Source organism: Pseudoliparis swirei, chromosome 8 (genome assembly GCF_029220125.1).
Source record: "Pseudoliparis swirei isolate HS2019 ecotype Mariana Trench chromosome 8, NWPU_hadal_v1, whole genome shotgun sequence".
Classification (NCBI taxonomy): Eukaryota; Metazoa; Chordata; class Actinopteri; order Perciformes; family Liparidae; genus Pseudoliparis; species Pseudoliparis swirei.
In genome coordinates, this window is record NC_079395.1 from 21,254,026 (window position 1) to 21,326,114 (window position 72,089).

The following is a 72,089-nucleotide window of genomic DNA, read 5'->3' on the forward strand; positions in this document are numbered from 1 at the left end:
TGGCTCTGACGTTTCTAAACATGTTTTTTTCTGAATTTCTTTTTTCAAAAGTTGAAAACCGCTGTTTTTGGATATATTGAACACCATGAGTAACATACAAGTAAAATATATGGTTTGGTATATGAGAAAATTAAAATCCAAAATGTGCCAAAATGTCCATTTTGGAGACCTCACCTAAATTCTCTGTACTAAAACCTCTAACTTTGTTCTGCTTCAATGTTTCCAAGTCAAACTTTGCAGAGAGAATGTTAACATATTTTTATTTTTATTGTGAGTTTTAAACCTTTCAGCTGCCTCATTCCAAAAATATTATCATCCTTAAAGTGCTTTTTTCAATTCAAATTTTTTCTGTGTGCCATCTTCATTTACTCTTACCCAGTAACATATAGACTGATATGTACACATCTGAACAAAAGATATAGTTTTTATAGGTAAAAATTAAAAAATTAGTAAAACAGCACTAGTGCACAGGAAAAAGGGGAGAGTAATTTTTCCAGAGTTAACATTATTTTCCTCTGAAAGAGTCATTTTTATTCATTTCGGATTATAATTATTTCCGATGACCACTAGAATGGGAGTAAAAAACAGAGTAAATCTTATTGGAGTAATATTAAGAACACGCCCACTAATGTTTGTTAAGTTTCGTTTCTGCCGCCATTTTCTAGTCCCGCAGTGCAAGGTCGAGGTGAGTGGCAGTGAGACTGCGGTGAGCCAGGTAAGTCTGCAAAGTACTACATATCGATTTTAATACGATAAAATGTCATCAGCATTTTTTGTTGGCTTATTTGAAAAGTAAAGCCGGTGAGTTACATGATACCTGGCGAATTTGTGTGTTGGGGTCATTTTCTCGCGTTGTTCGGTTAGCAAGCACATGTGTTTTACTCTACATTTAATGGTGTACATTGACGTGACATCTTGTGTTTGTTTCAACTGCTATTCGGCTAGCAAGCACGAGGTTAGCAAGCCTGTGTTTTTTGTTTAACCTGCTGTCCGGTTAGTAAGCATTTGGTGTTTTAATTCACCTGCTTCCCGGTTAGTAATGTCTGTTTTATTAGACCTGCTATTTGGTTAGCAAACACATGTGTTTTACTCTGAATTGAGTCCTGTACATTGACCGTTTTCGCTCTGCTGTTCGATTAGCAAGCTTGTGTGTTTTACTTCTATTTTTATCTGCAGTTTGGTTAGCAGGTATACACTTCTACTGACATTCCCTCAGGGCCAGTGTGTTGGACTAGCATCATACAAACCTTATAGACATGTCATCCTGATGGCGCCGCGGACGGCCGCCTCGGTGTGTTGGTGCGCGATGTTTTTTGTTGTTTTCGTTTTAAATACTGTTTTCTGCTGTGATTCCCAGAGCTCTTTCACCAGAGAAGAGCTCATGAACATCAGGGGAACAACTCCAGCGGATTTATTTCCAACGTTTTTAACTTCTGTGGAGTTACTGGACATTTTTGTAAAAGGTGTGCTCACCTTCGCCCACGCGGTGAAACGCCGGCGGAGAGGGAAACGCTCAGGGGCGCTTGTACGGCTACGGAAACGGGGATCTCGTACAGCGCTGCCGGGCATATTTCTCTCCAACGTCCGCTCACTGTGCAACAAACTGGACGAACTCCAGCTGCTGGTGGGGAGAGACAGAGACTTCTCCTCATCCTCCGCCCTGTGTTTTACGGAATCATGGCTAAGTGGATCGATACCAGATTCTGCGCTCCAGCTCGCTGGCTTCCAGCTGTTCCGAGCGGACCGGGACACGGAGCTCTCCGGAAAAGCAAAGGGTGGAGGAATCTGCTTTTACCTCAACAACGGCTGGTGCAACGACGTAACGGTGATCCTACAGCACTGTTCGCCGGACCTGGAATCTTTTATCATTCACTGCAAACCCTTCTACTCCCCACGTGAGTTCGCTTCATTCATCCTGGCGGAGTTTACATGCCGCGGGGCGTGCACGAGGCACAGCGGACCTCGCCGAACAGATACGGTGTGTGGGCGGACCTTCCGGACTCTTTAGTTATTGTACTCGGGATTTTAACAAAGGAAACCTCAGCCACGAACTCCTAAATATAGACAGTTAATTAAATGCCCTACCAGAGAGAAGAGCATTCTGGACCACTGCTACACAACAATCAGCAGGGCCTATCACGCCGTCCCTCGAGCTGCACTGGGAAACTCTGACCACGTCATGGTTCATCTGATTCCCTCATACAGGCAGAGACTAAAGCTCTGCAAACCTGTGGTGAGGAAGTTCAAGAAGTGGACCAGTGAGGCTCTGGAGGATCTACGGGCGTGCTTGGACTGTACTGACTGGGATGTCTTCAGGACTGCTACCAACAGCCTGGATGAGTACACAGAGGCTGTAACTTCCTACATCAGCTTCTGTGAGGACAGCTGTATTCCATCCAGCTCCAGGGTGAGTTATAACAACGACAAACCCTGGTTCACAGCGGAGCTCAGGAAGCTAAGACTGCAGAAGGACCAGGCATTCAGGAGTGGGGACAAGGACCTGTACACAGAGTCCAAATACAGGTTTAGCAAGGCGGTGAGAGATGCTAAACGTCTGTACTCTGAGAAACTGCAACAGCAGCTCTCAGCAAACGACTCTGCTTCTGTCTGGAGAGGGCTCAGGCAGATCACCAACTACAAGCCCAAATCACCCCACTCCATGAACAATGTGCTTCTGGCAGACGAGCTAAATGAGTTCTACTGCCGGTTTGAAAGACAATGGAGCAGTCCTGAGACCATCCCCCACAGCCCCATCAACAAGCCACAGACCATCAGCCCACCCTCCCCAGCCCATCAGGGCTCACACCTCTGGAGCACCCTCCATCAACTCAGCGACGACCCTCGTCATCCTGGAGAGACGTCAACAGGCTGTTCAAAAGCAGAACCCCGCAAAGCAGCGGGCCCGGACTCCGTCTCCCCTCCACCCTGAAGCACTGTGCTGACCAGCTGTCTCCGGTGTTCACCGACATCTTCAACACCTCCCTGGAGACATGCCACGTTCCAGCCTGCTTCAAGGCCTCCACCATCATCCCGTCCCCAAAAACCCAAGATCACAGGACTCAATGACTACAGGCCCATCGCCTGACCTCTGTGGTCATGAAGTCCTTTGAACGCTTGGTCCTGTCACACCTCAAGACCATCACCGACCCACTCCTGGACCCCTGCAGTTCGCCTACAGAGCCAACAGGTCTGTAGACGATGCAGTCAACATGGCCCTTCACTACATCCTCCAGCATCTGGACTCCCGAGGAACCTCGCCAGGATCCTGTTTGTGGACTTCAGCTCTGCTTTCAATACAATCATCCCGTCCCTGCTGCAGGACAAGCTCTCCCAGCTGCACGTGCCCGACTCCACCTGCAGGTGGATCACAGACTTCCTGACCGACAGGAAGCAGCACGTGAGGCTGGGGAAACACGTCTCAGGCTCCCGGACCACCAGCACGGGTTCCCCCAAGGCTGTGTTCTCTCCCTCTGCTGTTCTCACTGTACACCAACAGCTGCACCTCCAGTCACCAGTCCGTCAAGCTCCTAAAGTTCGCGGATGACACCACCCTCATTGGACTCATCTCTGGTGGGGACGAGACCGCCTACAGGTGGGAGACTGACCACCTGGTGACCTGGTGCAGCCAGAACAACCTGGAGCTCAATGCTCTAAAGACAGTGGAGATGGTTGTGGATTTCAGGAGGAATGCAGCCCCACCCGCCCCTCTCATCCTGTGTGACTCCCCCGTCGACGCTGTGGAGTCCTACCGCTTCCTGGGCTCCATCATCTCCCAGGACCTCAAGTGGGAGCTGAACATCCGCTCCATCACCAAGAAGGCCCAGCAGAGGATGTTCTTCCTGAGGCAGCTGAGGAAATTCAACCTGCCAGGGAGAATGATGGTACAATTATACACGGCCATCGTTGAGTCCATCATCTGCTCCTCCATCACCGTCTGGCACCCTGCAGCCACAGCCAAAGACAAGCGCAGGCTGCAGAGCATCATCCGCTCGGCCGAGAGGGTTATCGGTTGCAATCTGCCTTACCTCCAGGTCCTGTTCACTTCCAGGACACTGATGCGGGACGAAAGATTGTCGCTGACCCTCCCACCCTGGACACTCCTGTTCGAGTCCCTCCCTCGGGAGGAGGCTGCGTCCATCATGACCAAGACCACCCGCCACACCAAAAGCTTTTTCCCGGCGGTCGGGCTCATCAATGGACCCCGGGACTGACTGACTGTCACCCCCAGGACTACCACCTCTTCTTCCACCTTCCTCTCTCCTCCTTCTTCCCGCCTCTTCCTCTTCCTCCTCCTCACTCCTCCTCCCTCCTCCTTCTTCTTCCCTCCTCCACACACGTCACTTTAACATGCACTTTAACTAAAACACACCACTTGAAGCACACACCCAAACACTTCACATTATTTGTTGTCTTTCTGTCGTGTTGATTGTTGTTTGTTTGTCATGTCCAAATGTTGCACCTACCACCAAAAAAAATTCCTCGTTTGTTTGTGAAAACATTCCTGGCAATAAAACTGTTTCTGATTCTGATTCTGATTCTGATTTACGTAACTTGTTGCTGCTATAGAGTTGGCCATTATTTTGTTAAGCGGATTTACTTAATCAGAGCAGCATAGACATGTGTAAAATGCAAATGGAATAAGTCAAGGTGGACAATGGATTATAAATGTTAATGAATGACTTTGTAAATAGATGTGCAAAAGCTAATAAAAATAACCTTTTCATGTCATGTAGGATGCAGGCTATTAGAGTAAAGTACAGAGATCGACAAAAATACCTCTGTTTTGAGGGCCAAGTTACCTACGCATTGTTTTTGGAAAGTGGTGAGTGGAAAACCTAATGAATTTCAGTCTAACACACTAAACAAACTGAAGCTGTCGGTTTGGGGGGCATGGTGCAGATTTTAATGAACTATTACTAAGGAGAAGATCTACCTTAACTGTTGAGGTTTATATTGCTTAATTTATTAAATTTCCCTTGTTCTGGAGTTATATTAAATTGTAAGTGATTTTTTTTTTTTAATGTTCACAGCTTCCAAGAAGTTCAGCTCCCAACCTTGGACTTAAGAGTCTTTGATGACACAAAGACTGAGGTTGATGAGGTCTTTGATTTCCTTGTGAAAAAACAAAACCTAGGTGTGCTCAAGATTTGTCTCGCACACGGTCCAAATCCAGATGGTAAGTTTCTTAGTGTCATTAATTTTTCTTTTTTAATGAGCAGGGTAGTGTAGAGTGGATAGTGAAAGGGAGAGAGATTGGGGGAATGATGATCAGTACAGTCAGGAATTGATCATGATCACTGCATTGGGCATTGCCAACATGGACCATGTGCTTAACCACGTAGCCACTGAGCACACCAGTGTCATTCATTCTTTGAGTCTTGGCGAGCCTAACATGTTCTATTTAAGACAAGCAGATAAATCTGCTGAATTGTTAGATCATTATAGTTCCAATAATCTTTGTTTGTGTGATATTTTTTTGGTAGTTACTGTAAAACTTTTGGCAATTGTATGGTGTTAGTGTTAATCACACGAGCTGAATGTTTACATGGTTTGACAGATTGCCTGAGTTCCCCTGCAAGCAGCTCCTTTACCAGCTCCAGTGGGGATATTGAAGGGGACTCTGATGACACCGTAATATTGCAGTGCAGTCCTGCCACAAGACAGAGCTGAAAACACCTCTCTTGCCAAAGTAAGCAATGCTGAATGCACTACACGCTTTCAGAAAGTTTACATTTTAAACAATTAATCGATTTGTTGTTTGGTCAATAAAATGTCCGTTTCCCTAACCGCAAGATGACGTCCTCAAATGTCTTATCCACAAACCAAAGGGATATTGAGTCCATTGTCATAAAGGAACAAAGACCAGAAATATTAACATTTAAGAAGCTGAAATCTTAAAAGCTTTTTTTTCTTCAAAAAACCTACTCAAACCGATTATTCGATTATCAAAATAGTTGATACATTTTTTGTTTGATTAATTGTTGCAGCTCTACATAGAAGTCTTGTGTACTCGTAGATGAGGAGATTAAAGTGTTTACATTGATCTGATTTTATAGTAGTGTAATTTTTTTTAATGTCACCTAGATGATTGAAGATGTTCTAAAGAACAAACCTGGCGGAGAGAGGATCATCAATGAGTATGCTCGGACAAAAGGTCTAACACAGTGGTCGCCAACCCGTCGATCGCGATCGACCGGTCGATCTCGGAGACATTCCCTGTCGATCTCCAAAATAAAATGAAAATAAATTCAGAAACACATTGTTCCTTGTTTTCGAACATTTTCTGAAGTGTCTTCTGAAATGTTTTCTTTCTGACTGGAAGATTGAGGTCAGAAAAGATCTCCGCCTGATTCATGAACGCCTGAAAACGGGTTCGCTTACACAGTGGTGTTCTCAGCTGTGCGCCCCGAAAGAGGGGAACGTACCACTACAGGTGGGGCGCAGGGGGAAATGCAGAAAGACCTTTATTGATAACTTCACATATTACACAAGCTCAAAGTACACCGACATAAAACTAAGTCATCAATAAATACATGTTGAAATGCCTGTACCTTCGTGTACATGTTTACGTTATGGCATTAACAGGTTACGCCTGCGCATGCGCGACAGCCGAGATTCTTGGCGACTTGCCAGGTCTTACCTCCGTGAGTTGGGCTTTTCTGCTGTTGTCCTTCAAAACAAAAGCTCAACATTGAGCTTTTTTTTCTTGTCTGATAGAGCAATCTGGTTTACTTGAAAGTGATTGCAATTGCATTTATTCTATTATTTGAAAAGGGACAGATGCAGGAGTCACAAATGGTGATTCTCATATTTATTATTATGAAAATTATTTAAATCTGAGGATGTCTGTAGAGCTGATGTGAACGTAATTACCAACGGGCTGACTTCAGAACCAATCCCAGATGAGAAAACTTTCACGAATACCAATTTTGCCCCGAAAAGCTCGTCAGTGGAGTTGAGAAAATCACCAAATCAAAGACCAGGAGCTGGATTACTGACAGACAGCTGACAGACTGCCTCAGACTGGCTGTCTGTGCTTATGAACTAACTACAAGCTCACAGACAGAGTTCAGTCACATGCATCACACTGACTGGAGTCACATGACTTGATGGCATTATGATGAGAGCTGAACTTACATGAGTTGCACTGACTGATCATGTTGTCAGTGTCGTGTTGTAATGTAAACAAATACAACATTTATATTGGTAGTTCATCCAGCTGCTCATTGCAAATGTGTTTTTTCTTGTTCATATTGTGTGCGGTTAACAAATATCGTACTTGTTATATTACACTTAAATTCTGTGTACCTGGTCACATCAATTTGAACGCTGGACCAAAATGACAATTAGGCCAAATAAAAAGTTGTAAGTCCAGTCTGGACAGTCGTTTCCTCTCAACGCCTCAAAGGTAGATCTTGCCGGTCATGAAGGCGGAGGTCAGGGATCTTGGGCTCAAAAAGGTTGGTGACCACTGGTCTAACAGATAGCAGGTGGCGTGACATGGTCAAGATATTGGTTGCGCAAATAACAAGTGAACATGGGTATGCTGAAATATTATTTAATTCACAACAAATGTTTTGTATGCACCACCCATGCCTAGTTTGCTGAAGGTGTCATTTACACTCCAATACTTTCAACAGTGCTCATAGTTTGTGTGTGTTTATGAGTAGAACAAGTCCTTCAAGGCGTGTCAAAGAGGACTTCGCAAAGGGGATCATCAAATTGTTCCCATACCTGGCTGATCCAAGGAGCAAGTTAGGTTATACAAGTACAGAAAACAATTAGTCCTACCTATTTACTCTTCACTTCTAAACTCAACAGTTTTCGGGCATGATGTACATCTATATATTTTTTTTAATAATTAACTGCTTGGCTATGGTTTGAGGAAAACTAAAGATGTTTACATTTATGGACGTCCACCATCTCTGCCATTTTTCCTTAACTGATCATTTAAAACCCTTTCGAGTTTAGCAGTCCAGTCTTGAGCAAGTTCATCTCAGCTGCTGCATTTTTTTAGATTTAAGTGTGAAAATATTTTAACCTGCTAATTCAAACATGTTCAAAATAACAATTCATTTCACTCTGAATAATACCTTTTTAGGAGAATTTTTACAATGCAGAAGATGGGAGTGGGTATCTGGCTTGGAGATTGACGTTTGTCCAAAAGGAAGCTTCTGGTGGACAAAAGAAGGCCATGAGACTCTCAAGAACACAAATGGGTATGTGTACCTGTAACCAAACGGCATACATGAGAATCATGGCAGAGTTCCCAAGTGTTGTTTATTAAATCCTAGGACACTGTCATATCCATATCCACTGTTACAGGGGGCCCATCAGCTGAAAGAGACTTGAGGGAGGACAATCCCCTAATGACAGACAGCTTGTGTTCTGAGGCCATTGCACTGATGAAGCATACAGCTGATAAAGGAATTGTTATGACGAAGATGAAGCAGACCTTCAACTATCGTCAAAAGATCATTCATGATCCAGTGAAGTCCTCTGATGTCTTTCTGGCCTTCCCAAGATTCCTGGACATACAAGGATTAGTATGTTCAACTTACTTCATTGTAACTTGTATTTTAACTTGTGACTTGTATTTTAGAAAAAAGTGACTATTAAAATTGTATGAGCTAAGGAGATTTAACAACATGATTTCATCTATTCTGCAGATTGAGCAAGATTTTACTTTGATGTTTGATGATGCCATCTCTGCAAAGTTCCTGGAGAAGTGGCCCACAATTTACAAGCACAAAGTCCTTGAACAAGTGTAGTTTATTTGCTAGGTTGGAGGCAGGTCTAAGTGGGTTAGATGCACGGCTCCGCGCCATTGAAGCTCAGACAGCTATGCTAGTTAGCCCGCCCTCTCCCGTAGCCGGCGCGGAGCTACAGTCAGCTGCTAGCTGTTCCCCGGCGGTAACCGTGCAGCCGGGTGGTTGGGTAACTGTTCGCAGGAGTAGTAAGTCTACACAGAAGCCCGCTGTGCACCAACCACTTCACGTTTCGAACCAGTTTTCCCTGCTCAGCGACACACTCGCTGAGGAACACACCCTGGTTATCGGGAGCTCTATAGTCAGGAACGTGAAAATAGCGAATCCGCGGACCACCGTCGTGTGCCTCCCGGGGGCCAGAGCGGGCGACGTGGAGTCTTGTTTGAAGCTGCTGGCTAAGGACAAGCGGAGATAGTCAGATTGTAATACACGCCGGTGGTAATGACGCCCGAGCCCGTCGGTCGGAAGTCACTAAAATTAATGTGGAATCGGTGTGTGCTTATGCCAAGACGTTGTCGGACACCGTAATTTTCTCTGGCCCTCTCCCAAATTTGCAGACAGACGAATTGTATAGCCGAATGTCGTCTTTCAACCGCTGGCTGTCGAGGTGGTGCCCAGCGAATAATGTGGGCTACGTAGACAACTGGAAGACTTTCTGGGGAAAGCCTGATCTGATGAGGAGAGACGGCATTCATCCCACGTTGGACGGAGCGCGTCTCATTTCTGCGAATATGACCAAGTTGATCACCGGACTTAATCCATGACAACCCAGGGTTCAGATCAGGAACCGGGAGCAGAGTTGTAGTTTAACACCTTTCTCTGCTCTTCCATTCGAGCAGTTGCCCACCCATGACTTTAGAGTAGAGACTGTGTCTGTCCCACGGCCACTTCAATTAAATAAATCAAAAGTAAGCAGAAGGAGTCGTACACAATAACCTTATACAAGTTAACACCATTATTTCAGCAGTGCAACAAAACAGGTCTATTAAATGTGGTCTCCTAAATATTCGATCTCTGTCATCTAACGCAGTGTTACTAAATGATTTAATATCAGATAATCACATTGATTTATGTTGTCTAACTGAAACCTGGCTGAGCCATGAAGAATATGTCTGCCTGAATGAATCGACTCCTCCAAGTCATATTAATACTCACATTCCTCGAGGCACCGGTCGAGGAGGTGGAGTAGCAGCTATCTTTGAATCGAGCCTATTAATTAATCCTCAACCAAAATTACACTACACCTCATTTGAAAGCCTTGTTCTTAGTCTTTCACATCCAACCTGGAAAACACTACAGCCAATTCTATTTGTGATTCTGTACCGGCCACCAGGTCCATATTCAGAGTTTATATCAGAATTCTCAGAATTTATATCAAGTTTGGTTCTTAAAACTGATAAAGTTATTATTGTTGGAGATTTTAATATCCATGTGGATGTTGATAATGATTGCCTTAGTGCTGCATTCATCTCCTTGTTGGACTCGATTGGCTTCTGTCAGAGAGTACAGAAACCCACTCACAGCTTTGGCCACACGCTTGATCTTGTTCTTACTTATGGCGTTGACATTGAGCATTTGCACGTCTTCCCACAGAATCCTCTTCTGTCAGACCACAACCTCATAACTTTTGAATTTATACTACCGGAGTGTACTCCGTTAGTCAAAAGTTTCTACACCAGATGTCTAACTGACAGTGCTGTAGCTAAATTGAAAGAAGCGATTCCTTCTGTATTTGATTCGATACCACGTCTCAATATAACAGAGGACTCCTGGTCTAACTTTAGTCCGTCCCAGATTGATCATCTTGTTGACAGTGCCACAGGCTCTCTGAGAATGACACTGGACTCGATAGCCCTCTGAAGAAGAAGACAGTGAGGAAGAGGAGGTTTGCTCCTGGTATAACCCTCAGACCCGCAAACTGAAGCAAGCGTCACGAAAGCTTGAACGCATATGGCGCTCAACTAATCTCGAAGAATCCCGCTTAGTTTGGCGAGATAGTCTTAAAACTTATAAGAAGGCCCTCCGTAATGCCAGAGCAGCCTATTACTCATCAGTAATAGAAAAAAATAAGAACAACCCCAGGCTGACAGAGAGTCACAGCTCTGTGGAGCCGAGCATTCCTATAAACCTCAGTGGTAATGACTTTAAGAACTTCTTTAATGAAAATATTTTAACTATTAGGGACAAGATTAATATTCTCTTGCCCATAACCAGTGCCAATCTGTCCTCAAGTGGAATGGCCTTGGAAACCGCTGTATGTCCTGGTGTATATTTGGAGGGCTTTTCTCCCATCAACCGTGACCAATTATCTTCAACGGTTTCTACTTCGAACACGTCTACCTGTCTCTTGGACCCCATCCCGACGAGGCTGCTTAAAGACGTTTTGCCTTTAATTGGCAGCTCTCTATTAGATATTATAGATAGATAGATATATACTTTATTAATCCCCAAGGGGAAATTTGTCGAGCCAGTAGCAGCAACACACAAGAATAAAAATAAAAATAAAAAACACAAATATAAGAAGGGTTAGGGTGATCTGGCAAGAGGTGAACTGTTGTAGAGCCTCATAGCCGTCGGCAGGAATGTTCTCCTGTATCTGTCCTTGTGGCAGCGGAGCGTGAGGAGACGTTTGGAGAAAGTACTCCTCTGTCCCTGTAGGAGGTGGTGGAGGGGTGGTCCGGGTTGTCCAATATGGACACCAGTTTCTTCAACGTCCTCCTCTCCACCACCTGTTCCAGGTGCTCCAGCTGGCAGCCGATGATGGAGCCAGCCTTCCTAACCAGTTTGTTAAGGCGGCTGGTGTCACCGGCTCGATGCTGCTCCCCAGCAGACAATGGCAAAGTGCAGCACACTGGCCACAACCGACTGGTAGAATAACTCCAGCATCTTGCTGCACACGTTGAAGGATCAAGCTTTCTCAGGAAAAGAGTCGACTCATCCCCTTCTTGTACACAGCGTTGATGTTGGCCTTCCAGTTCAGTCGGCTGTCGATGGAGACGCCCAGGTACTTGTACTCCTCCACCATGTCCACGTCCACTCCCAGGACACTCAGAGGTGTAGGAGCTGTCGCCTTCCTCCTGAAGTCCACCACCATCTCTCTGGTCTTGGCCACGTTCAGCCGCAGGTGGTTCTCATCGCCCACTTTACAAAGTCACTCACCACTGCCCTGTACTCCTCCTCCCGTCCATCCCTAATACACCCGACCACTGCAGAATCATCAGAGTACTTCTGCAGATGGCATGACTCCGTGTTGTACTGGAAGTCACTGGTGTACAGGGTGAAGAGGAAGGAGACAGAACAGTTCCTGTGGAGCTCAACATCACTGACCACCGTTCCAGACAGCACACGCCCCATTCTGACAAACTGTGGTCTGCCTGTGAGGTAGTCAGTGATCCAGGAGATGGTGGGCGCGTCCACCGGCCACCCAGCTTCTCACTCAGCAGCAGTGGCTGGATGGTGTTAAATGCACTGGAGAAGTCAAAGAAAGTGACTCTCACAGAGACATCGGTTCCATCCAGGTGCGACTGAGCTCGTTGCAGCAGGTAGATGATGGCGTCGTCCACTCCCACATGAGGCTGGTAAGCAAATTGCAGAGGGTCCAGCGACGATTTCACCTGCGGCCGGAGGTGGGCCAAGACCAGCCTCTCCAGCACCTTCATCACATGGGAGGTGAGGGCGACCGGTCGGTAGTCGTTGAGGCCAGATGGTGTTGACTTCTTGGGGACAGGGACCAGGCACGACGTCTTCCACAGCACGGGACTTCCTCCAGCCTCAGGCTGAGGTTGAAGAGGCGCTGCAGGACACCAGACAGCTGGGTGGCGCAGGTCTTTAGGACCCTGGGGCTGATGCCATCAGGACCTTCAGCTCTGCGCTGGTGTAGTTTCTCCAGCTGTCTTCTCACCTGGTCAGTCGTCACAGAGAGGGGAGGTGGAGGAGCCCATTGTTATTGAGGGCTCGGTGGATGTGCAGCTCAACAGGGGGGACAGAGGAGGTGTTTGGGAGGTGTGATGTGTGGAGGAGACAGGAGAGGGCTGTGAACTGAACCTATTGAAAAAACAGTTCAGCTCGTTGGCCCTCTCCAGGGAGCCCCTGGCTGTCTCCCTCCCACCTTGAAGCCAGTTATCTGCTTCATGCCAGACCACACCTCCCTTGTGTTGTTCAGCTGGAGTTTGGCCTCCAGCTTCCTCCTGTAGGAGTCCTTGCCCTCCCTGAGCTTCACCTTTAGGTTGCGCTGGGCTTTCCTCAGCTCATCCCTGTCTCCAGACCTGAAAGCAGCTTTCTTCATGTTAAGAAGCGCCTTCAGGTCCCTGGTGACTCAGGGCTTGTTGTTGGGGAAGCAGCGCACAGTCCGTGATGGGATGGTGGTGTGTTCACAGAACTTGATGTATTCCGTGATGCAGTCGGTCATACTGTTGATGTCCTCCCCGTGCGGTCCACACAACACATCCCAGTCCGTTGACTCGAAGCAGTCCTGTAGGGCGTCGTTAGCCACCAGAGACCACCTCCTCACAGTCCTGGTGGTCACCGGCAGCCTCTTCACCAGAGGAACATACCTGGGTGTCAGCGGGACCAGGTCATGATCAGACCTGCCGAGGGGAAGGGCAGTGGCGCTGTATCGTCCTTAGTATTAGCATACAGCAAGTCCAGAGTTTTATTGTTCCTTGTTGGGCAGTCTATGTATTGATGGAAGGTTGGCAGAGCTTTTTCCAATGTGGTGTGGTTAAAGTCACCAGTGATAGCCATGAATGCTCCAGGCTGATGATTCAGCAGAGCAGACACAGTGGAGTGGATGGTGTCCACAGCTTCCTCAGCGTCAGCTGATGGCGGCACGTACGACAACCACAATGGCGGACGTGAACTCTCTCGGCAAATAGCGGGCGCATCCCCACGGCCAACAGTTCAATGTTCGGGCTACAGAAGCGCTCCTTCACGCACACATGGTCCGGGTGGCACCACCGTTCATTCACATAAACAGCGATCCCGCCCCCCCTCTTCTTACCGCTCTGTGTAGCGTCTCTGTCAGCCCGAACAGTCCTGAAGCCGGGCAAAGACGCGCTGTGATCCGGATAGTCCACGTGTAGCCACGTCTCAGTGAAGCACAAGAGACTGCTCTCACGGAAGATCCTCTCAGACATTACCAGCGCGCCGAGCTCATCCGTCTTATTCGCCAAAGACCTCACGTTCCCCGTTATGATCGACGGTACCGAGGGTTTGTATCTCCTCGTTTTAGCCCTCCGCTTGACACCCGATCTGCAACCGCGAGCCCTTCTCCGTAGCTCCAGCGGGATCACAGGTCTTTCTCCAGGCAGAAGCTTCGGCCTGCACAGCGCGATCAGCTGAGCACGCGAGTAGCAGCGGTCCCCGTCATTGTTTTGCTGCAGGCTCTCCGATACTCACGACAAAGTGAACAAAAGCCACAGTAGAATTATCGAAAAAAGTAGTTATGGTCCAGTGTCCGACCGTAACTAAGACAAACGTGAAAGAAAAGAAAAAGAAAAAGAGAGGAAAAGTGCAAAAAAAGACAATAAAATAAAAGCAAAACGCCACTACTGAAACAAGCAGCCGTTGGCACAGCGCCATTTTATCAATGTGTCTCTGCTAACAGGCCACGTACCACACTCCTTCAAAGTGGCTGTTATTAAACCTCTCCTGAAGAAGCCCACTCTGGATCCAGAGGTGTTGGCTAACTACAGACCGATCGCTAACCTCCCCTTCCTCTCCAAGATCCTTGAGAAAGTGGTCGCAAATCAGTTGTGCGACTTTCTACATCATAATAGTTTATTTGAGAAATTTCAATCAGGATTTAGAAAACACCACAGCACCGAGACAGCACTGGTGAAAATTACAAATGACCTCTTAATGGCAGCAGATAAAGGACTCCTCTCTGTCCTGGTCTTGTTAGACCTTAGTGCTGCATTCGACACCATTGACCATGACATCCTGTTACAGAGACTGGAGCAGTCGATTGGCATTTCAGGCACGGCACTAATTTGGTTTAAATCCTATTTATCAGATCGATCTCAATTTGTATTTGTAAACGATGGCGCCTCGATAACCACCAACGTTAATCACGGAGTTCCACAAGGTTCTGTGCTTGGACCAATTTTATTTACCTTATACATGCTTCCTTTGGGCAATATTATCAGGAAACACTCCATAAACTTTCATTGTTATGCAGATGATACTCAACTATATTTATCGATAAAACCAGAGGAGAGCAACCAACTCGGTAAAATTCAAGCATGTATTAAAGACATAAAAACATGGATGACCTGCAACTTCTTGATGTTAAACTCAGACAAAACCGAAGTAATTTTAATCGGCCCTGAGCACCTCAGAGATCAATTATCTGGTGATGTGGATTCTGTAGACGGCATTGCCCTGGCATCCAACACCACTGTAAAGAATCTTGGCGTTATCTTTGATCGGGACTTGTCCTTTAACTCCCACGTAAAGCAAATCTCAAGGACTGCATTCTTTCATCTACGTAATATTTCAAAATCAGGCACATCTTGTCTCAAAAGATGCAGAAAAATTGGTTCACGTTCGTTACTTGAGACTGGATTACTGCAACTCCTTATTATCAGGCTGCTCTAATAAGTCTCTTAGGTCCCTCAGTTGATCCAGAATGCTGCAGCTCGTGTTCTCACTAAAACTAAGAAAGAGATCACATCACTCCTGCACTAGCTGCTCTGCACTGGCTCCCAGTAAAATCAAGAATCACTTTTAAAATTCTTCTCTTAACGTACAAAGCCTTGATTGGTGATGCACCATCATATCTTAAGGAGCTTGTAGTACCATATTGACCCACTAGAGCTACGCTCACTAAATGCGGGACTACTTGTAGTTCCTAGAGTCTTAAAAAGTAGAATGGGAGCCAGAGCCTTTTGTTATCAAGCTCCTCTTTTATGGAACCAGCTTCCAATTTCAGTCCGGGAGGCAGACACAGTCACCTCGTTTAAGAGTAGACTTAAGACCTTCCTCTTTGACAGAGCTTATAGTTAGGGCTGAATCAGGTTTGCCCTGGTCCAGCCCCTTGATATGCTGCTATAGGCTTATAGCTGCGGGGAAGTTAGGATGCACTGAGTACCTATCTCCTCTTTTTCTCTCCTTAAGGATGAATTTTCATCTCTCAATCACACGTTACTAACTCTGCTTTCTCCCCGGAGTCCTTTTGACTTCATGTCTCATGGGGTCATCGGACCCTCTGAGACGGCATAGATCCTATCTGCCTGATGGATCATCGAGGTCTGGGTCGTGGAATTCCTGCTCCTGACTACGCCACTGTCCTGTTGAGACTCCGCCCACTGTTGAGACTCCGCCCTCCTCCTCCCCACCGCCATCTGCCTGATGGATCGTGGAGGTCTCCATCGTGGAATATGCCTACTATGAACTATTCATACACTCTGTCATATTCATTGAATGTATTTTAACTCTAAATCTGTCCTTCTGTACACATTACATCTATTGCATCTGTCCATCCTGGAGAGGGATCCTCCTCTGTTGCTCTCCTGCAGGTTTCTTCCCTTTTTTTCCCCCTGAAGGGTTATTTGGGAGTTTTTCCTGGTCCGATGTGAGGTTTTGGGGCAGGGATGTCTATGTGTACAGATTGTAAAGCACTCCGAGACAAATTTGTAATTTGTGAAATTGGGCTATACAAATAAACTGAATTGAATTGAATTGAACAAAGCCGTGGTCTCACACAGTCAGATGATCTGCAGTACCTCGTCCAGACTGCTGAATCCACAACAGAAGTCGAAAGTGGTGAGGCGAAATAAATGGATTATATTGTTATTGTTCTGTTTTGGTTGTGATAAGATTTAATGTTTTTAGGACAAAAGCACTTGATGCAGCTGGATTTATCAATTGGTCCAACAATGTAAGACAGGAAATAAAGGAGCTGGCTTAAGTTCAGGAAGTAGTGGAGCTGTGCATAAGCCTATTTATTGTATTGTAAATGGGAGCATTAGAAGTGCAACACTTTGTGCTGACTTTTTATTGGTACATAAAGTAGTGTTTAGATTTTTGTATTAAAGTAATCCTGGAAGTCTTTGTTTTTAATTATTACTTTATTCTTTCAGGATGGGACAGTGACATGTCGTCCATTTTGATCCTTGTGCACCTGCTGCCGCCGTCACCTCAAGGCCGAAAGAGACCAGGAAAGCTCTCTGCCAGACAAGCCAGTGAGAATCTTGTGAAGTTCATCAAGGTAAGGCTGCCATACAGGAAACATCACTAGCTATATCACACCACATATCTTTTTGTCAATTTTCTTGGTGTTTAAAAAAAAGCTGTTTTCTCAAACTTTCTTCTGTCAAAGACAGGGACCAGCATCCAGGGGCATCTCGATGGAATCGCAGGCAGCCTTCAACCATACCTGCTTGCTGTGGGAACTCAGAGGAATGTGATTCACAAGTACTTCATTGTCATTGACAAACATGCAATATCTTGTAAGTCATCTGGCTCTCTTGCTTGTTTTGATGAGCTTTTCAAAGCTCACTTTGTCTTTGGCACTTCGTACAACCACGATCTCGTCAATGTGTACAACTTCTTTCAGTCAACCATTTATGAAATCGATATTGATACAACCAAGGTGAATCCTAGAGTTGCAGAGTTGAGGGCTCGGATGCTGCGTTGAGTAGATTTTTTTTCTTTTCTGTGAGGGCTCCATTACAGAATTAAGGTATTCTGAAATGTTGTTTTTCATTTGTAAGAGCTCTCAGACAAATACTAATTTAGTTGTATGTGTTAAAATTCATTGACATGCCAGTTTTTCATAAGATCCACCATGTTGTTGTGAAGGATGAGACATTGTTTTTTGTTACTTTTGCACTACAAACGGTGTGTCTCATCGAGCATTTTTAATGCATTTCAAGTTTTGTACACAACAGACGGACCTCATATTGTGTTTGTCAACGATCTTTTCTGTCAAAAAGCATTCGATTTACAGGTGTGTTGCAGTCATAATTACTCCAGTTTTTATATTGTGCCATACTGTTTCCTGTGAACACTTAATAAAGTAAAGGTGTCACTTAAGGTATTGGGTTCTGATCAATTTTTTTCACCTTTTTAAAAACTTTGCAGTGTATAATGACTGAGTGTAAAACATTATATAGTGAGTAAAATTCTGTTATATTCATAATAAAGTTAAACTCTTTAGAGTAACATTCACTTCATAATATATTCTATTTGGAGTAAAATGATGTACCATTTATAATTTTGATTTCTATATTGAGTAAAATTCAGTTCTATACAGAGTAAAACTAGGGTAGAGTTGTTTTTATTTTATACTAAATGGAGTGAATTATCATCAGGTAGAGTAAAATTCAGTTCTATACAGAGTAAAACTAGGGTAGAGTTGTTTTTATTTTATGCTAAATGGAGTGAATTATCATCAGGTAGAGTAAAATTCTTGCACTAAATAGAGTAAATTTAACTCAAAGTTTAACTCTGTCATAAGAGTAAATTTTACTCTATTTGGACTGGGACCAAATGTTGTCTTTTTTAGAGTAACATTTTATTCAATTTGAGTAAAATTTACTGAGCCAATTTTACTGTGTGGTTGCAGAGATATAGCCTTTTTATTTTGGGTATGCAATTTTCAGAGCAGAGGCCTACAAATAGCTTGGTGCTTAAAAGGAATAGTGCTTGTCCTTTTATGAGATAATGGGCCTCTAGAGCCCACAAACTCCGAAACCCGGTGAGGTTAGGGAGGGCGAATCACCTGCCAATTTCCTTATTCTGAAAAATATTTTGTCCATTTTGTCCATCTTGCTATGTAGTTGTCCTTTCTTCTCAGAAGGAAGGTCATTTTTTCCCTCTCATGGAATTATTTAATGGTTTCAGTCCAGTTTTCTATCGAGGGTGGGTCGGTTTGTAACCATTTACGAGTGATTGCATTTTTTGCTGCTACTGGCAATATTTTCAGGAGGTACCTGTCATTTCCAGTTATTCCTTCTTGTAGATCGCCCAAATAAAGTGATTTGCATATAAATAGAATCTGCTGCCGCAGAATATGTTGCATAATTGTCCAAGTGCTCTCCCAGAATGTTTGTATTTTGGGGAAGAGACTAAGTTTCATCTATTTAAATTTTGCTGCACCATCAGAGCAGCATGTTGGTGATCGCATCAGAAAGGCTAAATAACAACAACATGAGGGTACTTTTCCAAAGTCTTGGCTCTCGCCGACAGAGATAACCTCACCAATCTGTTATGACTTTTCAAATTGTAAAGAATATATATTATAGCTTAGCATAGCCTAGTAGTGTATTGTGCATAAATGTTATGTGTAAAGTGGAAAAACACTGGACGAGAGTTAGAAACATCAGCAGGGCATTCCGGCGCCTGAACTGATCAAAGAAGATAACAGTGACACACGAAAGAACTTTATGCACCAACGCTCACCCTAGATTTGAATAGAACAAAGCAACACTCATGAACAGGAGAGCCACGGAGACAACTACTGAGCGCAGATAAGATAAGGAAAGGTCCAGCTTTGACAATTAATATCCGGATTCAACCACAGCCCTCTCTCACACACACACACACACACACACACACACACCTACACTGGCCCTTTGTAAATATCCTGGGAACGACCTTCTCGCCACAGCGCATCCCACCTAGGAAGAGATAAGACTATCTTAGAAAACTCCCCAGCTCAGTCAAGGAAGCTACATGTGAATTCCATTTTCTTCCCACACTCTTTTTCACAACACACTCTTCTTCCCACACTCTTTTTCACAACATATGCACTCATTGGCAGACGAGAAGAACCAATGAAGGAGCGACAACGGCGGAAGCAGAGAAACAAGAGCCAATGAGAAAACCCGACCCCCTTATCTCCTGACCAATCAGAACTGGTCCTTTCGGCTATTTAAAATGGCTGCACACTCTGAACCGTCGTCTTCTCTCCAGCGCTGGGGCCACGGGTCCCAGCTGAGGAGGGGGGTCCATGCATGATGTCTACTTGTATCCTGAATTCTGAATAAAACGCTAACAAATGTAACGTAGAAGTCTACCGCTCTATGTTTCTTCCAGTGAGTGTCGTCCAGGTGGTGTGTCGCTGTCCAACTCCAACAAAATCATATATATTATATGAATCAGGAACACCCTTTGAGGCATAACAAGAGAACTAACGCACATACCATTGGTAGCAGAGACACTTTTTCGGGGGCTTAAAGAGACAGACGTCAAAACGGGACTTTTCTGAACAGGGTGAGTGAAGGTAATTTAAGAGAGACGGTATGAAAAAAAAGCCTGTTATGGACATGAAAATGAGCACAATATCTGGCAAATTAACTCTTCATTTTGCTGACAACAGATATACTTCGATCAATCTGCCAGCAGACAATTACACGGCACATGCAGGAGGGAAAGATGTGTCTGACACAGCAGACCATCAGAGAGAAAATGAGTAATTGGACTATCAGTGGGGGAGGGGACTCTGCTGTTATACATTTTCTCAGAAATCACAAAAGATTGGACTTGTCTCACAGGACCAAAACATAATGGCACACCTGTTAAAATTATTTCTATGAAGGTACTAAACTACGTAACTGCAACTCTGTTCAAAGAATCACCATGGCGTTACATTTGGTGGATAACGACACAAAGTTTAGGGATATGTTGACTTCGTAGACTCGAGTCTTGTCAAGGACTTTGTTGAACATCTTTCGGATTATGTACAACAAATCCATGTCGTGTTTTCAAATGTCAACTGAACTGAAATCTACTCCTATGGTAAATTATTAACACTATGTATTAGCACAAGGTACAGACCACTGTGCACCTTCTGGGGGCTGCGGTCATTTTCTTGATTTTACACAATTTCTTAATTTCACCTTTTAAAGGCACTTGCATATGACATATCCCCGTGTGTTTACATCAAACATAGTAATAGCAGGGCTCTCACGTTTTGAAGACAGGCAAGAGTGACATATCCATCATCCCCCCCCCCCCCAGAACGAAACTTTCAGATATCAGTCGCGCGCAATTCCAGGATGCTTTATTTTCATTGGTTGCTGGATTAAATCTTACCCAGATACAACATATACGGTTTTTTTCTGATTGGCTTTTGTTAGCCCACTTCTTTTTTTTTGATTGGCTGATAAGTGGCTCCTCACAGCAGAACTTCAGGGGAGTGCTTGATTCCTCCATAGTGAGGGCAGCGCGGCCAGCTCATGTTTGCGTGCTGTGGCACATTAAAACATTAAATTGCCGAGTTTTTTTCAGCGTGAGAAATACGATGTGTGGCGGGAGTGTGTGACTTAAGACCGAAATGTGTGACTGTCACGCTCAATGCGTGACACTTGAGAGCCCTGTAATAGTAATAGTATAAATAGTAAATACACTTACCCATCTACAAATGGATCTCTTCTGGCTGCATATTCGTCCTCGTCGAAGCCTTCAGGCTCTGAATCTTCGCCGTCGTCCTCGCAATGTTCTCTAGCTTCTCTGACTGAAAGCATGGTAATAAATCCTAGGTGTGGTTGGTAGGTCGTTTATGAATTCTTAAGTGTTCATTGGTTATTTTTTTCACGAAATGTCGACAGACAAACAAATCGTAAAAATCACGGTGAAAGATTTCGTGTGACGAGTACTTTTGGCACCGCGTCGCCCGACACGTCCTCGCCCCTATCTGTGTGAATCGCGTACAAGCTCACGGGAGGAAGGAAACGGAAGAAGAAACCCGACTGATTCATCTAGAAGTTTAAACGTGTTTCTGTTTCGTATTATTAAGGATAAATTAATATTTGAAAAACATAAACGGTTTTAAATGCGCCGCCGCGTCGGAGGACCCAGAGGGTTAATTCCTAATCAAAAAATGGTGTAGGTCGCCTGTACAAGCAACTCATGCCGAATGTGGCCGAGTCTGCGACAGGCTGGTCTGAGCAGAAGGTGTTTCTGGTCTATTTACATGACCATTACTATGTTTTTCGGAACCCAACCCAATGGCACCAATGAGAAAGATCGGTGAGGTTGGCGTTGACGGATCTGAGGAAATAAGTCAATCAAGTCGTAAGGTGATGAAACGGCAATGAGTGTGTACCAGCTAAAAAAGGAGAGACGAGGTTGGGCAATGTTTAGGAGATACACAAATGATGAAAGATTTCACCAACATACAATGTCCCTGAACAATATTACAAAGTCTAATTAGATACAATTCAAAATTAAAACATTCATCAGGCATTCTATATACACAAATTATTCATCAGCAACAACATTTTCTTTGGAGACCTAATAAAAAAGACATCCCAGTTAACAGCATGCTGAAGGTTACCAGCAGGGAATTGGCTGGCATAAGGTTTTCTGGTCCAACACTTCTGGTCAGCAATAAGCCGTGTGGCCAAATTCCTGCTGCATACAAAAGTTCAAATAGCTTCATCAACCTCACTTTGTATGCAATACATTTATTCATATCGTCACTGTCACAAGGTCCTGTGCCAAATTAAATACACAATCAAATGTAATACAATGATTGCTGGTTGCTAAAGAACCACAGACGAGAGCCATAGAGACACAGACATGTCAACTGAGGTTTGAAGCGCCACGCAAAGATTCATGTCTCCTCTGTTGCTCTCCTGAAGGTTTCTTCCCTTTTTTCCCCGTGGAGGTTTATTTAGGAGTTTTTCTTGATCCGATGTGAGGTTTTGGGGCAGGGATGTCTCTGTGTACAGATTGTAAAGCATTCCGAGACAAATTTGTAATTTGTGAAATTGGGCTATACCAATAAACTGAATTGAATGAAAAAATATTGAATGTAGCTAAAAGTTATTACAAGAAAGTGATTTAGATCCATGTTTTTCATAAAGAACCACAGTGTGGTTATATTTCAAATGAGATAGAAGAATACATTAAAGAACAGTTTGGTGGCCTTGTGTTGATATCAGCACTCTGATTCAGTTCCTGTAGTAGTAAAGGTTCCATCCTCATCTTTGTTTACTTTTTTACTTTGAAACCCAAAAAAGATGGCAGCAACAGACTGAATATCAATCCATTCATCCGGTGAATGGAAAACATGAGAGCATAAGATGATTTCTCGCTCGATTATGTCGTTGAATGAATTGTCTACTTCTACGTACCATAGACTGTGTAAAGTATGGACACAGTCTTGTTGAAGTCACCCATAGATTCATATAGGGCCGTTGTTGAACCTCAGAGTGGGTGGATTCGACCTTCGCCATGTTGGCAGTGACGACAGTCTAACACCTGGGTAATCCCAAAAATGGGCAAAGAGTTGGATCGTCGATGGGGATTGGCGTGTCGCCGTTGCTCAACCATTGCAGGGCATGTAATGAGTCCAACATGCTAACAATTCACCAGATTTGCAGATCCATTGGACGAGGGGAAAAAAGCAATGTGTAAAATCAATGCAGTTCCTCTCAAAGTATCCATTGGTGTGATTGGTTTGGGTCTTGGTCTTGTTTGGCACACGTTAAGCATGCTATACTCATTAAAAATGTCGTAAGATAATGAAAAAAAGCAAATTTGAACACAACATGCTATGAATTTATACTACACATTTATTTTTGGGGACAGTTTACAAAAGGTCCGTAAAGTGTAGCTTCTGTGGATTCACCCTGCACTTCATGGAATGGAAGAGCTAATCTGTGAAAACCAAGTATAAGTGAGTGGGGTCAGTGTTCTGCTATCTAATGGCGAACCACCAGCACAACTAAAGTGCTTTACAGTGAGTTATCACATGTCATGTGGGAATTATTTCTCAGAATGGACTACCAAATGTGCTTTAAAATTAGATTGCTCACTCTGTTAATTCCATCAGGTGGTTATGGAAACACTTAAAACTCAAGTATCTCATTCAATCAAGTGGAGGAAAGCTATGAAGAGTCGATGAAATGAGCTGTCCTATTTTCAAGCACATTTTATTTTACTGTCGGTCCTCTGTTCTGAGAAATAATTTCCACCCAACTCGAAGACCTAACTTTTACTGAAGGTACATTTCCTTCTTGTCTGTTCTGATCCAAGCTTCCATTCTTTTCCTCGCAGTCAAAGAGTGAGGAACAGGAAAAGAACTGTGACGGAGCTTAGATGAAAGAGAACTCACTGATGTGTGAAAGCATATTCCACAATCAGGGCTGGGCTTTGTGATTCATAAAGGGAGGAGACAGCAGAGGGGAGAAGAAAAGAACAGCGGCTGTCAGTGATATCCGAGAAGAAAAGGAAGCATCTGAGAGCTCCTCCAAGGTCAGAAATATAACCCCATAGCTAGCATGGAAGTCACCACTTGATGTTTCCTCGAGCTCTTTCTACTGCCAATAGCCTTCTGGCAAGCCGGGGCATGCTGTGTGTGTGTGTTATATATTGGGCAAAATAAATTGAATTGTGTGTGTGTAGCTTCATGTCTCTGTGTCGCGAGGTGGTCCCAAAAGGATAAAACGCGTCCAAAAGTGTCTGATGAAAAAGAAAAAGATCACAGTTTATTAATGGAAATGTGCCCCAACAAATTCCAAGAAATACTGCAAAGCCAAGTTGGAACTGCTCATGTGATTGGTGGGTGATGAGTTGTGTTTTGGACGAGTCATTGCCATTTGATGTTGTTTTTCTGTACATTGGTTGCATTTTTTTATTTTACATATTCAAATTGCCTGACTCATTTTAGTGTACAATTTAGGTTGTATATTATGAGGGAAAGAAATAATATAACTACAATAAATGTTGTATATCAAAGAGTGTCCTCTAAATATAAATTATGTCTGTATGTCCACAGTAGATTATTATATAATCCCACTGTATTTCTTGTTTAAAGTTCGGCGTTGACCTTGAGTAGGTAGGATTGTGATTGTGCCCATTGGCAGAACATAATAAGACGACAGCGTTGACTCATTCTAACTCTACGTTAAACATTGACTGTTAAGCTATGTAATAAACGTACTTATTAAGCCACAATCTTTTTAGAAACCTAACCAAGTAGTTTTGTTGCGTGAATAAACTTAGAAAATAAGTAAACTGAGATTGGTCATAGCTTGAAGGGTAGATCCAGAGACCAAGCTGCGCTGTTTGGTACATCAGTAATACTTCAGTGTAAATGAGAGCCCAGCAAACCAGTGCAAACGTTTCTCAGACTGGGTGCAAGTTATCAGGTTTCTGTCCCATTAAGTCAAACTATGAATCTATAAATCAAATTCTGACATGAAGCTAGCTGTTACAATGTTTCAGTTGATATTCCTGTGACGTTCAAGGTTAAAAAATAGGTCCAGACAGTAAGAAAAAGCTGAGAAAAAAGGAGAATAAGATATTTTCTAAATCTCTTTAAAAAATTGGTCCTCGGTGCGACCTTCCTGTGCACACTTTGCCCTTTGACCCCCCTCAGTGTGCCTGACACAGTTCACTGCTTTTCCGGGACTCCGAGGTCTCCCATCGTGCTGCTGCTTGTCAAACCGTTCCGCATGATGCCAGCTGGTCAGCTACTCCACCTCTCTCTTATCTTCCTGATCCTGTTTTTTATTTACATTTTTTTAAGTTCCACTTTTCCAGATTATACTGATTTCATACTGCCTTTTAATTCAATTCTATTCAGTTTATTTCATATATCCCAATATCACAAATTATGTATTGGCCTCAGAGGGCTTTGCAATCTGTACACATACAACATCCCTGACCTTTGACCTCACATCCGATCAGGAAATAGAAAAAAAAGGGAAATTGAAAAAACCCTTTAAGAAGAAAATCAAGTAAACAATTAAATATTTAATTCTTGCACATTTGAGGAGCAGTCAGTCTCTTTGTTGTCTTTATTTCACGTGGTGGGGCCCTTTGGGGTTCACGGACAGTGCTTTTTAAAGTGCTACTCCCCTTGAGAACCCAGATTACTGAGTAGTGCACAAACTGAGCATCGCACAAAGAGACACGGCGCCGTGCACAAATACACAAACGTGCAACTGCAGCAGAAATAGACCTGAATTGTTTCTTCTCACTGAAGCCCGCCGATGTGTGATAAGTGTGTGTGTGCATGTGAAGCCGCTGCCTGAACTCCGCTCTGAGCGACATGCCGGTAATTTAACATGAAGAAAACTATTGATAATTTCTTCCGTCGAGAAAGATTCTGCGGCGACATATTTCACTGTCGCTGAAAGATCCGGACCAGACATCATCAGAGAAGGTCACCACACTGCCTTGTAAGAGGGACAAGAGGCAGTATATTCATTTAAGTAGTGTGTTTGTGTCAGAGAGAGACCCCGTTTATGTAATGACACTATAATGACATTGTAATAACACTGTAATAACGTGAGATGACTGCACAGACTGCGCTGCTCTAACTGCCAACAGCAGGGTCTCAAAGTGGTCCAGTGGGCCAAACATCCGGCTCCCTTTTAACCCCAAATCTTCTGCCGAGGTGGCCAAATTTAGTCCTGTAAACAATAATTTCCATAGTGTGTTGAGGAATTACCAACGTGTTCTGGAACAGCCAGCAAAAGGTCACACTTCAGATGTCCTGCGGCTTCAAAATGCACTGTGAAAAATGTTGGGTGCTCCTAAATGACAAAGTCAGATGCAGCAGTCCAACCCATGTAAAAACGTTATTCCAGAGTGGGTTGACATTGTCAGATTCATGTGGACAATTTAAATGTATATATATACATATATAATCTTTGAAAATAAAATATACAAAATGAAAAATGTCACATTAATGACGCTACAATTCAACTGCTCTGGTTTCGCCGGCTTTCATATGATGTTGGTGGAAGCAGTGAAGAAAATACGGCAAAACCTGCGGGACACACCCACACCAATAGAGAGGGACAAGGGGGCGGGGCGTCATCTCTCATTGGACAGCCATGCTGTGTGATTTCAGGTCTCCGCTATTGGCCTGTGTTCCTCCTTTTAATTGCAGCTATATTTTTGTGTGTCACAGGTCTCCCTCACAAGGCTGATGCCAAACCTGAAACTGCTGCCGCTGGTGATACACGAGTTCCCAGTGCTGAGATAAGTAATCGTTTACAGCAAATTAATTAATGAACAATTCATTAATGTGTGTTTTATGATTACTTTATCATTTAATGGTGACATTTAAAAATGGATCTCAAGAAGGTGTAATTGTGACATAAGGTGGAAAATAAACCCTCCTTGAAGCTATTTCAGTAAATATCCATCCCTTTATGCTCTCCGAAATCCTGACAAATACACGCCCGGCGCCAGGTCGAATATGCCATAGCCTCTGGAAAATGTTAATTGTGAATAACAACAACAACATCAGGCTACTATTTAAGGAATACATTTGTTCGAGCACTTATTCCTAATATGCAGGGGATGGCGGTGGAGCTGTTTTCCGGCCTGCGGCTCTTGAGTGACACACCGCCTCTCTAACGTTCTTCGTGGACTGCACACACTTTAATACGCTTGTAATGGAAGTGAAAGTGTGTCTGCCTTTGTGAGCCCAATAAAGGCTTATGCCGCGTTCACACCAAAAGTGTTGCGAATACTCGCGTGACTGTTTGTGGCTTTTCGCGTCATATGCCCCTTAGAGGGGGCGTGGCTTATCTCTGTGGCTTTACTCCGTGGAAACAGTTATCATTCCCGCCATCCACCATGGAAGAAATAACCACTAGTTCTGTTTTATACTTGTTGAGGACATCCAACGCCCTCATACATAACATGAATATCATATATAAATATATTTATTCATAACATCCCCAGGAGGCTCACACAGCTCGTCTGACTACGTTAGATTCACCAACGTGTCTCAACGCTGATTGACTTTCGCAACTCGGCTTCGGGCGAATGTTTCACACTTTGTATGTGATCTACTCGCAAAAGCTACACTTTTGGTGTGAACAGCATTACCAAGAACAGCCACCAGTTGTGGCGAATGTATGAAATGTAAAACGCAGCGACCGGTTCCACCCAGGTGTCAGCGTGCACAGGTTAGGCAACGAGGCAGTCGACGCCGTCTGCGCCGTCTATTTCAAACCATTTAGAACCATTTGACACGTGCATTAGTCTAAGTAGTGTGTCACACGCATCTGAAACAGTGTGTACTTTACTTGGAACCCTGCATCACAGGCTGAATGTAAATGAAGTAATGCGAAACTCAATCGCACAACACGCTTCCAGTGGGGTCGGCATCTGAGTGTAGGAAGAGGAGGAAACACCTTTTGACCTTACGACAGTATGTTTTTTTTAACGTATGACAGAATTTTGACCAAATCACCAGAAAAAAACGTCAAGACTTGGTTTGGAGTCGCATGCTGGTCCCCTGTTGGTAATGTAAGCATGTATTTATGCACATGTTGGTGTGACAGTTGCTATTGTATATTTCACTGTGGGTGAAATAAGTTTCCGATAAAGATGTAAACTATTGTTCGTCACCTTCCTCTCGAGTGACACTCCGTGCACATTTTAGGAGTAAATGTAGCTCTCCATGCCCCCCCTTAAAAAAAATCACAGTCCCCGACACTAAACACTGTCTGGCTCCATATTGTGGCAGCTGGATCATAGCAATGAGGAACTGCAACATATATATATATATATTATAGAGACCCACATTCATAATTACAGTTTGTTGTTTCCTTTTTAATCCGTTTTAACTGACAACAACAACTTCCACGGGTACTAATAAATGACTCCTTCCTTCTCTGGCTGCAGCTGGTGGAAATAAATCAAATAGTTTTCATGTGAAAGACTTCCTCCTCCTCCTGTGTACATTTACACTGGCACGGAAAAAACAAATGCTGGCAGAAAACGGCGGTCGGTGCACAGCAGCAGCTAAAATGCTTTCATGAAAAATGAAAAAAAATGAAAAATTCTCTGGACATCCTCAACAACAAAAAAAGAGTCAGAAACTGACGGCTGTCTTTTAAAAAAGAAAAAATGTTCTCCCTTTCAAGCCTCAAAAGTCATCGCCTCTGTGAAAGCGTTCAAAGCTTGTTTACCCAAATAGCTACAGGACATATATACATCAACATCGTGACAGGGGAAGAAAAACACCTCGGTCGAGGAAATAATAAAAGGTCAGAGAAAAGAGAGAAGAGATGGAGACGTGAAACAGTGAGCCTGTCAGTGGGTCCTCCGGGGGATGATGCAGTGGGTTCCCACACACATAACATTGTTTCCGGGTTATTAAAAAGAAGGAGCAGAAGGATATCTATACCTAGTTCTATTCGTGGGGGCTGTTAGATGAAAATGTTTCCTTGTACAACCGTTTTTATTGTCCAGCAAATGTATATTATTATTATTATGTCTAATGCAGTCTGGTCACAGTTAATAACCAATCGTTTTTAAAGAATACAAATATTTAATCAACCGCTATGACGCTCTCTTACTCATAAGGTATCCATACACGCACGTGCACACGCAAACACACATTTATAGAATACCAACACTGGATTACCAAGATTCTGGTCATTTTGAGAACAATTTCATTATTATTTATGAGCTTGTTTTGTATATTTATATATTTAAAAACACAGCGCTGCATCCCCGTCTCTCAGTCCAAAGGTTTACTTAGAGTTGTAATCGTGACCAAATTAACAATATGTTCTAATCAAACTAAATTAGCTTGCTTCAATCCATATGTGTATGTATTCGGTCTCTCTCCGACCCCGGACTCCTCTCCATCGTCCCTACTGCTGTTGAGTCGGAGCACAATCATCATTAACGCAGGTGAGGCTAATCAGGGCTCCACCTGGCCCCGTTCCCTGAGCGCACTCCCCCACATCCCTTTCTGCAGCTGCGCTTGACCGAACCCCGCCGCCACACTCACAAATTAAAACCGGTGGTTTGAGCGCCGGCGTGCTTCGACTGGCACGGCGAAATCAACAATACGGATTTGGTTTTCTCTTTCCTGTAGTATTTTTGTTGTTGTTGCTGCCGTCATTAGAGGGAAACTCTAATGCTACGTACACAACAAAAACGTGTGAGTTTACTCGCGCGACCATTTGCCGTGTTCACACCATAAACGTTGCGAAGCTCCGCGAGGGGCGGAGCTTATGTCCGTCACTTGTCTCTGTAAATACTGTTATCATTTCCTTCATCCACCATAAAGAACTAACCACTAGTTCTGCTTTATACTTGTTGTGGACATCCCACAAACATCGGAACATCTAACGCCCTCGTGTTTGGGTTCATAATAATAATAATAATATACACTTTTATTAATCCCCAAGGGGAAATTAGTTCTCTGCATTTAACCCATCCTTAGTTATTAAGGAGCAGTGGGCTGCGGTGAAGCGCCCGGGAAGCAACTGGGGGTTCAGTGCCTTGCTCAAGGACACTTCGACTTGCAACTAATGGGGAGAGCAGGGATCGAACCCATAGCCTTGCGGTTGCAGGACGGCCCTCTTACCCCACTGAGCTACAGCCGCCTCATAACATATATATATACATGTTGCGTTTATCGCAGCCACACACGTCTGTACGTTGACTTTGCATGGGATCTCGTCGCGGGAAAAAATCGCGTCGCTTTCGGTGTGAAAGTAGCATAACAAACGCACATTCGGAGACCTCAATAGTAGCATTAAATGTAAAAATATAACATTGGTCCCAGTCTCAGAGTTGAGCCATAACTTACTGTCCAAGGACCTTCAAACATTTTTATATTGTTACATTCAATCAAACTTTTATTACAGACTCAAGGTCCAGATATTGCAAAACATTAAAATATAATAAAATACATACAAAACCTCAAGTAAAACACAAACATAGAATTACACGTGCTTTAGAAATAGACAGCTGTACCAGTGTCTCCAAAGCTTGGACTGGTAATGTGTAGTGCTAAATTTTATGTTTTGGCTTGGCTGCAGAGTGGGTGGAGCGGGGGTGTGGTTCAGGGACCGGTGCCTGATTGTCATCAGCTGGACTGATTGGTAATCACCCTTCCGTGACTCCAAATCCTCGACTCCTACAGAAATGATCTGGTGGCAGGAACAGCAGTTGGTTTGGATTTAAAGGGAAACTTGAGGAAACATCATTATCAGTGACTCCGAGCGTAAGACGAAATAAAGAAAAAGGACTGACACCGAAATGAATACATACTATTGAATGAATTCTGATCTTTTGTTGAAGCATCATATTTCATTCATGAAAAGTATTGTACGGTGTAATATGTATCTGGTTTTGCCTGAATGCATTCAACACTGTATAATAGTGATTCTTTCACAAGAAAAAATATGTTCAGGGCATTACCTATGTTAGGTTGTAATAGTTTATTTTGATTCTGTAGTCTTGAGCTTTGAATTAATATAGAAATATATTATAATCGGAAATATTAGGGAGAATATTATTATTTTGAATGTATTATGAAGCATAGGGGTACTGTTTACTCTATGCAAATTCAAATTGCAAGAATTAATGTTGCATGAGAGTGAATGTTAGTTTAGTATTTCAGATTGGAAGCCGGTTGAAGCCGGTGAAGTGACTTTAATGCGGACAATAACAGACGGGACTTTTATTGTGAAAATACTTGTTTAGCGACTTGATCGGAAGTGACGTTTTGACCCGGGGTTCATGATATTTGACCTCTCCATTTTGATATCGGACTTTGAGCCAACAGGAAAGTGTTAAAGGCTGAACTTTGTGATTGGCTGATGTAGACGACCGTGGGTCTCCGGGGCACAAAGGGACACGCACAACTGGGTTTGTCAGAAAGAACAATCGTTTATTTAGTCTCCAGCTCCCAGGACGCTGCTGCTCTGCTGCCAGGTCCTGTTCTCCCGCTCCCTCGCTCGCTCTGTCCCTATATCGGACAGATAACATCCGTAATTTGGCGCAGCTGCGGTCACTTTGCCACCCCGGCACCGTTCCTCGAGCCACGCCCCCGCTTCCTCCCCCTCTGCAGCTGTGCTTCCGCACCCCCCTGCTGCCACATACCTCCACCGCCCGACTTAGGCCGGGGCAACATCCGGCCGAACCTACTCCCCCTCCCCCATGAGAGCGGGAGAGGAAATCGGCCACGACCATCTGTGTCCCGGCCTATGGATCACCTTGAAATTAAAGGCTGTAAAGCCAGATACCACCAGTGATTCGGGCGTTGGTATCTTTCATGCGGTGGAGCCATTGGGCGGGCGTGGTCCGACCAGAGGGTGAATGAGCGACCCAGGAGGTAGTAGCGCAGGAGTCGACCGCCCACCGGATGGCGAGGCACTCCTTCTCCACCGTGCTGTACCTGCCCTCCCTCTCCGACAGCTTGCGGCTGATGTACAGCAGGCGGTCAAACCCCCTACCTGCTGGGACAAACGGCCCCAGCCCTCTGTTCGACGCATCAGTCTGCAGAGTAAAGGGAGAGAGAAGTTAGGCGTGTGGAGGAGTGGCTCCCCACAGAGAGCTTGTTTTACCTTTTCAAGCGCCAACTGGCACTGCTCCGTCCACTGGACCGGATCTGAGGCACCTTTCCGGGTCAGGTCAGTCATGGGGCTGGTCAGCTCCACGAAGTTCGGGATGAACCGCCTGTAATAGCCTGCCAGCCCCAAGAACTGCCTTACCTCTTTTTTAGTCTTGGGCCGCGGGCAGGCTGCGATGGCGGCGGTCTTGTCTACCTGAGGGCGCACCTGCCCGGCGCCCAAGTGGTACCCCAGATACCGTACCTCCCTCCGTCCAACTGCACACTTCCCCGGGTTGGCCGTCAGCCCCGACTGCCTCAGGGACTCCAGCACCGCGCCCACCCGCTGCATATGCTCCGCCCAGGTGGTGCTGTGTATGATCACATCATCCAGGTAGGCGGCAGCATATGCCGCGTGCGGACGTAGCACCCGGTCCATGAGGCGTTGAAAGGTGGCCGGGGCCCCGAACAACCCAAAGGGAAGCGTGGTGAATTGGTACAAACCAAACGGAGTGGAGAAGGCCGTTTTTTCCTTAGACTCTGGCGACAGAGGAATCTGCCAGTAGCCCTTGGTTAAATCCAGTGTCGTAAAGAAACACGCAGTGCCCAGTCGGTCCAGGAGTTCGTCGACCCGGGGCATTGGGTAAGCATCGAACCGTGACACATCGTTCACCCTGCGATAGTCCACGCAGAACCGAATAGACCCATCCTTCTTGACCACAAGAACAATGGGACTACACCAGGCACTGTGGGACTCTTCTATTACCCCCATTTTCAGCATGGCCGCTAATTCCCGCTGAACCACTTTTCTCTTGTGTTCAGGTAACCTGTAGGGCCGCGACCGCACCGCCACGCCTGGAGGCGTCTCAATCTGGTGCTCTATGAGGTTTGTGCGTCCTGGAAGGAGAGAGAACACATCAGCAAACTGCTTTTGCAACCGGGCAATGACTGTTTTCTGGGTCCCGGAGAGACGGTCTTCACAAAGGAGCGAGGCCGGATTAGTGGATTTTGGGACCTCAGGCCCCAGCTCCTCTCTCTCAGATACCGAGGACACCAGAGAAACCGACTCCGCCTCCCTCCATGCCTTTAGGAGGTTGAGGTGGTAAATCTGTGTAGCTCCGCCCCTATCAGAACGCACCACCTCATAGTCGACATCCCCCACTCGCCGTGTGACCACAAAGGGCCCTTGCCACTTGGCGAGGAGTTTAGAGCTGGAAGAAGGAAGCAATACAAGTACCTTCTCTCCCGGTGTGAATTGTCTCAGCCTGGCCCCTCTGTTGTACAGCCGCTGCTGACGCTCCTGGGCCTGGAGCAAATTTTCACGTGACAGCTGACCCAGGGTGTGGAGTTTTGCTCGCAGGTCCAGGACGTGTTGGATCTCGTTTTACTGGTGCTCGGCCCTCCTCCCAGTTTTCCTTAATGAGGTCGGGCATCCCCCGTGGTGTCCTGCCGAACAAAAGTTCAAAGGGAGAAAAACCCGTGGAGGCCTGGGGAACCTCCCGTACTGCAAACAACAGAGCGTCAAGCCATTTATCCCAATTACGTTCATCATCATTAATAAATTTACGGATCATGGATTTCAAAGTTTTATTCAGACGCTCCACCAGACCGTCGGTCTGTGGGTGGTACACACTGGTCCGAATAGACTTGATGCCCAGTAACCCGTAAAGTTCTCTCAGTGTTCTTGACATGAACTGGGTGCCCTGGTCAGTCAGAATCTCTTTCGGGATTCCTACTCGGGAGATGACCTGAAACAGCGCCTGCGCGACACTCTTTGCGGAAATGTTGCGCAATGGCACCGCCTCCGGATAACGTGTTGCGTAATCCACGAAGACTAACACAAAGCGATATCCGCGTGCACTCCGGTGAAATGGCCCGATGAGGTCCATAGCGATACGCTCGAATGGAACCTCCATTAATGGCAGCGGGCGCAACGGTGCCCTCGGAATGGCCGGAGGGTTTACCAATTGACACTCCGGGCAGGACGCACACCAACGGCGCACATCCGCCCGGATGCCCGGCCAATAAAATCGGGCCATTATCCGGTCCAGAGTTTTATCATATCCCATGTGACCAGCCATTGGGTTATAGTGAGCCGCCTGAAAAATAATTTCCCGGCGGCTCTTTGGCACCAGCAACTGGGTGCTTTCCTGCCCTGTGTGAGTGTCACGGCTCACTCTGTACAGCCTGTCCTTAATCAATGTGAAGTGCGGATATGTCTGCGCTGCGTCAGGGCGCACCAGCTGACCATCAATTTGTATCACTTGGTCAAAGGCTGAGCGTAGAGTATCGTCCCGAGACTGCTCGAGTGGAAAATCTTCCATGGAGTGAAACTCGGGAGCCGGCGGAGTCTCCCGTGGAGGCTCCTCCGGTTCCCCCTCCCCGTCTGCAGTGTCGGACAACCTCGCGTCACCGCTGCGCACGGCGCACACATCGCATGACCCTGTCTGCCGCGAACGCACCCCCGCAGCGTTCCCCATTAATCTATTAAACCCCGGCCAATCGATTCCCAAGATTAAGGGGTGCGTAAGGTGGGAGCTAACCGCGACCTTTACGTTATGCTTTTTCCCCCCGTATCTAATTTCCACCGCCACCATAGGATATTCGTGAATGTCCCCATGCACACACCGTATTTTCACCCACGACGCCTCCACCAATGCCCCCGGTCGAACCAGGCTCTGGTGGATCATAGACTGCGACAGCCCGAATCCACCATTGCCTGGTGTGTACCCCCCTGGATTCTTACCGGAACGCGGTACGTCGGTCCCGGACCTGGGGAAGAGGCTGGCGAGCCGGCAACCCGGATCACCTGGCCCACCTCCATCAACGGACACTCCCTCCGGAAGTGCCCGGGCTGCCCGCATCTCCAGCACTCCTGCCCTGGCGCTTGAAATACCCCCTGTGGGTCAGGAAGAGTACCGGGCCCGGTCGAGGACCCCGGCTCGGGGATCCGAGGGAGGGGTGTCGGCCACGGCGCCGGCCGTGACGGTTGCTGCGGAGGCAGCCTCCTTCGTTGGCCGGGTATCGGCCGGCCCGTAGACGGCGGCCGATCGCCATCCCCCTTCCCTGGGCCATGGACCGCCAGGTGGTCCTCCGCCAGGGTGATGGCGGCCTTCATCCCCCCCGGCCGATGGCAGCGGACCCAAGCCGATGTGCGGGCCGGGAGCCCGCCGACAAACTGCTCGAGGACGATCCGCTCCACCACCGCCTGCGCCGCTGCGGAGTTCCCGGGTTGCAGCCACCTGGCTGCGGCATCCCTCAGCTGCTGGCCGAACGCGAACGGTCGGTCCTCAGGCCCCAGCTTGGCCTCCCGGAACCTCCGTCGGTGGTCCTCCGGGGACAGCCCGAGCCTGTCCACCACCGCTTTGTGGATGTCCGCATACACCCGCCTGGCTGCCGGGGGTAGCCCTAGTGCCGCTGTCTGCGCCTCTCCAGTCAGCAGCGGTAAGAGACGGACCGCCCACTCGTCCGCCGGCCAGTCACACGCCTCCGCCGTAGCCTCGAAGGTTTCGAGGTACGACTGTACGTCGTCCTCTGCCGTCATCTTCTGCAGGATTACCCCCGCCAGCTTTGAAGGTCCTGTTGGTGCCGGAGCTGCCGATGATCGGTCGGTCAGCACCCGCTCCAGGGCCGCCGAGTGCATTTGGGCTTGGTCGTGCAGGGCCCCCAGGAATTGTCTGGTTGTCACCGCCTCCTCGCGCTGCATAACCGTAATCCTTTCCAGCATCTGCCCTAAGGCCACGAGCGGCTGGCCCGGTGCCCCCGCCTGCTGAGCTTGCGTGTCCATGCTGCCCTCCTTAGTTGGGCTCCACTGTAGACGACCGTGGGATCTCCGGGGCACAAAGGGACACGCACAACTGGGTTTGTCAGAAAGAACAATCGTTTATTTAGTCTCCAGCTCCCAGGATGCTGCTGCTCTGCTGCCAGGTCCTGTTCTCCCGCTCCCTCGCTCGCTCTGTCCCTATATCGGACAGATAACACCCGTAATTTGGCGCAGCTGCGGTCACTTTGCCACCCCGGCACCGTTCCTCGAGCCACGCCCCCGCTTCCTCCCCCTCTGCAGCTGTGCTTCCGCACCCCCCTGCTGCCACAGCTGATTTTGCGACTAATACTGATACTTGCGTCCTTCGAGCTGGTTCCTGTTGAGCCCGCATCACCACGAAACCCACGATCGTGAGCCTTGATTGTTTGCTTACACTTCTTGCCATTAAATATTGTTAAACTTAATTCACGCGCATCCGGAGCCTGATTTCCATCATCTGCCAAGTGCCCAGTTTCAGTTACTCTTACACCTTTGTAAAATGGAGAACAGTTCAATTAATCAACTGCAAGCCATCTATCTTTTTTTTGGCTCCATAACTTTTAATGAACTCAGAGCTTCATGCTAGTCTGATGAAAACTGGAGGATGAATGGTAATATGAATATTAGATGAAGCATGCATATCGTGTGAATAGAAGTGGGACGTATTAGCAGCAACGCTATCTTTAAATAGATCGCAGAACATGAAGTCGTCTTCGCTGGATTCTCACGATGTCACAGCATAGCGTGATTTTGACAGGATCGCGGATCACATGAACATCGATCTTGATGGGCTTCAGAAAGCATTAGCGGCAGATAAGCCATGAAATGGACATGTCGGCGTACTCTCAGGAGCTGTTGTCAGAAGAGGGACTATTTTTTCAAGGCAATAAAATGGCGGCGTAGATGTTTTTAAAACCATCAGTTCTGTGTTCTTAGAAAGTAGAGCAGAGAACACTGACAGCTTTACTCAATGGAAAAGATGTTTCTGCTATGGTTCAGAGTTTGATTGACAGATTGTTCATTTAATCACCTCCACGGTATTTTTTTACAACTGCCTTTTTCCAAACAGTTTCCAGTGACGGCCTGTTAGATGGTGGGTCAGTCAGGTTAGGTCGCAAGTGAAGCCAATGTGGAAGTGCCTTAAACTTTCTCTACTGACCACCAGGGGAGAATCCACTGGATTCTCTTTAGAGCACTTTGTAAACTTTGTTTTTAAAGGTGCTATATAAATAAAGTATTATTTTTTTCAAAAATCCACAGCATAATATATACTTGAATATGCTTCATTTTACCACAATTTAAGATGCTTGAATAAATAGCAGACAAAGTGTTTAGGTTAAGAATTAATCTATTTAAATTCAAAAACAGTAATCAACCAGACGTGCTGCATGGTATCAGTCACTTCTGTTTTTGCCAGACTAGAAAAAAACATAAAAAGAAAACTGAATTAGCTTAATTTATGTGGCCTGGAAATAATGTCGCCGTGCCTGCCGTCAAAGTTTCCTCATTGAACTTCAGTTAAACCTTTGTGCCGTTGGAATAAGGTTTAGTTTCCTTTTCAGTCTACTAGTTTAGCATCCTGCGTAAGTACAAATGAATCAATACTTGTGTGTGTGTGTGTGTGCAGCCCCACATTTGGTGTCTTTGATCAGCCATTAATAGCCTGAAGGTACAAGTGAAACACTTCATCATCGCTCCTATTGTGGCTTTTTTAACGTCCAATACTTTAAATGGCCAGTAAACAAAATCACAGGACTTTTAATGTGTCCCCTTCCCCTCCCTCCTGGCGATGGCATTGTAAATTTCTTCTCTGCAATCAATTTCAAGGTGGGAGCTCACCGTGAGAAACAAAACAAAAAAAGGTCAATTTCTTTAAGACGGCTTAACGGGGACATAACCGAGATGGACGTACTCCGTTTTATGATCATTAGCCGGAGAATTTAAGAGAGCTCGAAACAAGCGAGCAGGAATGTTCCTGCCCGCGTCTTTGAACAAGCGCTGTATTCTCCATACGACTGTGTGGATCGCATGCACAATAATGGCATTCCGGTTTGTTCTTGGATCAATTCCTGTGCTTGTTAACAACTTTCCTCTGCAGATTAGAACTGGAGAGAAATAAAAGCTTTGTTTTATCCACAAAGTCTGTCCTCCATTAATTGCCAGTGAAGCGGCTCCAGGGTTTGTTTACTTGTGCCGCTACCAAGAGATTTTTGGATCTCTAGTTTTCTTGGAAAAAGGCCTGCGTGTGCTCACAAAGGTTGATTAAACTGCCAAAGATCAGGATCGGCCATATGGAACTAGTGCGAGGGTTAAGGTGCGTTCACACCAAAAGCTAAACTATTTTTCGCGTCGCCCAAAACGCGTGAGGTAACTCGCTCGACCATTCGCCGTGTTCACACCATGAGCGTCGAGACGCTCCGCGAGGGGCGGGGCTTATCTCCGTGTCTGAAATATTTCAACTTGGGGCGAAAATTGCGCCGCTGTAAACGCGTCGCCCACATCGCGTCGCCCCAAACGCCGCGCAGGAAAATATCATCTATCGCAGCCACACGCGTCTGTACGTTGACTTTTCATGGGATTCGGTCACATGAAAAAATAGTTTCGCTTTTGGTGTGAACGCACCTTTTAGAACACGTTAAATGCCTAGAAGAAAAGGAAGATGAGTCAGAATCACAGCCAACAAGACCTGTGTATTGCAGCCCAACGTCTCGTTCAATGAAGGGCAGGTATCTATGAGCCCTTGAGCAAACAAGCTCATTCACTCTGCAGCAAGGACATGTTCATTGATTTGTTTAGGAACCAAACTAAAACTTGTACGAATCTTTACGAGGCACCTCTACTAAGTTCTGCAAGGTCTGGGAACCCTTCTTGGAGCACGTCAGGTCGACCCAACTAGATATCGCCACCATTGATTGATTCGCCCCAACAACGCACCAGTGCCCTGTTTTAACTAGCTTTATTGGTAGCACATATTCGCAGCATGCAGGACTTTTTGTTTTTGTTTAATTTATTTTCAATACCTTTTTTGTTTTTGTTTATTGTTATGTATATGTTTTTGTTTCTTGTTTCCATATTTATAGTCTTTACATTGCTCAATTAATGCAAGTGGATATGTATGCGTGCGTGTGTGTGTGTATGTGAGTGAGAGAGTAATGTGTATCCTCACCATTTGGCTGTCTGATATGTTATCCTTTCACTCCTTCTGTGGGTGGTCTATTGTACTTTAAGTCTTGTTTTGTAATTTATACAAATAAATCATATATAAAAAAACTTGTACGAATAAAGTGATAAGACTTTGGCTAGAAATAAAGAACTCTGTCAAAACTCGGCAATCACCCCTATGGCTGATGGGAATGTCATTGGTTGTGCAGGTATGCCGTCATAAACAAAAGTATTAGAATAGTAGAGTTCTGATATATGGCGCTAGATGGAGAGTTAAGGGATCACCAACGTTACAATTCGTGAGGGTAACATGGATAATTGTACCACATTTCACGGCAGTCTATCCAGTGGTTAGAGGCCTCGGGGTGGCATCAGAGTCCAGGGCTATACCAGAATCCGAAGATTAACTTAGCATAACTTTCAGTGATAATTGAAAATCCCCGATTGAGCCCACACATGATTTGACTCATCGACTTTCAGCGGCCAGCGGTAGCAACGCCATCAGGACTCCTTATTTTTAGGTACGAGGAATATCTGTTCACGATTCAGGGCCCACTCACCTTGTAGATGCCAAGATTGTGCAAGACAGATACGCAAAAACTTTAACCTGTTCTCAATGAAGAGCAAGGAACACTGAATATTTCTATCGAATTCTTTGGCATGCCATCCATCCACCAGATAGATAGAGACAGTGTGTTTTATTGGAAGGAAGAGAGGCGAGTAATAAAGCGAGTTATGAAGACCACTTGCTCCGCAGGCTCCGTAATTCTCTGGCATCACATAAATCTAACTTAACATCGCCGTTGCCACCCGATTCAGACGCAGTACTAGCTAAACTCCCGTGAGATTAGTCAAGCTCCCTCCGCCCACTCGTGGCGTCTGAACATTAGCAGTCTGCACTGTGAAGTATGGGTATAAAACGTCTTTGTAAAACACGCTTTGGAGGGAAAACCGAATGGATGCTGCCCCGCTGGGGGAAAATCATAGGAGGAATCTAAATCAGAGATGGAATCCACAATAACTGGACATGAAAGCGGAGCGCTGAGGTTCTTTAACGGGACGGGAGTGACTGTGATGGAGAGGAGTCTCCTGAGGGGAGAGCGCCGTCAGCTGGAGCAAGTTGCTCTTCAGTGAAGTTTCTTTTTTGGTCGGATGATTCGTCTTTTTCAGGGTGCTGCTGTGGGAGTGCGGCATGCTGGCTGCATTGTGCCGCGGGGGTACAATGGGAGCTGTTTGGATGAAGAATGTGTGGAATCAATTTTCCGTAGCTTGCTGTCGCTTCCCAGGCATCGAGCGAGAGAGAGACACAGAGATTGAGAGAGAAAAAGTCTAGTTATTCTGCTGCCTGAATAGTTTTTTTTTTTTTTCCACATTCAAATTCTGAAGGTTTGGAATAACATCATTTGTGGAGATAATTGAACAAAAATGTAAAATGAAATATTTAGGAATGAAACAAATATCCACTTATACAATATAAAATAAAAATGTTTTAAAAGTTGCAGATGTATTTTGCATTTCTATGAACCCTCACCAACATGTTATTCAAGTTAGTTTTCAAAGTAATGGAGAAAGTGAGAGAGTTATTACCTTTATCACACTAATTCTTAACATTGTCGTGTTTTGATTTTGATCCTTTGATTGACAGAATGACTTGCTAACCACTGAGTCGCCCTTTAATGGATCTGTTTTCAGGCCTTTCTGGACATATTTAAATGGCTTAAAAAATTAACGTGATCATTTTCTTTACTTTATTCAATAGAGTTTGGTCATCAGCCTGCTGGTGTTGCTTCTCACTTCAGACCGCTGCTGACCGTCACATTCACCGGGTTCTACGGGACGCTAATGAAGAGCAGAGAGACGTCAACCCAGCGGGAAGTGTTTTAATGAGCACACAGCAACATTAAACAAGTTCAACAAATCCGACTTTCTAGAATATGTAGCACATATTTGTAGGGTGAATTTAGCCCAGGGGTGGGCAAACTTTTTGACTTGCGGGCCACAATCGGTTCTAACATGTGACAGAGGGGCCGGGCCAGGAGCATTTGGACATGCAAATTAATTTATTAAACCTGGAGATTGCGTCTGTTTTTTATACATTTCAATTGAAGGTGCAAAGTTAAAGAAATCAACATTTACTGGAAAAAGATCAATGGAATCACTTTCAACATTCAAAACATATTATTACCCAACGAAATAATCAAGCTCAATAATTTCTAATTGTTTTAAACCCCGCAAAATAATGGACGGCTTGTCTCAGCTCTCTATATAATGAGGCACAATTGTCCTCAGGTACAAGTGGAAAGATAAAAAATATGGCCCTAAAGCTGAAAATTGAAGTTCGATTTTTAAAAATTCTTCATATCTCTTCTGAAAACAAACGGATTGACAAATCATGGTGAAGGGTTTCGTGTGACGAGTACTTTCCACGCCAACTCACACCAGAAGTAAACAAAGTTGCGATTTGGACAAGTTCGGCGGGCCGGATTAAAAAGCCTAACGGGCCGGATATGGCCCGTGGGCCATAGTTTGCCCATGTCTGATTCAGCCCCTCCCATCAGACCTTTTAACCAATCAGATCAATTGGTGGAGAACCTGGTACACAATTTACCCCAGTTGGATCATGGTGACCAGAGCCTTTCCTGCTTCGCAAACATGGTGTGTTCCTTCTATGTTCTTCTAAACCAAAATAACTTGGCACAGGATTTACTCGGATTGTGTCAAGGTTATCAGACAACACTCATGATGCAGTTTCCTTTTGTTGATGCCCAATTCCAGGAAACAACTGTTAGATTGCTAAGTATCATAGCAAGTTAAATAATTGCTTTTGCTGGCTACATTTAAGGAGTTCAAGCTAATGTTATATGATTTTCCCCAACAGTTACTTGGAATGTTATTCACATCGTCATGAATGATAAAGTTTGATGTTTTGACGCATAAAAAAAGGTGAATTGAAAACTCCCCAAAAATGAGTCACATTCTGGTGAGATATCATGTGACCTGTCGTATGAGGATGCGCCGACAACTAAATAGTGTCTCGGCGCTCTTTTGCTATTTGCACATATTAAAAAGGTTTAATGCATATATTTGGTGCAAAATTGCAAATTAACCTCATTGCAAACAGTCCAATTCCCAACAATCGGTGCTGATAGCCACAGTCACAGTTTAGTTATTGATGGCGATTACCTAGGGTGACCAGACGTCCTCTTTTCCCCGGACATGTCCTCTTTTTGAGACCTAAAAAATGCGCCCGGCAGGGATTCCAAAAACGTCCGGGATTTTGCTTTGTCGGAAATTTGTGTTTCTCTGGGTCTTTCACAAACTAGTTATTACGCCCTTACAAGTTTTGGAAATGGTACCTCCCTTACGTTCCACCTTCTTGCGCGAGCTCTAGAGAACAATCATTGGTTGACCGATCTCAGTGTTGCCAGATACACGAAAAGTATCCTCCTTTTAGGCATGTATATCACAAAACAGGCAGAACAAGAGAGATGTTTAATCTCCCCCCCCGACGCCACTCCTTACCTATCTCAGGGGGGGCATCATGCAGGAGTTAAGCTTAGGGCACCAACATGGCTAGCGGTAGCACTGACTACTACCCCCCCCCCCCCCCCCTCTGTAGCTCACGAGTGTTTCTGCTCTCACCAAGCGATAAGTCTTCTCTCCGGAAGTTATCGACCCGAACGCTACATGACAATTTCAGGAGCCACGTTCTCTTAGTAAATTCTCCCCTCATGTCATATTTGTGATTTTAGAAATGTAATAATTTTGAACGAGAACCTGCAGTTTATTGATTGCGCAGCTGGTGAAAAACGAGGAGTGCCAAGTATCCGTCAATATTGATATGAGGGCAAATGTATGGGTCTGACACAACTCTGCACATAGCCACCATTGGAAATTACTCGGCTCTGTAACAATAAAGATCTCCGTTTGAGTCTTTTCCTTTGCCTTATTGTTAACTAACCCACACGTACATACTCATACACACATATAGGCTGAGCTGTTATGGTCATCTCGGACGGACGTGGTGTGTAAGCGCGGCCTCTGTCGTCTGCCTCGTTACCGTTGCTAGCGCTATCACGTACGAGTCTCCGTTAGCCGTTTTGCTACTCTCCCTCAACTTCGCCATGTTGTCGTCTCACGGGGCGCGATCACTTACGAGAACACGGAGGACATTTTTCTTTTCTTACCGTCTCTCCCAACTATACACACACACACCTAACCGCATGATTGGTGGATGATTTTAAATAGCAGGCTTATAATTGTGTTGTAGTTGCTTTTAGCTTATGTTATTGACTTGATCAGTTTTGTTTTAAATAAATAGACTGTTCTACTAAGCTTTCTTTGCGCGGGTATTGTGATGCTAGCCGGATGTCACTGTTCACTAAGAATGTGAAATAATACTTAAATAATACTTAGATTCCTGATATTGGGAGTGAACAACAATTTTGGTTATTGGTTCTGATCCCAGGTCAGTGCCCCGTTATTATACATATTTTTTGATAATCTTATGAATGTGAAAAGCTTTGTTTGATCCCGACAAGACAGAGCTGAGGAAGTAAGGTTTTAGTCTGAATCCTCCAGGCTCTCGGAGAACGGTGATTGATCTCGACACAAAGAAGGTGGTGCGAAAGAACAATAGAGAAAAACATATTTCTTATGCATTACCACCGGGAATAGATGGACTCCGTTATCTGCAGTGATTGCCACAGTAGTCTGCTTCCATTTGTGCTCTGGGGAACTTGGCAACTGATCTTCCATCAGCATATTCGGAATAGAAAGAACCGAAACATGGAATTAGATCATTTTAGGGAACTGAGGGATGAAATCACAAAAGGTGTCAAACAAGACAACAAAAGGAACCGTGTAACTCCCAAAGCACTCGCAGAGGTTGAATTGCAGGCCCAACTGCACTGCCAAGCAAATAGCATCCTAGTGGTGCTGCATTACATTTCTGTCCATCCTCTTTCTTTGCAAAAGATCTGTAATGCAAAAATAAATCTAATTCAGAGATCGGCACAACTAGCCACAACAAGTTACTGAAATACTATTATTATTAACATTATTTTTAGCGTCTTTAGAGAATTGCTGCCCAAGTTCATTTATTTTGGGCTGCAGTAAAGGATGCAAATGGCAGGTGCGTCATGAAAGGGAATATAGCGACCCATTATGACATTTAGGCGCAATTAGCGGCCGCGATACATTCTTTGCGAGTCCGCCCCTCAGAGTAGCCACTTGCCAATCGGCATTAAGATATGCACACATTTGCACAAAAGCCTTTCTTCGGGATCGATATTCTCAATATTTTCTGCAAAGTGTGAGAGCCCTCTGCAGCGGCGTGGAACGTTGTAGAGCCGAGATGCATGTCGATGTCTTTCTGCCATTGAACAAAATCTTGGAAAAGTTAGTACACTGTAAAATCCGATTAGTTAACCTTACTTAAAAAAAGCATACAAACCGATTGCCTTAAAAAATCAAGTGAAGTAAACTTGTATATGTATTGTAAGTTGTACTAACTCATGCTTATTAAGTGTAGTATACTTACACTTGAGTTTCAGTAACTAAACCAAATGAGTAAGGAGTACTTAATACTATACTCAAGCTGTACTTTTGACTAGTATAGCCTACTTAAAATTACTATTTCAAACAACTAAGTTATTTAACTTGGGCTAACTAATTCTACATGTTCTGCAACTTAAAATATATCAGTAATGTTTACTTGAACAGCAGTGTCATTTACTTGTTAAAACCATGCAAACCGATTGCCTTAAAAAAAACAAGTTTACTTTACTTCAAACACTCTTCATACAATTATGAAAAATTGATTATATTCTATTCAAAAATCACATTTACAGTTACACATATATCAAAGTTCAATTGTAAGATTTATTTTTTATTTTCTTCACTCCATAACAACTGTGATTCTAACAACAAACCATTACCAACAATTACAACAAAACGTACTGCATTTTGGTTTGAATGAAACCATTTAGCATCCTTTACCAATGCTAAATAGCGTGTACTTATTATAAAGTGCTACCTTATTTACAATAACAATTTTAAACACTTATTATGTTACACTGCCTACATAAATGGCAGCTGCATTTATTCTGCAATAACAACAACAAGCAGTGTATCGCCCAAACTTGGTAGGGAACAAACAAGCTACCAAGTGCAAAATGTGAAATTGCAAGATGTGAAACCTAAACCTGACGATAAGAAAGAAGTGGCTTAATTTAGTTCAAATTTTCACTGAATCCAATTAACATGAGAATGGCTTTGATCACTCTTTTCAACCACCTGGCAGTACTATTTTTGTCTTACTTACTTACTTGGCTCTCTGTAAAAAGACCCGGCCACCACTCCTTCAATGTTGTCACCGGTGGTCCGGCCTCCACAATCTCCCGTCTCCGCAGTGAGAAGGTCTGGTCCATCTTTCATGCGATTACAGTTGCACTAGGGTTCCGTTTTTTCATTTCTCCAACCAGGAGCTTTCTCTCAGCCTCAAGGCCATCTTCATCATGACCATCAGGGAAGTTTGGTAGGTAATTTAACTCGTACCTTTTTGGTCTTTTGAGGCCCTTTTGATGCCATGTCCAGGGCACCTTGTTTGCCTTCATTCATACCAACCTCTATACATCCTGCTTTTTTTCTCATTTTCGTGCGATAGTTCCCCAATTTGAATTTTAAGCTATTCTTCCAGCAAGAACATCCATCTGGTGAGCCTGGTTCCCTCAGGCAGGGATGTTTACTTATGAGTGCTAATGCTACAGAATGGATCCGCTCTTCTTTTGGATAGGCATTAAATGTATAAATTGTTTCAGCATGCTTTTCCAAAATACTATGCTTCATGTCTCTCGGTACATTTAGGTATGTCTGGTCTCGGAGACATGAAAGATTAGCCTGTCTCAGTCTGAATTCCACATCAATTGAGAAATTTGGAATTCAATTCAATTCAGTTTATTTGTATAGCCCAATTTCACAAATTACAAATTTGTCTCGGAGTGCTTTACAATCTGTACACATAGACATCCCTGCCCCAAAATGTCAAAAAACTCTGGCCATTGCTCTCGTCTTGTTGATGATGAGGATGAGCTGTGTGTGAACAGAATCTCTGTATCGTCAGAGGCATTGGAGGCTTCAGACAAGCTGGAGGTGGACGCAGTCACCAGCAATGGAATAACCTTTACAGTAGACCTTGTATCTGGCAAGTCTCCTACGTCATCAAGGTTGCACAGGGCATAGTTGAAGTCAGGGTCTTCATACATAAAGTTAAAATCATACTGCAACATGCATTTTTCTTTGATTATCATCTTCAGTTCTTCAACACTTTGTGGTTTTCCATCCAAAGACAATTTCCGGATGTCCTGTTCAGCTATGATCCGTCTTAAGTTTATAGCTCTTCATGGCCCTAGAAAAAGTGAACATAACTTTTAGTATCCATTCCACTTACTGTCTTTCAACACGATATGTAACGCTTTAGTATCACATATAAGTGGCCTTTCACTCGGTAGGAAGATAAGGGGAAAACATCATTCAGCTCGGACAGCTGGGTGACTGCGAGAGACCCTCCCTCAATGAAACACAACTCATAAGCGCGTACATTTTCAATGTACCATGCAGTTAAAAGCCTGCAGACCAACAGTATTTCTGTGTTGATAACAACAATGTGATATTTTCCTAAACTCTGGAAGACCTGAGCAACTTCCAACAGAAATGATCATTTCTGCACTGTATTTAACACCATGAACTCATGCAGCACTGTACTTTGCTTTGCATTTCGCTGATGTAGCAAACTCTGAATGTTTTCAGGGAAAGATGTGACCAGAACAGACTTCACTTTATCCATTTGCGAAGGACGTTTGAAGAATGTTGAGGAATCTAAATGGAAGGCTATCATCTTCTGGTGTCTTACAGCCAAGGTATATCCTACATTCTTGAAATTCCGAGTGTCCTGTACAACCGTTAAAAAAAAACTGTGCTTCCCTTCAAAACGCATTGTCCACACATCTACTAGTGGGCGAAATGTTTTTATCATCTGAGGGTAGTGTTCAATGAAATGATGTTTGAACGATGTTTGTAGTCCGGAAAAGTTTTCTGCAGTAACTCTGTGTTCTGAGATTTTGCAATCCAGGAAGTAGATTAACTCTTCATTAAAGTGCGATGACAATACCAATTCGAGTACATCTATTAGAAGCATCAGTGTCTCCCATGCTTGATCCCCTTCAGGGATATTGTGGCCAATCATCAATGGAAGCAGCCTTAGAAGAGACCAATTTACATGGCCATTTCCCCCAATGGTTCCCTAAGAAATGAAGGTCTTTGGAATGATCTGTTGGTCGGCTTTATCAGAAAATGTGTAAGGAAACTGCCGTATAGCCTTATTCAAAGAGTCCATAGAAACAGACTTCTTGGTAATCAAATTCTTAAGACATAACGATAATTCTACTGGCACTATTCCCTCCAAGAAATCATGTAGAATGTCAGGTGGGAAACCATCCACCACATGAAAGTGTGTCACGTTTGTTGTCAGTGGACACTCCTTTTTCACTCCACGATCTTTGGCCAAAGTAGGGTCATGCAGAACCTCTTGCACGTGTCTATCATGGGTCTCTCTTGTCCTTGGCTCGTATAGACCTGATCGGACCTCCTTATCTTGTGTGTCATTTTGCTTACACATACAAAACTGACAAAAGCGATTTGCTGCAAAACTCTCCTGGAATCCTGCCAATGAGTGAGGCCCCCAAGTTGTCCGCTGCTACATACAAAACAGTGCCTTTAACACTTTCTGCTAATTGTTCAACATAGACACCATGTTCTTCAAGAGTTGCAAGATCCTGAATGACAGGACGAAGAACTTCTTGATAGCCATGTTCTTTTACAGTGTTAACTTTACACAAAAGTGCAAGTTGAATGGAGTGAAGAGCTGACCGATATTTGGAGTCAAGATTAGCAAGCACCCAATATACGGCACAAAGTTTGTGTTTTTTATTGGATGTTCCTAGTTGATTAGCCACTTCAAACTAATCTATATACAACCCAAGAGCAATCCTAAATTCGTTCACATTCAAAAGAAAATTTTCTTTAAAATGAGAGCCATCTCTGAATGAGTGGTATCCTTCCGATGGAATCAACTCTTAATGCAGAACCGTATCCAAAATATCCTTATTGCTTAATCAAAGTCTGCAGCATTTTAAGTGTGGGGACATATAGAACTGTATGACCATCTATTTTCAGAAGATACTCAACTGGCAAAACAACTGGAAATTCTCTTAGTAAATAGGACGTTCTCCTGGCAGCTGTTGATAGCGATCCTCCTCCTGTATTGGTGAATTTCAGCAGGACATTACTTTGTGAAACTACACATACAATGTCACTCACGATAGAATTATAAACATCGCCACAATGCTGACTAATAATCTTCTGAACTGCATTTTGCAGTCATGGCTTTGAAAGTAAATGGATCTGGTTAGTCTGCTGAACTACTTCTTGAAGAGCAGTTTCAGAAATGTGCAGGATCGTTTGCATTTTCAAATATAGTGCAACCAGATTACGTTCCAGACGAATTTCCAAGTCCTGTATGTCATCTGCAGACTCCTCAAAGTCACACTCAGTGTCAACCTGTAAAGAAACCTCTTTCTCAACTTCAGTCAGATGACCTGGACATTCAATGTTAGATATTATTCCAGTTTCGAATTGTGTTGTAGAACTCCCACTGTGCACTTTACTTTTGTGTGCATTGAACGTTGAATATACATTCCTCTGAAAATGGCAGTCTTTGTACGGGCATAGAACACTTTATTTAAGTTTTAAATGGCTGCGTAAGTGTGTGAAAAACTAAGCTTCAGTGCAGGGCTCTATATATTCACATAATGGGCAGTGAAATGCAACTGTGGGTTTACTTGCTTGTCCAATTTCTGATTGAGAGTGCCACACAGATAAATGTACTTTGAGTCCATTAAAAGATTTGAAAGTGCAGAAGCAATCCTGATGAAGGCATGGTATTGGCTGTTGCAGGGTGAAGGCCCCATGTTTTAGGCGATAGTGTTTTAACAAGTGTCCTCTTTTATCTGCTGAAAAAATACACTGCTCACAGTTCCACTGCATCTGCAAGAAATAATTTTAAGTCGGGAGAATCTATTAATTATCATATAATTGTACCATTGTAAACACTTTGTCAAAATATCTGTCAATGCTCTATTGCGAATTATAACTCCTAAAGAAGAAATATCCTCCAAATTAAAGCCCCACTATGTAGTTTTTCACTTTTGGCACCCCCTTCAGGTTTTAGGTATTTAGGTTTCGACTTCAGTGTCGTAAATACCCAGTGACGATAGATGCAGCCTCGCATACACTTGTATTGAGTTGGGATCATGTGTTGTCCTGTATTATAATAATATTATTATTATTATTATTTGTACGTGTCACGGGTTATAAAAGGTGACGAGGGGGAGGTGACGCAAGTTTTTTTTTGTTTGGAGCGCGCTGACAGGCGGCGGACTCAGAACGGCAGCAATCCGGCGACTGTTTCTATTTTGGATTCATACCAACGGGCGGGATCACTAATAGAAGACTGCGCAGGAACACTGTGAAATGGCCCAGCACCGACCGGACTAGGGTGAAGGAGCGCAGGGATTGAACGCGGCGCCTCGCCATGTTTTCGCCTGGTCGGTCAGCTGTTTGTCGGCTTTGGGGGGGGCTTGGGCGCGTGCAGTCATTTACTTTTGTTTTGGGGGACTACAAATGTGGAGTACGTGTGATCGAATACAATATTGTTGACAACACCAAAAAGCTACATAAAAAAGCTACCCTTATACTGTAGCTGCGAGCGTGGAGTGGCACTTTATGACATTGCGTAATCACTGCCAGAAAGCAGGTCGAGTACATCCGCCGGATAAACCGGGCGGCTCCAGACAGACCCCCGATGGCAATAGCAGAGACGCAAATCGTCATATTAAAAGTCATTGTAGCGGCACAATTTTTTTCAAGCTGGTATTTTAAGGTCCAAAAATTACATAGTGGGGCTTTAAAGGCTACTGGCTGGTGTCTTACCTTTAGTGAACGGCCCCTCCCTCCGGCAGTTGACGTCAGCAATTTCTCTGAAAAGGACAAAGAAATTTAAAAAGAAGTTGTACTTACAGTATATACATATACATAAACACACTATTTGTATACATATAAATGCATTTACATACATATATTTGAGGCCATGTTCATAATAAAATTCAAAAATTGAAATAAACATAAGTAAACATAGCTGTTTTTTGTCATGCTTCCTGAGGGGTTTCCACAGGTCAAAGAAGATAGCCAAGACCACCAATATCCCCTGTCTAACGTTAACATGAATTGCAGATTGAGATTACACCTTGATTATCTTTTACAGGCATCTTATCGTAGCTGACAGCTCGAGAGGCGCATATAAAAGGTCAAATTAATTTGCGCAATCTATGAGGCTAAAGAGGGATGCACGTGCGACTGCAGCTTTAATGGGGACTTTCACCACTGGATGACTTAACGTAGCATGAAGCTGATGGCAGCTCGCGTGTATGTGAAATTAACTATGGGAGTTCAGATTACTGTATGCAATCATTTTGGTGATGCTAATATTCATAATAATGAAGCTATTGAATATTTGTGTCGTATGTATTTTCCACATTGTCCCTGCGCCCCTGTGCACACTACTCTCGCAGCTGGCCGCACATTGAGACCAACGTTATCCGCCCAGCTCGGAGAACCACCCGTTTTGCTATAATGAAGGTTGTAGCTTGTTGTCTGCCAGAGAGGTGTCGTTTGTGTTTTACCACCGTTTCGCTTATGAGTTATTGATCCGGGAAATCCGAATCTGTTAATCTCTTTCCAACTTTACAGAACTATCTATGGCAGTGTGTTGTATTGTAAAGACTTAGTTACAACGGCACTAGTCATTCATTAACTAAATACACAGGAGTAGCAAAGACCAACCGAAGTGTAACACCCCGACATTTAGCTTTCACTGCCTTGACTATCGTTTCCTTCCACCACCTTTACATGCAATATATAGCTCGTTGCTAGCTAACTAATGTTACATATGTAGGCTAACGTCATACACCAATCACTTAGCGTTAGCTAGTGTAAAGTACTATAACTCCCCCGCTAACAGTGGCTTTAGTGACAAGTTACCTTACTGTTGCTGCAGCCCTCTTGCACATCTTCAACACAGTTACCCAGGGAAACAGTTGTTGGCTTTACAAACAGTAAAATGTGTCTCTTAATGACGTGGTTGCAACCCGCACGTTTCAACAAAACCTTAACGGAGCTTCTGCAGAAAGCACGGTCATGCTGCATTCAATAACTCAGACTTTCCAGTGTCGCTCAATGTCCCTGTGACCAAAATATGTTCGTCAACTTTCGTTATGGAACAATTAAAATCGTTTGCCAGGCGACCCGGGAGCAGCGTGTGTGTGTGTGTTGGTGGAGGGGTTGGCTGGGGAGTCATACTCTAGGTGACCACCAAAACACGCCTGAACAACGTCTCCCAATAAACTAGCAAGGCTCAGCAGATGAAATGGCGGGGGGGGGGAGCCCAAGCCGCCCAAGCCGCTCTCCCGTTATAACTGTACGCTACTGCACGCGCGCCTCTCTTGGCAACCGATCACACGTTAACCGCGACTGGATGTAGTAAACGGAATATAGCACCAAAACACGCCTATACAATGTCTGCCAATAGATAGATTGATAGATAGATAGATATATACTTTATTAATCCCCAAGGGGAAACTTGTCGTCACAGTAGCAGCACCAATAAACTAAACACACGAGAATAAAAAATAAAATATAAAAAACAGGGATGAAATATATAGATGTATACAAGTGAAAGATATAGATGTATACAAGAAGTATACAAAGTAAAATATATATGTATATATACAACATATATGCATACACAATACAATACTAATGACTGCAGTGTAAAATTAAATATAAAAATATTAAATATAGACTGTGCAAAATGCAAAGTGTGTGTATGTGTGTAGTGTAAATGAAAATGAAATGTGTGTGTATGTGTGTAGTGTAAATAAATGAAATGTGTGAAGTGAAGATCAGATCAACATAGTGTAAATTAAGACTAGCTAATGGACAGTGAGTGTAAGCTAACGCTAAATCAGCTAGCTTTGGCTAGTTACCTTAGCAAACTCACGCTAGCTAACATTAGCAGCAGTAAGAAACACTAAACATTGTACACAGTTATTGTTTGCTTGATAACTTACCTTATTGTTCTTCATAAGACAAAATGAGACTTTTCAAAACTTAGTCTTGATTGCACAGCTTCCGAGTCTGCTGGATCCACCGTGTTTTGAGCGCGAAGATGGACTTAATGTCGGCTTCTGCGCATGCTCAGACCAGAGCCGTTATTTGTTACTCGATTGTATCAAGTTAGCTTTACTCAAAACAATTAGTATATTGGTTATTTTCAACCTGCAAGTAACTGTTACTTGGTAAAAACTAGTAAGAAGTGATCTTTTTGAGAGCCGAGTAAGTATACTTATTTAATGTAAGTGTGGACCACTATTACATTTTACAGTGTAGAGTGTTCTTGAGTCGACTTTATCCTACAGGAAAACTTTGGGGTCAGAGAGCTATGTACAAAACTCACCAAGGCCAACCATTGTGAAGGCATTACTACAGGCACATTTTGTTGCAGTCTGCTCAAACCTCTCAAATAACGTTTTTCTTTTTAGTTTATCCATATATATGTGCCAACATTTGGTATACTCGAATCCCATTCAGGGCTTTGGGTGGGGGTTTGGACCCTTTCCCAGCCCCAAGAAGCTTTGAAAGATTATACTGGCAAAAAACTTTTTTTCAACCTGCTCTTAAGTCAAAAACAATTTAGATCTGGGCTCTGTAGCTTTGCCTCAAACACAAAATCAGTTTTTTATTTCCAACTGTGAATAATAATGTTGCACAGTTTGGGAAACATTGTATAAAGATAAGATGGATCAGATAAGAAAGGATTATGCCACATTACTGCAAAGATTCATAAGAAAATTATGTTCTTTTCTGTCACATGACTGCAGAGGGAATGTTTGATATAAAGCTGTAGAAATAATGCTGGCCGAGGCAAAATCATCATTGGCCATGTTGTTCAGTCAACAACCTCGTTAGGCTTCTCCCGCTTACATCTAAAAAGGAACTACGTTCAGAAAAAAAAAGAAGCCAAACAGCTGAGTGGCCGTCCACTTAGCCAGCAGCATTCGATGTATTCGTCTTAAATGGTATTGCAGTGTTTTTTTCTCTCTTGAAAGTCTCTCAGGCTCTATTTGACAGGTGTAGGCTAATAGTTCCTGAGAGGTTAGCGGAGGCGGTTGCCAGTTCAGCAAATGTGGAAAACCTTCACAACCACCAGAAGAAGGAAAACAAACATAATAGCATAGGTGCTGCATGTCAGCACAGGAATAGAGAGAGAAACTATAGCAGGTGACCTGTGGGAACACGCTAAAGAGAGTCTACAAGTTAAAGTACAGGAAGCTGCAGCGTCTCGTTCCCCTTCAGTCTGGAGGACCACACAGTTAAACATGTCGTTTACTTCTCTTTTAGAATCTAATTTGTCCGAATTGTCCATGTTTCCGTCTCCTCCATTGTGTTTCAGCATCAGGCACAGCGCTAAAAACACACACGTACGCACGCATAATAACTTAGTATAAGAATGTATCTTCTGAAGCTTTATTAGATATTAGAGAACATTCCGAAGCTTTATTAGATATTAGAGAATATTCCGTACAACAGGTGACTTGAAGAATAACAAATAATAACTAGAACGGGCACTCGGTAGAGCGCATACCTTCGCATATCACAAGATTGGGCATTGAATTATGAACATTTTGGCAATAGTTGCATGCCAATTGGATAAAAATTGAAGATGTTGACCTTTGACCCGATCGATCCCAACATCTAATCAAATGGTCCCCGGATAATAACCAATCATCCCACCAAATTTCATGCGATTCGATTAAATACTTTTTGAGTTATGCGAGTAACAATCATACAAATAAATAAATAAATACACGGCGATCAAAACATAACCTTCCGCATTTTAAATGCGAAGGTAATAATATAACTCTTTCAGCCGACTACATTTTTTAGAATCCGACACGGCCGCCTTCATTAGTTCACCCTGAAACCTGTTTTGTGTGTGTGTATTCCAAACACTGCAATGTGATTGGCCGAAAACACAACATTTACAAGGCTGCATATTCTTCTGTGGACGGAGTGCTTCGATGTGAGAAAAGCCTTTCAATTCCATTCAGTTTATTTTGTATCTCCCAATATCACAAATTACAAATTTGCCTCAGAGGGCTTTACAAACTGTACACATACGACAGCATTCCTGGGACGACCTCACTTGGTCCCTGAACACATCCCACCTGGTGAAGAAAGCCCAGCAGAGGTTCTTCTCCCCGAGGAAAGCTAAAACAAGCTGGCCCGTCCACTGAACGTCTGGTAAACTTCTAGAGAAGCGGGATTGAGACCATCCTGTCAGTGCTGTACTGTGTGGTACTCCAGCTGCACAGCAGAGAACAGGAGGTTCCTGGCCCTTGTGGTGAAAACAGCAAAGAGGATTGTGGGAGTTACCCTCTCTGACCTGGCCGCCTCCAGAAGAAAGCCAGCAATATCTGCAAAGACATCACACATCCGAGTCATAATATTTCTTCCCCTGCCATCAGGAAAAAGATACAGGACTTAAAATCCGGACCGACAGAGCGGTTTCCTCTATCACCCCAACTGCAAAGACAGAGAAAAGTCATAATGTTAATATGTCATACTGTTATGCATTAGATTAATAGCTTGGTCAGCTAGGGGTGGAACTATTGTAGTTTGAGTAGCTTAGTGTTTCCAAAGCTCAGGGTTATGAATAGTTTTAATGGAGAACATTTATTGGCCACGTCTCCGGTATAATAAAGGCCTGTAATCGGTCCCGGAAATTTGAAACATGGAGCGACGCACAATAATTGCATAGCTGTATCTCAACCGCCTCCATGCAGGTACCTTCCCACAAGCCTCAGCTGAAGCGACAGCAGCTTCCCTCACCTCTGTTGTCTGCCCATGGCAAGCTGTTTGCTACGGCATATTTTGCCACTTTCAAAAGTACAGAAAAGCACATTTTAACAGCGCAACTTGACCGATAACCCCTCCCCACCCACACTTCTGTCATCGCGGGAGAAGCTGAAGTGTTGCTGAGGCCGCGCTAACACATCCAGTGTGGACGACAGTCTGTACATGAAAATGTAATCCATCTGAATAATATCCAGATAGCGCTGCAGTCTGTGATGCGTGACGTGTTCACAACACACACATATAGGTATTACCACGCGTAGCATTGACTAGCACAGTGTTCCAGGAATGAGTCCCAAAACCAGGAAATAAGCATTTGGACACATCGGGTTCCCTCGATTCAATGTGTCCTTTGAATGTCTTTTTGGTCCGAAGCCTGAAATAAAATCTCCGGTTAACACGAGCTTAAAAGATTTTAAATGTTTTTCTCTACGTTTTTCAAAAAGGTGGTTGCTAACGAGAGGCGAAATTGGACGACAGAACGTTGACTAGTGGGGAGTGTATGAAGTGTTTTTAGATTATTTTATTTTCAAAGAGTACTAATTTAATCCAAAACGCCACTGTTCTTTTGGTGTTATTGCATCATCCATCCACCCATTCATCAACCCACCCACCCATCAATGTGCCATACCTCCAACCTTCAATCTACAGATCCATCCATTATATATCTAGCCACCCACCCATCCATCATCCATCCACATCCATCCACCTCTCCATCCACCAATACACCCACCACCCCATTCATCCACCATCCCATCAATCATCTCATCCATCTCTCCATCCATCCATACACCCACCACCCCATCCATCTACCATCTCATCCACCATCCCATCCATCATCTCATCCATCAACAATCCATCCACCATCTCATCCATCGATCATCTCATCCATCCACCATCCATCCACCGTCTCATCCATCCATCCCCACTTATCCTTTGAAAGGGCACAGAAGCTATCCCAGCCCCCATAGTTTTATAGTGCTTGCAATAAAAAAAATATCACCTGCAGTTCATCATTTCAGGTCAATGAATATCAGGCAACCACATTAAAAACTCGATTAGAAATAACTTTTGCATGTCTCTTTTAATGGCTGAAAAAATTAAACCAAGGCAATCTCATCCCATCGATAAAAACATTAAGCATCCGCCCTATAAATTTGAACATTTTAGAGAAAATAATGAAAAGGTAACACAATGCAATAACATGGTAGTTGACATTTTTATTTGAGATATAGATTATTTTCTAACTCATAGACAAAAAGAGCAGCTGAAAAACCTCAACTTAACGACCTTTGGTTCATATTTGTTGAATCTGAAGTTACAACAGTATAAGTCAGTAACAAATGGCCCCCAGTCCAGATGAATAAAACGTTTGCGTTCATCAGCTGCCATAACCCTCTTTCATTTTGATAAATTTCCCCTTTTTTATTATGGTTCACTGTCCCGCTCGACTCTGCTTCCTCATACATAAGCTGCCCTTGTGTGTGTGTGTGCGTGTGTTATCCCCCCTGTGTGGATCTTGTGTTTTTTTCAGTTTTCCACATTTTCAGATTCATAACTTGTGTCATTTGCTCAGCATTGCATGTAATATACTGTGCGGTTTATGGCCTGGCAGTAAAACAGAAGATGAAAGAGGAATGGCCTGTTGGATTACTGCTGGCCCGGAACAGAAAACAGATATTGTCCCGCGCGCGCTCCGAGAACATGATAGTCAATTTTACGACATTCCTCTGTCTCTCCACAATAAACAAAAGAAATATGAACTTCATTTTCCCAGAGAATCTGAGCTCCGAAGAGATTGCGCAAGGGAAACGAGTGTATGAATATTTCCTGCCTGTTAAACTGACTGTGAAATAGTTTCTGAGGGGGCGGCGTCCGGCGGGTTGCCACGTGAGAAAGCGGGGATTTTGGGCGGCCGCGCCGCTCTTTCACGTCGACCCGGTGTCAATCCGAGTGTGCAGCGTGTCTCTTTGATGCTCTCTCGCCGCAGCACCCTCCACCTTTTTCCGTTATCCGCTTCAACAAGACTAGAAATCCTCTGGTCGATTGAGGCGAAGGGAAAATGGAGCATATCGACTATCAGGGGGGGGGGCAATACCTCCTCTAATCCCCCCCCTTGTTGTGCTGCATGGGGTCCCGTGAACCCAGTGGTAGAAAACAGCGGTGGACAACAGTGATGACAAAGTGGGGGAGATGAGATCGAAAGACGGAGAGGGGGAATATCGGGCGGGTTGTGGAAGGAGGAGGAGGAGGGGGGGGGATCAATAAAGTAATCTTTAGTCATTGGCGGAGCACAGGACCCGGTGCTGAGGATTACTCGGTATGGGGCCCATTACGAAGCAATTATGAGTCTTCAGAATTGACAACGAGATCCCCGCGGAGAGAAATGATAGCGGCTGAAGAGATGGGGGGGAAGGGGAGAGAGAGAGCGTGTGGTAGTGTGTGAAAGAGAGAGAGAGAGCTGGAGTAAGAAATATAAAATAATCATTGCCTCTCCCTCGCCCTCTCTTCCGTCGACACGGTAAACCGCCATCGCCTCCGGCTTCACCGCCGCCTCCCGCACGGGAACCCCACGCAGAAAGATCTCCACCTGGTGTCGGCACAGAGAACAGCAGCATTGGAAGAAGAGCAGAAGAGAGAGAGAGCGAACGAGAGAGAGAGATTGATTTGTAGAAAACCTTTATTCAACAACTTTGAACCACAATAAACCAAATTATTTTCAACACACAAACATAAATGCAGCACCAATCCTGAAAAAACGTCCATGATGCTCATGCTAGACACTAAACTAAAGTCCACTGAGGACAGGAAGTGCCTCCTGCCCTCCGTCTTGAGGCTGAAGCTCCTCCCAGTGCTGAGACTCTGGCTCCTCCTCTTCACTCAATCTCTCCTCTCGCCCTCTTCTCCTCGTCCTCCGCCAGCAGCACCTTTCGGAGTTCGCACAGGATCTTTTTGAGCCTGTAGAACTCCTGTGGCGTGAAGGCTCCGCTCTCGTCTTTGCACGTCAGGAAAGTGAGGAGATGTACACGGGGTACTCGTGCCCGGCCACCCTGATGAACACCCGGACCTGCATTTAAAAAGAAGGGCACTGCAGTTGAGTAGATGAACTGAGGAGTAGACAGGAGCCGGTGGGTTGAATGCTGTAAACACACAGACTGACAGGCGGGAGGAAGCTCTACATGCAACTCGTTACCGACATTATATTATACAATGACACTTTTCACACCGCGTGAAACCCACTTACGCCAGCCTACACTTGGCTTCATGGTTATTCCTGCTATTATGTACTGGTACCTGGAAAGAACAAAGAAGAAAAGACTCATATTACAGCAAAACATTATTAGACACTATTAAGTCAATCCTAATTTCTTTTTTGTATTCCATATTAGGATCAGGATCTCTGTCTGACCCATTGTGTGTTTACCTCTGTTTCACAAGTCTCCTTTCCTCATGTGTCATCCCCCTGTCTGCCCCGAGCGGTGCACCGCTGAGGCTTGTTGGATCATCACCGGCTGTATTTCAACCCTGGGCGGTCAGTCTGTTACGTCTTCTGCCCCGGTCGTAATTCTCCCTCTCCTCGTCCGGAGAGTACATGTTTTGTTTTGCCTTCCTCCGATGTCGCTCCGACCCTCAGACTACGCTCCTATAGGAGGACAACCCTCAGACTACGCTCCTATAGGAGGACAGCCCTCAGACTACGCTCCTATAGGAGGACAGCCCTCAGACTACGCTCCTATAGGAGGACAGCCCTCAGACTACGCTCCTATAGGAGGACAGCCCTCAGACTACGCTCCTATGGGAGGACAACCTCAGACTACGCTCCTATGGGAGGACAGCCCTCAGACTACGCTCCTATAGGAGGACAACCCTCAGACTACACTCCTATAGGAGGACAGCCCTCAGACGACACTCCTATAGGAGGACCACCCTCAGACTACGCTCCTATAGGAGGACAACCCTCAGACTACACTCCTATAGGACAGCCCTCAGACTACGCTCCTATAGGAGGACAGCCCTCAGACTACGCTCCTATAGGAGGACAACCCTCAGACTACGCTCCTATAGGAGGACAACCCTCAGACTACGCTCCTATAGGAGGACAACCCTCAGACTATGCTCCTATAGGAGGACAGCCCTCAGACTACGCTCCTATAGGAGGACAGCCCTCAGACTACGCTCCTATACGAGGACAACCCTCAGACTACGCTCCTATAGGAGGACAACCCTCAGACTATGCTCCTATAGGAGGACAGCCCTCAGACTACGCTCCTATAGGAGGACAGCCCTCAGACTACGCTCCTATAGGAGGACAGCCCTCAGACTACGCTCCTATAGGAGGACAGCCCTCAGACTACGCTCCTATAGGACAACCGCCCTCAGACTACGCTCCTATAGGAGGACAACCCTCAGACTACGCTCCTATAGGAGGACAGCCCTCAGACTACGCTCCTATAGGAGGACAGCCCTCAGACTATGCTCCTATAGGAGGACAACCCTCAGACTATGCTCCTATAGGAGGACAGCCCTCAGACCACGCTCCTATAGGAGGACAACCCTCAGACTACGCTCCTATAGGAGGACAACCCTCAGACTATGCTCCTATAGGAGGACAGCCCTCAGACTACGCTCCTATAGGAGGACAGCCCTCAGACTACGCTCCTATAGGAGGACAACCCTCAGACTACACTCCTATAGGAGGACAGCCCTCAGACGACACTCCTATAGGAGGACCACCCTCAGACTACGCTCCTATAGGAGGACAACCCTCAGACTACACTCCTATAGGAGGACAGCCCTCAGACTACGCTCCTATAGGAGGACAGCCCTCAGACTACGCTCCTATAGGAGGACAACCCTCAGACTACGCTCCTATAGGAGGACAACCCTCAGACTATGCTCCTATAGGAGGACAGCCCTCAGACTACGCTCCTATAGGAGGACAGCCCTCAGACTATGCTCCTATAGGAGGACAGCCCTCAGACTACGCTCCTATAGGAGGACAGCCCTCAGACTACGCTCCTATAGGACAACCGCCCTCAGACTACGCTCCTATAGGAGGACAGTGTGGGAGCAGGAGCACACACACCTCAGCACATAAGCACACACATTTAGAGGGTAGTGAATACATATCAGTGTGTTGAAAGTTTGTGTGTGAGTGGCCTGGGTTGTCTTCTTACCCCAGGCCACAATCACAGTTCTCAGTTCGCGAGACAGCCTTGAAAAGGTCAGGTAAAAACTACCGACAGCCACCTTCTGTAACTACCTGGACTTACAGGTTCACTGAATGCATCATTTACTTTGAGCTAAACTCATTGGCTGTAATCCTGGCTGGCGAGATGCGTTACTTGGCAGAGTGAGAAAGCCAGCGCAGCAGCCTCCCCCCCGAGGTCCTAGTGCCCGTAGATTATTTCATTTTTAATCATGGGAGTTGCCTACAAGAAATAAGTGGCAGCTCCTCAATTATCTTTCAGGACAAGCACAAATGGCCATTTACTTGAGCAGAAAACCCGAGTAGAGCATTATTGCAGAACAAGAACCTTGTAAAAGAACTCTTGCTCAAGCCAAACACAACTTTTGACGCAAATAATTTGATGACAAATCTTTAGTTTTATTACTAGTGGCACCTTTTGTGTGACATAGAGATCAGTCCACAGGTTGTAGCAGCTGTATGTGTGTGTGCCCAATGAGCAAAGGTTTCTGATCCATAAGAGAGGTTTTCCCTGAGAACAGGGGCTGCCATGTGGTACTATTGTAGAAGAACTACATTTTGTTTCTGCTTCCTCCTCCCTTCAATTCCTCAAACGGTCAACTGGGAAAGTTCTTTGGGTGAAATACATGGAAGCCAGTACTTTCATTTTATGACATGATTGCGAGCGTCTTCATCTCGTTAATAGTTTGGAGGTCTAAAAATAAGAGTTGACAACTTCCTTTTTTGGCTCCAGAGGGAGCTACGTGAAGTCCGATGGCAATTGATTTAGCATTGTGGTTGTGGGTAAAGAGAATACATCTTTAGGTGTGTTTTTAGAAAGAAGTGCGCTTGTAGGGTAGCTGCTCAAGGCTACAGTACCTCGTTGCTACCATAATGCCGTGGGGGAAATGTAGGCGCAAAGTTTTGATGAGGTGCTCCGATATTCCAAAAACCCCGATAGACCTAAAATCCTCTTTTGAAATGACCATTGCTCCGAAAACGAGCAGAAGCACATGGCTAATTATTATTATCAGACCTTTTTTAAGGTTTTCCTAGGATGGATCTCTAATTGGCTCACCATGACATTCTCACTAATCTCGTTGTCTTTGATTCTAGGGCACAAGGCCTTCGGGAGAATGACCGGGCAGTCGCCCTCCAGGTCGCCATCTCGCCAAGATCACCCGTGTCTGAAAACACTCCCCTGGCTCCGTCCCTCGTCTTTCCTCCCGGGAGAGTCGTACATACGAAGCTGAACGTGTGCGTGTTCACACGAGTCCGCGGCGAGCTAGAAGACTGCGAGTGAAGCCCGTTTGATACGATCTTTGGGAATACCCCACATAGGCGGTGCAGGGGTTGCGTAGAATGAGTGTCATTTTGAGGTCATGTTATGAAGTCACCATGGGAGACGCGGAACCAGCAGAACACACTAGTGCTGAATAACAATAGTCTCTCTCGTGTATCTGGGTAAATGCATTCTCCTTCTGTTGCCTGCTCCCTGCAGGGAAGACTGATGGTAATACAAAGTAGCTTTAAAATAAAATATGTATATGGGCAACAAGGATCAAATACATAAATTGGAGATTCTGTTTCATATTCTAAATTTAAAAGTGTCTTTTAAATTGCATAAGTGCCCCGAGCTATTGCTTATTGGTTTGCATTAGAAATAAGTGCGAGAAGTGGCTGTGAAAGAGAAAAGTGATCGGAGAGCCGTGAGCCGTGAGCTTTTTAAATTGGTCACTTTACCCCAACATCTCACATGATATGATGGGACTGCATCCTATTAAAGCTCTCTTTTATCATATTAATACACTGCACTGAATAGATTTGATTTTTTTTTTATGTAATCCCGGAGGAAGACTTATTTCCAGTACCTTTTTTTTAAGTCGGCGACAAACTTATTTCCCTCCCCCGTGGCCTTCCTCCTCCTTTGTTCACTTCATTTCTGCGTCTCTCAAAAAGTTAAACACACATAGTTGTCAGTTGACGGTGTAAAAACGTGTGTGCTCACATTCCCATGCCGCCCGTTTCATCGGGTAGATCTTTATTTAAACCTTTCCTAAATTGCCTGCTTTGAGAGGGGGGGGGGATTCGTTCCGCACAAGACCATTTGTAATACCTCAATTAAAGCGACATCCATCCCCCCAGTGAGCAGACACAGTGCCTGAGCAGCACACCAATACTTTCATTACCCACTCAGCTTGACGTGGGGGGGGGGGGTACGTGGCTCACAACTGAGTCCCAGGCACACTTTTATGCTAGTGTGCTGCTCGTTTTCAAAGCATGGGTCAAGACCCAAAAAAGGTGGAAGATTAAAAAACGGGTCGAAATGATTCTGTAGTTATTGGTATCAGAAGCTACTGGTTGGATGGAGTCGCTGTATTAAGAGAGAAGCTGAAACTAAGCAACAGACCCGTGAATCCTTAATCCTAGATGAATAAAAACATGAGGCACACTCGATTTGTCTTCTATTGCCAGTGAGAAGTATTCTTTACCGCTGTGTGAAAGCGAAGCAAGCGCCACACGTGAAGATATTTGACTTCATAATGCTTTATTGGCCAGCGTCTGGCAGCACCGAGCCCGTGGCAAGTAATGAGCTGCATGTGGCTGCAGAATAAGTTATCGCGTGAAGGAGTCTGCAGTCCTGTAATTCAAAGAAAATGTATGACAATTGAAACGCTGTTGCTCAATTTCCAAATGAATTATTAATTGCGATGTTAATAAAAATATATTAACAGTTGGGTGGGGTCAAGCAAAAGATGTTTACTGGTCGAAATCACGAAACAAGGGGAAAAACGGAAACTGAAAAAAAACCTTGAGAACTCGAACTTGAATGTGATGCGGACATGGGGGGTATAACAAAGACAATCAGGCCGGGGACAAGGGAAAGCAGGGGAGAGTATATCTATATTATTTATATATATATATATAATTTATATATATTTATAATTTATATATATATATACAAATTATATATATTCAATTCAGTTTATTTGTATAGCCCAATTTCACAAATTACAAATTTGTCTCGGAGTGCTTTACAATCTGTACACATAGACATCCCTGCCCCAAAACCTCACATCGGACCAGGAAAAACTCCCAAATAACCCTTCAGGGGGAAAAAAAAGGGAAGAAACCTGGAGGAGAGCAACAGAGGAGGATCCCTCTCCAGGATGGACAGATGCAATAGATGTAATGTGTACAGAAGGACAGATTTAGAGTTAAAATACATTCAATGAATATGACAGAGTGTATGAATAGTTCATAGTAGGCATATTCCACGATAGAGACCTCCACGATCCATCAGGCAGATGGCGGTGGGGAGGAGGAGTGGGCGGAGTCTCAACAGGACAGTGGCGTAGTCATGAGCAGGAATTCCACGACCCAGACGATCCATCAGGCAGATAGGATCTATGCCGTCTCATAGGGTCCGATGACCCCATGAGACGTAAAGTCAAAAGGACTTCCGGGAGAAAGCAGAGTTAGTAACGTGTGATTGAGAGATGAAAATTCATCCTTAAGGAGAGAAAAAGAGGAGATAGGTACTCAGTGCATCCTAAAACGTCCCCGGCAGCTATAAGCCTATAGCAGCATATCAAGGGGCTGGACCAGGGCAAACCTGATTCAGCCCTAACTATAAGCTCTGTCAAAGAGGAAGGTCTTAAGTCTACTCTTAAACGAGGTGACTGTGTCTGCCTCCCGGACTGAAATTGGAAGCTGGTTCCATAAAGAGGAGCTTGATAACTAAAGGCTCTGGCTCCCATTCTACTTTTTAAGACTCTAGGAACTACAAGTAGTCCCGCATTTAGTGAGCGTAGCTCTCTAGTGGGGCAATATGGTACGACAAGCTCCTTAAGATATGATGGAGCATCACCAATCAAGGCTTTGTAGGTTAAGAGAAGAATTTTAAAAGTGATTCTTGATTTTACTGGGAGCCAGTGCAGAGCAGCTAGTGCAGGAGTGATGTGATCTCTTTTCTTAGTTTTAGTGAGAACACGAGCTGCAGCATTCTGGATCAACTGGAGGGACCTAAGAGATTTATTAGAGCAGCCTGATAATAAGGAGTTGCAGTAATCCAGTCTCGAAGTAACGAACGCGTGAACCAATTTTTCTGCAACTTTTTGAGACAAGATGTGCCTGATTTTTGAAATATTACGTAGATGAAAGAATGCAGTCCTTGAGATTTGCTTTACGTGGGAGTTAAAGGACAAGTCCCGATCAAAGATAACGCCAAGATTCTTTACAGTGGTGTTGGATGCCAGGGCAATGCCGTCTACAGAATCCACATCACCAGATAATTGATCTCTGAGGTGCTCAGGGCCGATTAAAATTACTTGGGTTTTGTCTGAGTTTAACATCAAGAAGTTGCAGGTCATCCATGTTTTTATGTCTTTAAGACATGCTTGAATTTTACAGAGTTGGTTGCTCTCCTCTGGTTTTATCGATAAATATAGTTGAGTGTCATCTGCATAACAATGAAAGTTTATGGAGTGTTTCCTGATAATATTGCCCAAAGGAAGCATGTATAAGGTAAATAAAATTGGTCCAAGCACAGAACCTTGTGGAACTCCGTGATTAACGTTGGTGGTTATCGAGGCATCATCGTTTACAAATACAAACTGAGATCGATCTGATAAATAGGATTTAAACCAAATTAGTGCCGTGCCTGAAATGCCAATCGACTATATATAATATATTTATTATTCATATATACATACAAATTAAATATATAAATAATATATATATATATTTGTATATATATATTATTTATATATATATAATTTGTATATATATAACAGGTATAGGGCATGAACAATCAGGAAAGAAGACGCACACAGGGTCTTACATCTAAATACATTTACTCAAGTACTATATACGACAATCATTGGATGGATTTCGTTGGCATTATTATACTGTATGAATTGTTATGCATAAACTTGTCACATACTCACTTTAACATCATTTTTCGTCACTCACCCTAGTGCCAGAATGTGGTGTATCAAGATAATGAATTTTATCTAAGTATCTCCAGTTTTTCATTGAGTGGAAATATGTGACGCACACTAAATACAAATTTCATGACATATTTTAATTGCAAAAATAAGCTTATTAAATCTGGATAGTTGCACAATCATGATCATAGAATCTCAATGGTCTTTCAACCGCGTACGCACAGGAACAAAAGTGAAGAGATAAAAACATGGGAGCTGATTTGTCGTTATCCAGCCACTCGGACTCGATACCATTTCACACTCAGCAGTTCAAATATATTACATGAAGGACAAAGCACTAGTTGACAAAAAGCAATGCTCGGCATGGGAGAGCAATCTTCTGATGCGGTCGCACTTTGTAGAAACTATTTTAGTTTCTTGGAGAGGGGAATGTTTACTTGTCTTGCTGACAGAGGTGCTGCCCTCTGCTACAGCACAGTATCTCCTGTGTGGAATCCAAAAGTCCTAACAGCTTTCGAGGCTAATGAACACAATATTTCAAGGCGAAATGCATGAGAGTGCCTCCTAGTAGTCTGCTCCCCAGAGTGCACTCACTTCAGTCTAGGGGGGGGGGGGGGGGGGCATTTTGTCACTTTGAAAAAGGTAAAATAATATTCTGCCCTTTCTCTCTCGCTATTTGGAGATAATTGTCATGCATATGGTGCAGTATGTTGCATTGTAAAATCAATTTTTGCATTACTAAATTAATTTGGAGGCATTTGTGTATTTACAAGCTAGGCCATCGCCAAGAAGGTTGGCAGCAACGTTCCATTTAACATTCGTGCCTGCAGGTTGGAAATCTGTTAGTGTCCTCTGGGTAAAGGTGCGTTCACACCAAAAGCGAAGCGATTTTTCGCATCGCCCAAAACGCGTGAGTTTACTCGCTCGATCGTTCACCGTTCTCACCATGAGCGTCGAGACGCTCCGCGAGGGGCGGGGCTTATCTCCGTGTCTCATCTCCGTAAAGACCGTTATCATCTCCTTCATCCACCAGAATAACTAACCACTAGTTCTGCTTTATATTTGTCGTGGACATCCCACACACTAACGCCCTCGTGTTTGGGTTCATGACATCACCCGTAGGCTCACTCAGCTCGGTCACTTTCACCGATGAAGTTACTGTTACGTCTGAAAGACTTCCGCTTCCAGCGCTACGAGAGCGGAACTCAAGAGCTGATTGGCCAGAGTTGCGAGATGACCGCCTCAAAGTTGAAATATTTCAACTAGGGGCGAAAATTGCGCCGCTGAAAACGCTCCGCTATAAACACGTCGCCCAGATCGCATCGCCCCAAACGCGCCGCCCGGAAAAATATTGCGTCTATCGCAGCCACACGCGTCTGTACGTTGACTTTTCATGGGATTCGGTCGCGCGAAAAAATAGTTTGACTTTTGGTGTGAACGCACCTTTAGACGTGAGAGGGATGTGTCAAGTTACAGTGGATTGTGAGCTTTCATTTGTTGGAGACCCAGGGTAATATAAAAGAAATACTCTAACGCTTGCTAATATGAGCAAAATGGCCGCCGATGGCAGCCGGGATGTTGTGCTCTTGTGGTTTTTTTACGTTTTTGTTTTATTGTTCAGTTTTTAGCTCTCAGCTCTCTGGTTACATTGACCAGGGAATAACTTTTGAACACTCGACATGCTTTGAAATTGAACTCAGAAGAGTAGTTAGCTTGCTAGCCCGTAGGACTTCTGGGTTTGGTCCACAGCGCTGCTTCGTTGTTCCACTATCGGATCAGTCGGTCTTCTCATCCCTTGCTAGCTATCTTCACAAACTTCAATAACCACCTGACATTTTCAAAAAACATGGAATACTTCGCAGAGGAACTCTAGCCGCATGCTAGAAGTTGTGCTAACCTACAACTTCACATTGATAATATAAAAGTGAATTATTGAAGGGACTGTTGTGTTCAAGTTCCTGCAAATTCAGAATAATATCACATAGCTGATGGAATATGGGTCTGATAAGAAATATTCCGATTGCGTCTCAAAGCTAGGTACTCGCCTCACACAAACGCAACACACACTTCTTCTCATGTTGTTAGAATGAGAGAGGGGGAGGGCCCTCTCCTGTGAGAAGGGGTGGGCAGATGGAGCAGACAAGCTCCGGTCCGAGGACAGGATGACGTCATGAAATGTGGGTGCTGAGTAGGGTTGGGTGTCGAAAACCGGTGCCAATATGGCATCGGACGCAACGCACATTTCGGTTCTTCCTTTCGGTGCCTAAGCCCATTGAAATTGAGAAAAACTATTATTTTGAACTTCTCTGGTGACTCCGCCCTGTCACCAGGTTACCATAGCCTATCATCATCAGTGGAGGCATGCACCGTGTTTTTCTGCGTGAGCCCGTGCCGAGCACACCAGCGATGACCGGTCCCCCTGTAACCGTGGAGACCGATTGTGACAAGAGCAGCCGTAACTCAGATTAGTACCGTGACTAGGGATGGGAATCGAGAACCGGTTCTGTTTTAGAACCGGTTCCCAGTGAACCGATTGTTTGGGATCGTCAGCCAAATTCTTTAACGGTTCTGCGAACGGTCCTCTGTGGCGTTGCGCATGCGCAAACTTTTTTTGTTTCTTCTTCAGACTGCAGCAAACATGGCAACTAGGCAGAAGCGTTCTAAAGTTTGGCTCTATTTCACACGACAAAAAGTCCTAGTGTGAGGTGAGAGTGTGCTCACCTGTGCGAGCGCCACTCGCTGTAAGCGCTGCGCGTGCAGACAGCATTTAACGGAGCGGAGCAGCGCGTGCGCTCTAATCGCTCTTTTAATGAAGTATCGATACTAAAAATATGCTAAATCACATCGTTTTTAACCTACGGTTACTTTGTTAGTATCGCTACACCGTGCAGCGTGACAGCAGCAGATGTAGCAGACTAACATTCAAGCTAACCTAACTTCCCAAACACTGTCGACATCTGAACGCTGATTGGCCGAGACGCGACACGTCCCATCAAAGATGTTCTATTGCGAAGAGCACCACTCCACATTTTCTCCATGTCTCATTGCAATCTCAACGGCAGCGGGCCAGGTGAAAAAAATAATAAATCGGAACGCGTCTCTGGTATTGTTCAGGGGGCCGGTCCAAATGTGGAGGCGGGCCGTAGTTTGTGGACCACTGGTCCAAGGTAAACTCCTCAAAAGTGATCACAACCACTCACTGTGTGAAGCAATTTGCCTTTATTGTGTGTAGTCGATCAAGTTATCTTCTGTCCCTTCGTTTGAAGCATACATTTGAGCTCCGGCATTGGTCCCATTATTGATCACTTCACGTTTGGATAGTAATTTCTAGGAACATGTTTAAATTAAACAGAATACATTTTATTTAAGTTATGTAAGTTTTATTTTAAGTTCAAGAGGAATATGTATACATGTTTTTGGTTATTTAAAAAAAAAATGTAAATGTGTATGTATACATACTGTATATGGTGTGTGCAGCATTATAGAAAATTATATAAAAGAAAATTAATGTAAATAAACCCGTTTGTGCTCTTTTTTTCACCCCTTGCCCAATAAGAATCGATAAAAGAATCGATAAGGAATCGAATCGATAAGCAGGAATCCATAAGGCATCGGAATCGTTAAAATCTTATCAATTCTCATCCGTAACCGTGACATTGATTGCAAGTCGTGCATACAAGTAAGCCAACAAATAACAAATTTGCCAGTCTAACCATGTTTAAGCTAGCTCGTAACTCACGCTAGCTACCAGCTAACGCTAGCTACGAGCGCAACAGACTAAAGACCGCTTTTTGGTCAGTGTAGCCATCAGAACGACTTTTACAGGGAATTTCGCCAAAGAGGTTTGTAATGTCGTCATTGTCAATCGTCGTTTTGTGCTTCTTCTTTTTTAAGTATCGGTACTGGCACCGGTATCGTGGTTTATAAGATGGTGACAGCCAATACGCAGAAATTGAGGCTTTAAAAGAGCAGTCCACAATAGGTCACAACACGTACGTCCACTTTTTTATATAGTCTACAATTTGAAGATTATGTTGTTTGCTAAAGAAGGAGTACAGGATGCCAGACCTGTATGTGAAGGTCGCGTCGAGAGTTTTCTCATCAGACCTTCCTCCACACTGGAGAGCTGGAAACATTGTGAGTGACATAGTTGGAGTTTTTGGACTGAGACGCAGGGGGACCACTAACACCAAGCCAATTGGAATCACATTTCATTCCACCTCCTGTTCATGTTTTGTTTTTGTTTTCCCATCCAGACTTTCTAAAAATCAATCTGGATATGCCAAAATAAACAGATTTCAGCTTGCAGTCTGAACAAGGCCTAATATCCTGTTCAAACAGACCCTCTTGCCCCTCCCCTTCACCAGCACATACCCATACGTTCTACAATACAAACAGTGGACTATGACGGTTCTCCTGGCAAGTGTGGAGCTTTTTGTTTCTGGTGATTTTGCAACAAACTAAAATGCATCCTCAATTCAATTCAGTTTATTTTGTATAGCCCAATATCATAAATTACAAATTTGCCTCAAAGGGCTTTACAGTCTGTACACATACAACATCCCTGACCTTTGACCTCACATCGGATCAGGAAAAACTCCCAAGAAATAGAAAAAAAACCTTTCACAGGGAAAATAAAGGGAAGAAACCTTCAGGAGAGCAGTGGTTAACAGGTCCGTATTTCAATCAGGGGGTCAATCCAAGCCCTAGTCGATGTGCCCTTGAGCAAGACACTTAACCCTGAGTTGCTCCCTGTAGATGTGTCTACAGTGTGTGAATGTAACATGATTGTAAGAAGCTTTGGATAAAAGCATCAGCTCAATGTGATGTAATACTACAGTGGAACTGTCAGTATTCAGCATTGCCAAGAGGACATTAACGATGTGGATTAGTAATCAGTAAATTACAGTTGCAGCTTGTTTTCCACGGCCTAAAGTGACGAGGTGAATTGTGAATGTGAGACAGTAGCCTATGTGTAGAGTAAAGGTGCGTTCACACCGAAAGCGAAGCGATTGTTTCGCGTGACCGAATCCCATGGAAAGTCAACGTACAGACGCGTGTGGCTGCGATAGACGCGACATTTTTCCGGGCGGTGTATTTGGGGCGACGCAATGTGGGCGGCGCGTTTTGAGCGGCCCACATTGTCGCCGCAAGTTGAAATATTTCAACTTTGAGGCGATCATTTCGCAACTCGGGCCAATCAGCTCTCGAGTTGCTCCGCGCGTCATCGCTGTCACGCCGCTGTTGAATCGGAAGTCTTTCAGAAGTAAAAGTTATCTTCATCTGTGAAAGTGACCAGGCTGTGTGAGCCTACGGGTGATGTCATGTATAAATATATATAAATGATATTAATGTCATGAACCCAAACACGAGGGCGTTAGATGTTCAGACGTGTGTGGGATGTCCTCAACAAGTATAAAGCAGAACTCGTGGTGGATAAAGGAAATGATAAGGGTCTTTACGGAGACGAGACACAGAGATAAGCCCCGCCCCTCACGGAGCATCTCAACGCTTATGGCGAGAACACGGCAAATGGTCGAGCGAGTAAACTCACGCGTTTTGGGCGACGCGACAAATCGCTTCGCTTTTGGTGTGAACGCACCTTTACAGTGTACCTTGTGTGTCCCAGTCACCATCCTCTGGTGGTCAGGTTGAGGAACTAAAGGACTACACCCGTTGTAATTTAGAGACACTATTATTACATTTAAAAGTTACCGTGAGGAACTTTTAACTCGTAGTCTTAATTTAACACCGAAGCCTCTATATGACCGACATTAATAAACAAGACTATCTTTTGTGATGCAGTTATACCAAAAGCTCGTCATCGGTGCCAACGGGTCAGATTCAGATGAAATCCTGCCGGCTCACCAGAAACCCAGCAGGTCGCGGACGCCTTCAACATCCATTCATAGGATCGAGGGGGAAGAGAAGGAAGATCATTGTCTGGCAAAGTAGCGGCTCACGGAGAAATCTTAATTCATCCCAACGACTTATGATATAATATGTATTCATAAAAAAGTGTTTTCTTTGTGCGTCAGTAACAGACACATGCAGCTTGTGCTATGATTATGTATCTTGTGTGTGTGTGTGTGTGAGAATGTTCTTCCTAATGACACTTCAGCAGGTAAAGTGATCAACCAGTAGACATTCACAATAGAATGCTGTGATGGTGGTTACAGTAAAGGAGGCACTTCAGCGGTGTTGAGGAATATTTAACAAAAAATAGTTCACAATGATTAAACACAAAACTTGGCTGAGGTTTATTGAGAAATAATCAAGGGTTAAATGTGAGTTTTAAAAGTATCCCGTCTGATTAAATGGACTAAATATGGAGATGGGGTATGGAGAACTTTGCTACCGTGCCATTACTCATTTGTGAACGCACTCAATCCGCTGCAGAGGACAACTCATTTGCATATATGTTTAATTTTTCCCTTTTCACGTACACACACACACACACCTGCTTGCCCACATGATCACCCCCCCCCCCCTAATATCTAGCTCTAGAGGTCAAAGCCCAGAATGAACACTTCGTGCCTCATCCTCAGACAATTAATCATCTTAATCCATGTAGATGTAGAGTTTATTGATCTTTATCTTTCATACTCATGTATAAGTATAAGCTGCTCACATGATATAGAGTTCTGTAAAAGTTTCACCACAAACTTACATTTATGAACAAAAAACAAACAGAATCTGAACCCCATCATAAATTGAGTCTTAATAAAAGTTATATAATAATAATAATATATTTAGATGTGTTTTCATCTAAGAAAGTAGCATATTTCCTAAAACATTGAACTATTTCTTTAATTTTGAGGCACGTCTTGGATGGTTCTTTGAGAACCAGGATGTC

The 72,089-nt window shown here is 44.3% G+C and overlaps 1 protein-coding gene and 2 long non-coding RNA genes across 3 annotated transcripts; 2 read left to right on the plus strand and 1 right to left on the minus strand.

Annotated features, from left to right (window-relative positions):
• The first annotated feature begins 8,161 nt into the window (after positions 1 to 8,161).
• LOC130198089 (uncharacterized) lies at positions 8,162 to 8,758 on the plus strand. Its single transcript, XR_008832565.1, has 3 exons — positions 8,162 to 8,219; positions 8,326 to 8,546; positions 8,670 to 8,758. It is a non-coding gene; the product is annotated as an uncharacterized LOC130198089 (long non-coding RNA).
• Positions 8,759 to 16,448: 7,690 nt separating this feature from the next.
• On the plus strand, positions 16,449 to 17,366 carry LOC130198090 (uncharacterized). The gene is made up of 3 exons (XR_008832566.1): positions 16,449 to 16,532; positions 16,850 to 16,977; positions 17,089 to 17,366. It is a non-coding gene; the product is annotated as an uncharacterized LOC130198090 (long non-coding RNA).
• Positions 17,367 to 31,373: 14,007 nt separating this feature from the next.
• Positions 31,374 to 35,830, minus strand: LOC130198498 (uncharacterized). The gene is made up of 2 exons (XM_056421663.1): positions 34,790 to 35,830; positions 31,374 to 31,461 (listed from the first exon to the last, which is right to left on the minus strand). The coding sequence occupies exons 1-2, from the start codon at positions 35,828 to 35,830 to the stop codon at positions 31,384 to 31,386; spliced, it is 1,119 nt and encodes a 372-aa protein (XP_056277638.1). The 3' UTR covers positions 31,374 to 31,383.
• Positions 35,831 to 72,089: the final 36,259 nt, after the last annotated feature.

Bases quoted from the DNA above. Each gene is read 5' to 3' on its own strand.
- LOC130198498 (XM_056421663.1), bottom strand. From the start codon at position 35,830: ATGGACACGCAAGCTCAGCAGGCGGGGGCACCGGGCCAGCCGCTCGTG. The intron at 31,462-34,789 runs GTAAGAATCCAG...TGTCCGATATAG, and splicing joins GACCGACGTACCGCGTTCCG to GGACAGAGCGAGCGAGGGAG.